The following is a 72089-nucleotide window of genomic DNA, read 5'->3' as shown; positions in this document are numbered from 1 at the left end:
CTTTATAGCTTCCGCTGCCTTAAGAAAGTTCAAAACGTTCTTAAAGATCCATCTCAGGGGTGAAATGCTCCCAGTTTGGACTGGATCACCTGATCTGGTAGCGATTTTTCCCTGTGGTTCAGCGATCTGGTAGCAATCACCACCCAGGTGTCATTACTTCCTGGTTTTAACCAGGAAGTAATGTTTTTTTTTACCTTCTGCACATGCGCAGAAGGTGTGTGTGTGCATGTGATGCAGCGCGTGCGCTTCCAAACCGGTAAGGAAGGTAAGTAGATTTCACCCCTGATCCATCTCATCCTGGGCACCCTTTTTTTGAACTATTACCATCTGGCAGACGGTATAGGATAATAAAAACAAGGGTGAAAAGAGCTTCTATCCCAGAGCAGTAACTATGTTGAATTCTACTGTATAGTGCAATATTAATGCAGTATCAGGGGTGTTCAATTCAATTCGTAGTATTGCCAGGTGTCCACTATTTGAGCGGACAGTCTGCTTTTTTCACATTATGTTCACTATTTTTTTTATAAAAAAAGTTTTTTTTATTCAAAAGCTTTATGATGAAATTAAAATGTAATTTAATATTTTACATATTATTATAATATATTTGATGTTTTGAATTTTAAGTAAAGTTTTGAAGTGATTATTTTAATACGTGTTAAAATGTTTGTAAGAAAATATATAATTTAATTGTAATTTTTTTTTAATTTTTTTACTACTTAACACCCCCCCCCCCCACTTGTCCGCTATTTTTTGGAAGCAGACCTGGCAACCCTATGAAGAATGTGAAGTATGTGTGTTTTTGTTTTATTTTATTTTTATAGTTTTCTTATGTATGATGTACACTGAAGATGGCATTTAATTTCGGGTTACAAGTTGCAATGACAATAGAGCAGTGGTGAAATCTAAAATTTGTTACTACAGGTTCTGTGGGTGTGGTTTGGTGGTGGTGAGGTAATGTGACTGGGTGGACATGGCCAATTTTTTTTTTAACTTTTAAAACCATTTTTTCTACAACCTCTTTGGTGAAGAGGTTGTAAAAAAATGCTTTCAAAAGGCTCTGACGATCCAAGCTGAGTTACCTGATTGGCAGAAGCTTTTAAAAAAACTCAGCTTGGATCATCAGAGGCATTTAAAAGAAAAAAAATGGGTTTTTTTCTTTTAAAAGCCTTTGACGATCCCAGCTGAGCTGCGGGATCATCAGAGGCTTTTTTTATTTACTTTTAAAAGCATTCTTTCCCCTGAAGAGGTTGTAGAAAAAATGCTTTTAAACGTAAAAAAAAAGCCTCTGATGATTGTGTGGCTCAGCTGGGCATGGGGGGGGGGGGCAGGGATTTTTGCTACCAGTTCTCTGAACCACCCGTCTCCATCGCTACCGGATCAGATGATCCGGTCCGAACCGGGAGCATTTCACCCCTGCAATAGAGTAATCTTAACATAAATGAATTGGTTTATATCTATGATTTGAGGAAACCGTATTTATTTCAAACCATTTTATGATTCAAGATAAACACTGAAAAATGTTTTGTCGATAACCTATAATGGGAATTTTCAAAATGCTTGAAACTGCTGTATTTTTATGTAGAACTGAATGGCAAAACTAGTAAAACATGTAGGAGATATAAATCCATCCAAACTTCAGTTAGACATCTTGAAGAGTTTTACCACAATACATTTTTGAGATAATCCCCCTTGTGTTTTATAGGGCAGAAATGGGATGAATGAATAAAGGATAACAAAACAGCTTCACGATTGTTTAACAATGTATAGAGAAGTTGACAGACCAGTGCATTTTTTCCCCACTTGTATAAATTCCGATTTTGAGAAACTTGATTTTTTAAAAGAAAAATAAACTTTTATCTTTCCATGAATTTTCCAAGTTTTAGCAAAAATTTGAATTCTGATCAACAGCTATATCAGTAAATCAAGCTAATTCTCAGTGTTCATTTTTCCATTAAAACAATGAAGTTAGTATAGTACGCTCTCATAGAGAGGGGCTCCTCCGGGTGCCATCGGCCAAACAATGTCGACTCCCAGGGGGAGAGCCTTCTCGGTGGGGGCACCTACTATCTGGAACGAGCTCCCCCTGGAGATACAGAGGATCCCGGATCTACGCACCTTCCGCCACGCTCTTAAAACCTTTTTATTCTATCAGGCTGGCCTCGCCTAATTTTTCCCTTTTTCCTTTTAAAATACAAATTTTAAATTGGTTTTAATTTATTGGGGTGTTTTAAATCGGTCTTCAGCCAAATTATTTAATCCGGTTTTATTCTGTTTTAATTTTTGTACTAATGTGTTTTTATCTTGTGGCTGTTCACTGTCCTGAGTCCTTCGGGAGTAGGGCGGTATACAAATCAAATAAAACATAAAACAAACATAAACATAGTTGCAACATGACTGATGACTACGTAGAACAAAATGGAATCTCTACTTATTGCCAATGATGGAAATGACCTTAGTGAAATCTCTCTGATAATGAAAAGAAATCAACACTTAACCAGTGTTGCTAAGTTACAGTACACTTTTTAAAAAAAAATTTGATTTATATGCCGCCCTTCTCCGGAGACTCAGGGCGGCTTACAGTGCGTTAAGCAATAGCCTTCATACTTTTGTATATTTATACAAAGTCAGCTTATTGCCCCCACAAACTGGGTCCTCAATTTACCTACCTTAGAAACGATGGAAGGCTGAGTCAATCTTGAGCCTGGCGAGATTCGATCTTACTTTAATTGCAGACAGCTGGTGTTAAATTACAGTGCTTCTGTCTGTTGAGCTAAACCAGATTCCTTGGTTTACTTGACAATTACCAGGCTCACTTGACAATTCATTATTTGTTCCAAATACATTTTTACAAGAATTTGAAGATCTGAAAGACAACTCAGATGACAATATCTGCACCATATTTGGTGTATTATGGAAGTTGGAAAAGAGTAGAAAAATAGTTATTATACCAAAACTCAGAAGGTACAGTTCTGGACCATACCAAGATCTAAGATCTTGGATCCTTCTGTATGCTAGTTTGGATTTGGGAAATGATTGAAAGCACTCAAGTAATAATTAGCTATGTCCACCTACCCACCTCCATAATTTTCAGCACTGAGTTAATATGCTGCAACATTCTTTTTTCCCCTTTCTTTTGATAATAATGTTAATAACCTGAAGACAATTATTATTTTGGGTATGAATAGTTTTCAGAAATAAATTAGATAAGGCAGTAAATTTGCAGGGTACATAAACAGCCTCAGGACCAAAGTGATTGATGTCTCTGAACATGAGTTACACCAGAGATGGCTGCAGGCATCTAGCACTCCAGAGCTCACCTCTGGTAATACATTATATAAGATCCAATGTGGGTTTCTAAATTCTAAAAAAAAAAAAAGCTTAATTATTTTGATAGCAGTCACCTTAAAAGAAGAGAATTAGGAGGTAAATTGTTGATATGGGAACATTGGTTGAGACAGAAAGAGGCAAGCCTACGTTAAACTTTTACCCAATTTGGAAGAGGACTTCACAATGTTAAATGCATGAAAACTGAATATAATTCCTCAGCTTCACTTTTGCAATCCATTGGAGATTGGGGAGGGACAAAGTCTTGCTATAAAATACCATATTTTTTGAACTATAATTTTTTGAAAACAAGAAAAAAAATAGTTTTTGGCCTTCACATGTCTGGTTTTAGCCCTTCCTGGCCTGTGGTCGTGCGGGCCACCCAAATCCTCTGTGCATCCCATTTTTGCAAAAAAAAATGGCCCATTTTTCGCAAAAATAGAATGCGCAGAGGGTTTGGGAGGCCTGCAGAGTAGGGGTGAAATGCAGCAGGTTCTGACAGGTTCTGGAGAACTGGTAGTGGAAATTTTGAGTAGTTCAGAGAACCGACAAATACCACCTCTGGCTGGCCACAGAGTGGGGTGGGAATGGAGATTTTGCAATATCCTTCTCCCAGAAGTGGGGTGGGAATGGAGATTTTGCAGTATCTTTCCCCTGGAGTGGGCTGGGAATGGCGATTTTGTAGTATCTTTCCCCGGGAGTGGGGTGGGAATGGACATTTTGCAGTATCCTTCCCCTGCCATGCCCACCAAGCCATGCCCACAGAACTGGTAGTAAAAAATTGGATTTTACCACAGCTGCAGAGTGCTCCTGGAGGCTGGGGAGGGCAAGAATGTGACTGATGGGGGGTTTGGGAAGCCAAAAACAGGCCAGTTTTCGCAAAAAAATGGGCCTGTTTTGGTGAAAACGAGATGCACGGGACGGGGTTTCAGGAGGCCAAAAATGGCTGTATTTGGTGTATAAGACGCACCAACATTTCCACCCTCTTTTAAGGGGGAAAAAAGTGTGCCTTATATGCTGAAAAGTATGGTATACAGGAGAAATAATAAAAGGTGATCTGATATATTATGAGAATTTGTGGTCTTCTCTGATATGTTTTTAAATGTTTCTGGAGACCGTTTCATTTGTCTTGTCAACTGGAATGTTTTTGGATGTCACGTAGCAGAGAAAGAACTGGAGACACCTTTGCTCCATGCTTCTTGTTTGCCTGACTTCCCACATCCACGTAACCAAATCCTCGTGGTTTTTTGGTAGAACAAAACCAGAGGAGGTGCCAGAATTGTTGTATTAACATGTGTGCAAAAGATTATCTCCTCATCCCCACAGTACTAGTAGAGAAAGATTCATTTCCTTCCATTTCCCGTGTATTTTGTCTTCTTGTGAAGTGCTGCCAACACATCTGGGTATTTGTGATGCTTCTAGGGTGTCTGTCTGAAAGCTGTCAAAGCACAATGATGGGAGCATGAATAAATAATTGGATCTTTTTGTAAAAGTGATATCATCCACGAGTTTATGTTTTGCATGAAAAATTCATGGACTAAGTGGCAATTTTAAAATAAATGGATGAACATTACAGTGTGACTCTACTCTGTGAGTAGACAGTCACTCATAGCCCTTTGGCAGGGTTGTCCAAGAAACAGAATTACAGAGTAAGAAGTGTCTCTTTCAACCTTCTGGCCAACCCATTACTTAATGCACTAGTTTAAATTAAAACAAACAAACAAACATTGATCCCAACTCACCCCCCCCCATTTTTTGAGACTATTTAAGTATGGTTAGTGAAAGAAAGTCCTTTTCTTTTCTGACTAACTGTTACCACTCATATTGTAGATATAAAACTAAACCTCCTGGCAATTGTCCTTAAAAAGTATTCAGAGAAACTGGAATACATGGGTTTTTAACGTTGTAAGCTTCCCGGAGTCACCTGTTTATGAGTTGGGTGGCCATTTAAATTTGATGAATGAATGCTCAAGATTGGGAAGAATAAAGTAGAATTATTATTTCAATTATTTGGAAAATATTCTTCTGTTATGCAATTTAAATATGCATTTCACCTTTTTTGTAGACACCTCACATATCTGTATTAGAGTGGTTAGAGGGCAGTACTACAGGCTACTTCTTCTGACTGCCGGCTGCCTGCAATTTGGCAATTCAAATCTCACCAGGCTCAAGGTTGACTCAGCCTTCCATCCTTCCAAGGTGGGTAAAATTAAGACCCAAATTATTGGGGGCAATATGCTGTCTGTAAAGAGAGGCCTTTAAAGTGGTATATAAGTCTAAATGCTATTGCTATTATGAAGAGCCATGGTGGTGCAGTGGTTAGAATGCAGTACTGCAGGCTAACTCACTGCTCATTCCAGTAATTTAATTCTGAATGGCTCAGGGTTGACTCAGCCTTCCATCCATCCGAGGTCAGTAGCAGTGGTGGGTTGCCCCTGGTTCAGACCAGTTCACAAGAACTGGTAGTAAAACTAGCGGGAGGCTCCACCCACCACCCCAGATGTCATCATAGGCGATCTACGCATGTGCGATCCTGTTGCAAACCAGTAGTAAAGGTAAGTAGAACCCACCTCTGGTCAGTAGAATGAGGTTCCAGATTATCGGGGGCAATATGCTGACTATGTAAATCCACACTGGATTTTTGAGTCATGTGGGGAACTTTGCATTTCTTTAACAAGTGTTGTTCTGTTATTTTCAGCCCAATGAAGCTACTCAGATCAAGATAAATTTTATCCTTTAAGATATTTTGATCTGACTTCTGTATCATTTGCAGATCTGATAGCTATTCTAGCCACCTACTCATTATGTCATTATGTCATTAAGAAAAGACTTAAAGAGCATAAGGATAGAGGACTGGACCTTGTGGCACTCTCATGCTATTAAGCTCCAATTTAATGAAGTGCAATTAATGAGAACTTATTCCGTAAGATTTTTTGATCCAGCCATGTATTTACTTAATTGTCATCCCATCTAGTATATAGTTAATTAGCATGCAGAGATCAAACTCAAAAAGAATGGGAGGGAAGGATGCCTGATAAGATTTGTTTTTACAAATCCATGTGGATTTCTGGTAAAAAAAAACTCTCCTGTTTCAACCTGCTTACATATAATCAATGTATGACCTGTTCTAGAATCGTTTTAGGATTAAGGACTGACTGATAAATCTATAGATCACCGGAGTATTTTTTTTTAAAAAAAAAAATATGGGGACAACATTTGTCCTTCACCAGTCTGCTGGCAGTTTGCAGTTCCCTCAAATTTTCTGAAGATAACCAAATTTCTTTGGTGCCTTGATATACAATTCATCAGACTTCATTAAAACATGAGATAAATAGGTATTCCCTGACCGTGTTTCTCTTAAGCTTCGATCTTGCCTTTTCATCCTCTTTTCACAGCGGCTTAAATATATGAATATATGATATACTCTTACTGAACAAGACTGAAGCTAAAATTGGACATTGACTAATCCTCCCTTTCTGTTGATACTTGTCAGCATTTTGACTGACCAACTGATTTACTGATTCTTTCTCCTTTTCTTTGAAGAAAAATATCAGAAGAAATCTTCTTTGGTTCTTCACTAAAGAGAATTTAATCCAAGATTTGGCTTCCTTGAAAACAGTTCTCTAATTCTGGATGACCTGTATGGCCTTCTCCTTGGTTAAGTGACTCTCATTCCACCTTCTGCATGCTTTTTTCCCTCTTGGATCTTCGTTAAGATTTTCATGCAACCACCCTTTTTTCATATGCCTCCCATCATTTTTTCTCTTCTATTTAAATTTCTGAAATTATGCTTTTAGATCTTCCTATTCATATTGAGGTTTTTTTTTACCATTGTTTTCTCATTTAGTAAAACCTTACTTACCATAGCTGTGATGATACAGAATTTAATTTAATTTAATTTCTGATAAAGTAATTAATTTATTTATACTTGGGTTATACTTTGCTCTGTCTTATCCTTACTGGACACCTGTGTAGAGTTTCTCATTTGCAATCCAAAAAACCTTGAGAAGCAGATGTTCCTAGCTTTCAGATGGTTACACCACCATCACCAAGAATTCCATAATCTTATTGGTCTCATTCTTGGCAAAAATGCACAAAGCATTCCAAGCACAAAATAAGATTGGCTTGTCTTTTGCAAACTCCAATGAAATAAGTTCATTAAAAGCAAGTCTTAGTTATGTAAGCTTGTTAAAATTCTTATGGGATGTGTTGTGGCCCGCCAACGGCCAGCAGAGCTGGCAGCAGATTCAGACAGTGAGGAGGTTGAGGAAGAGCATTGTTCATAATTTTTCTGTACTCTCTCACTAGTGCATCTTGCCTTCATAAAGCTGCCTTTAACAGAACCCTGAAGAAGTCAATGGCTTTGATTTGCATCCAGTTGTTTTGGTGCCTTATAGTCACGTGAGAGAAACTACTAGGAATGTATTCCAAATTTTGGAATTTGGAATGAAATCCAAATTTTTTTACTACCAGTTCTGTGGGCGTGGCTTGGTGGGTGTGGCATGGCTTGGTGGGCATGGCAGGGGAAGGATACTGCAAAATCTCCATTCCTACCCCACACTGGGGCCAGCCAGAGGTGGTATTTGCCGGTTCTCCAAACTGCTCAAAATTTCTGCTACCGGTTCTCCAGAACCTGTCAGAACCTGCTGGATTTCACCCCTGGCTGTATTTCCTCTGTCCCCTGAATGGAGCCACCATTCTGGTTCTATTCTTGAGAGGACAAGAAAGAGCTGAGTCAAAATTCTTCCTCTTCTGGGAGGTGCCACACTGCAGTATTTTCAGTGTCTCTTGTTTGTTTGTTTGTTTTTTACCATTTTACCCTTTGATTAACTCATTTGTTTCTCTTCATTTTGGAAAGCTGTGCTTGTTATAACATTTCAGTAGACAGACCACAGAGAGGCAGACAGACAAATAGACAGATAGTAGCTGTTTGTTCCACTAAGCCTGTCCTTTAGTTTTTTGGTTTAAAGTCTCAGTACAAGTATGGTCCTGCACTTCTAATATATATCAGGTTGTTTTCAGTCAGTGCGAACTCTTGACTTAGAGTAAAATGTGTTAAGGACTCGTCTTAAACTCATTGCCAAACTGTCCTGGCGAACTTCTCGTGGTACTCCTTGTTTTCTCTCTCTCTTGGTGAACTTAAAAAAAAAAACCAAAACAAAACACCATATACTATTTAGTAGGATAGAATGAGAGTAATGAAAGTATCTGCTGCAAAACTGACCTAACAGGTAAATATATATGTCAGTGTCATTGATATCTCTTTCTTGGGAGAGTTAAACTGCTAGGGCATCTACCAGAACTGAGAATGGATAGCAACAATAAAAGCAAAGTGCAACCACTAACAGTTTCAAAGTGATATAAGACACGGTTTGAAAATGAACAGAGGGCTCAGATATATTCAGTTCTTTACTGGCCCAGGATAGATGAGAATATTAGGTTAATATTAAAAGCACCAGTTAGTTTCAGGATTTGAAATCTGCTTCAAGAAAAATGAGGGGACACGATGACTCAATCATTAAAGATGCTGAGCTTGTCAGCTGGAGAGCTGACAACCCGGATTTGAGACCAAGTGCTGTGCAATAGGGTAAGGTCCTGTTCCTTGCCCCAGCTCCAGCCTATCTAGCAGCTTGAAAGCATGCAAATGCAAGTAGGTTAATAGGTACCACTTGAGTAGGAAGATAACAGCATTCCATGCACCTTTGGTATATAGCCATAGTATGACCATGGAATTGTCTTCTGACAACGCTGGCTCCTTTCGCCAAGAAATGGAGGTGAGCATCATCCCCTAGAGTCAAACATGATTGGACAGAGAAACCTTTACCTTTACTTTATGAAGAAAAATGAACAGAGCAACTGAAAATTTATTGCAGCTGTTGCTCCATTTCTTTCCCCCTTCCATGCATTACATTCTGAAAGAAGAATCATGGCATTCAGACATCTTTTTATTTTCTTTTAAATCTATATTAGTCCAACAAATTAACCATGATTGGTTTGAAGCAGTGGTGAAATTCAAAAATTTTCCCTATCGGTTCTGTGGGTGTGGCTTGGTGAGCGTGGCTTGGTGGGGATCATGTGACTGAGTGGGCATGGTCAACTTCTTTTTTTACTTTTTTTTTAGCATTTTTAAACTAAAAAACGTTTCTTAAAAGTTCCAACAATCAGCTGTGACAATCAGCTGTGCCCACGATCATCGGAACCTTTTTTAAAAAACTTTTTAAAAGCATTTTTTTACTACCGGTTCGGGCGAACTGGTAGCATTTTTTACTACCAGTTCGGGAGAACCGGCCTGAACCAGTAGCATTTCACCCCTGGTTTAAAGTCAAAATCTTTCCTTTCTAGGAACAGTAGTGGTAAGGAGGAGTTGTAAAAATGCATTCAATGAATTAATTTCAGGTCCATCTAATTTATCGTTTAGAACAATTAATATCATGAAGGTTGGTTGATATTATGAAGGGGAATCTATTTTAAGAATACATGCCTCATGAACTTTTAGTCTTTGTCAACAGAGCATTACATTTCAGCATGGAAGAATGCAACTCTGATCACTCCTCCAGAAAAATGCCTGTTCAGAATCAATATTCAACAACTAATTGCCAAAAGAACCTTGATAGATTGGCAGGAGTTCAGAAGTTTTCAAACAAAATATGATTGAGTTATCTAGATTATCTTGTGAAGAATTATTAAAATGCTTAATATTATGTAAAGTAATTGAAATATCAAAAAGGATGAATACAATAATAATTTATAATAATCTAATAATGATCTACAAGTACTTACAAATTATGGATAGAGAGAAGACAGGGTAACATAAAATGCAGAAAAGAATTGAATATTAATTTCATCTTAACACATTTCTATTTTGGAGGCAAGTAAGATTCTTTTTTGAGCTTATTTGGTTTTAGTGAATTCTACTTTGAGTTCCACTTTGAAAAAGAGGCAATTGCTTTAATAAATACTTTAATAAACTGTATCAAAATATAGATTATATTGTGCCATTTAAAATATAGAATATACAGTGCCATTTCAAATAGGAACTGAGGTGTGTTAACTGTACCCACTGTCCTCCAGGCCAGTGGTATGATCTATGAAAAGCTTTGAAACTTGATTTTTCTGACTTTAAGATTCCCCTAAGCCAGGGGTCAGCAACCTGCGGCTCTGGAGCCGCATGTGGCTCTTTCATCCTGCTGCTATGGCTCCCTGTCTCTGGTCGGCTTCACAATTGATAGGGCTTTTGGTTAGGATAAGTAAAGGAAAAAGGACACCTCACTAGGAGGACACTCTATGGTGAGGGAACTGGACTTCCGGTCAGCTCGAGAATTGAACGGGGGACTTCTGGATAGGATCTTTGTGGCTCTTTGAGTGTTTAAGGTTGCTGACTCCTGTCCTAAGCCAAGGGTGTCAAACTCAATTTCATTGAGGGCTGCATCAAGGTTGTGTATGACCTCGGAGGGCTGGGGGTGGGCATGGCCATATTGGGCATGACATGGGACTCATGTCAGGGGGCACCTGTGGTGGCCAAGTGCTAAGGCAGGACTTCCCTGAGACCCTCCCTCACTCTCATTATAATCTCTTTCCTTCCTTCCTCCCTCCCTCCCTCCCTCCCTCCCTCCCTCCCTCCCTCCCTTCCTTCCTTCCTTCCCCCCAAGCTCCATTTTCACTGGCAGAGGCACTGCGGGCCGGTTCTATGCTGTTTCCAGGCCAGCCTTGTGGGCCAGATCTAAGCACCCCACGGGCCTTGATTTTTAACACTTTCCCTATGCCAAGTGAAGAAGCTTTTACTACATTAAGCCACTCCCAATCAAAAACTACATGACATTTTAGAAGGGGAAAAAAAGTCTAAGCTGCAATATTCTATTGTCTAAAGATATATGGTTATGCAAGACATTTAAACAGGTTTAAATTAAAAAAAAAAACAGTACTGTGTAGGAAGTTCTTTCTAGAAATGTTATTTGTGCTAAAGCGTTATTACATACTGTATATAATTACACACTGTCTCGCTGCTGGCCTATCTTAAAGAAATTCCGATAGACAGTTATGATGTATTGACCTTGATGATGAATTGGCTGCCAAATTGAGCTCTGAGTTTTGATGGTGGCCAAACTGACAGTCTTCACTTCACAGTTAATCATGTTTTAGCATTTTTTTTACAGAGTCTGTTTTTGAACACACAGTCATTACCAATATACATTTGATATGTAGCAGTCATTGAAAGTTGATGTATGCAAGTCATTAGGATGCAATAGTCAGAGTGCAGTACTGAACATTATTTGACAATTGATATGCAATTGCAGTTATATATTTTAGCTGCAACAATGAATCTTTTTTCAGTACTGATAAATGAAATGTACTACGAGTCAATGTCGAAAACAGCAAACATTTTATAACAAGGTTGTACTTGACAGTTTTGACACACTGACATGCTGTAGATTTATGGCAGGTGTTTGAAGAGCATTCCTCAAGAGTGATTAGATAACTTGCAAACTGTTGCAATTTATACCCATATGATTTGGAACCATATTCCAAACTTTTAGGTAATTCGGTAGCAGAAATATTTTTCAGTTTGTAATTTCAATAACAAAACGTAGCTTTTTAAAATCTGTTGCAATGCTATTCTCAAACGCGGTGATTCTAGGGACCACTCAGTATCTTCTAAACACAATTCTCTACATGAGACACAACTAACATTTAAAACCTTTAAAAGCATTTAAAACTTTTAAAAGCTTTTAAAGAAGAAGAAAAAAGAATGAAATCCAAGAAACTTCTTCTGGTTATTTTCCCCATCAAATCCTGATTATTTGTCCTTTGTTAAGCAACAGCTATCAAAGTGTCAAGACAAAGGCATTTGTATTATTTGGCATTTGAACCTTTAAACTTGAGGAAATAATCAATTCACAGTGATTGGTTGCCTGCTATATTGATATTTCTATCTTTTCTCCTTGTACTATTTCCCTCTACTGAATCTTTACTAAAGGATTGTAGAATGCTCTTTGCAGGCTTCTTAGCAAAATATCAACCCACATTAAAAGGATTAAAAGTTTGAAAGCCCTTAAAAAAATGGGGACCAAATGAAGTCTTCAGCCTGAAATGCACTGTCAAGCTTCGAAGGAAATGGATCCATAACATATAAAATGAAAAAGTGCTGCTACCAGCATCAGATAGTTTAATCTTAGGAACTGGGAATTGAGTTTCAGAAACTGGCTGGAAGGACAAAGCCAGCTGATAACTTGAAATTAGATCTATTATCAGGGCTTGTGGTGTGACTTCAGCCAAGAAAGAAAGAAAGGAACACCATCCTGCATAATTTCGGAATCAATATGTCATGAGACAGCTAGCCACCACGCTTGCTGGAACAAGTGACAATGCAATCAGATTTTTATTTATTTCATGAAATGTAGACTCTTCGAAGGAGCAACTGTTGCTCATACAGACTTAAAAAGAAAGAGGACACCAGGAACAGAATAACACCATAGCATTCCTTCCCAAATGGAAATGATATTTTTTTCTTATTTTTTTTTTCTTTTTTGCCACTTTCTCTTGTTTGCAACTTCTTTTTCTGTTTTCGGAATTCAATATCATTCTGCACATGAGGTCTTTATACATAGATTAGAATTACTTCGAGTACCTTGAAACCGTATCTCCAGCTACCTAGTGACACAATGCTCTGAATTACGGTATTCTAGTATTTTTGACTTATGTCCAGCTTGCTGCATTTCTTATATATCTTGTATGGAAATTCTGTAGTGAGTCAATGTGTTTAGATCATCATCCTTCATTAGAAGTTATATTCATCTATGCTGCATTTTATTTTTATTTTTTTCTGGAAACAGTAGCTGAACAGGGTATTTCAGTTATCAGAAAGTTCATGACTGACTTTTGATCCAATTCACAGGCAATCTTCCATGGATTCTATTCAAATTCCCATATCTCATAGTTCCAGCAATCTGATCAAGTTAGTAAATCATAAGCGTAAACAAGAGAAAGAAATTGTAAAGAGAAGAAATCACACCACAATAGTGGCCAAAATTGTGAAACATTTTGGGAAAAGTGTATTTTTGAGGTTTGATGGCTAATAACACCACTTTTTTGGGGGAGTTTCAAGATAATCACATTCTACTGCTGGAATGGCCTGGGAATAGCCCAGATCTTAATCCAATTGAAAATCTATGGAGCCGACTAAAGAAACTTCTTAGTCAGAAGCGACCCAGCAATAAAACCCAGTTAATAGAAGCAATCCTTCAATCTTGGTTTCACATTATAACAGCTGCAGGACTGAAAGACTTGGTTCACTCCATGGGAAGACATTGTAAGGCCGTAATTCATGCTAAAGGTTACCCAACTAAGTATTAACTGACATGGTGATAATTTTTGTATATCTCATTTTTTCTATGGTGATAATTTTTTTGTATATCTCTTTTTCCCCCCGATGTTTCACTTTTCCTCTTTATACTGTAACTGCTATTCTAATAGCAAATCCTTCATAAAAGTTATTGCATTACATTCTTGATTAAATGATCTTTCCATTGATATATAATTTTATGGTACTACTCCCAAAAAAAGTGGTGTTATTAGCTAGTTTTAGAAAATACACTTTTTCCAAAAGGTTTCCACAATTTTGGCTACTACTGTAAATGCTGGACAAGAATTTAGATTCCCTGCCTTAAAAATACATTTGACCGATGTTGCTGACATTAGAAAAGAATTGTGAACAAATATAAAGAAAGAACATGAAGAGATATAGAATAGTTTATTACTGAGAATGCAAATATCACTTTTGCTTGAGTTTCAGATATAATTTTATTACTTACAAGAAATGATGCTGAACTATTGTGAAGGATTCATTAGAATTCATATGTTGTTCCACTGAGTTAAATTTATTGATTTCCTGACGTGACTATATTGGATAACCTCAGTATTATGGGCTAGCACAAGTCAAACTGATGTTTCTTTCTTTTTCTTTTCTAACTATTTATTTATTTTTAACTACTGACTTTGTTGAAAACAGAAGGGGGGGAAAAGGCAAGAGGGGGGTAATAATTGACTGAGAACAATTTAGACTATTAACTAGATGTTAAAAACAGACTTTCTGATCAACAGAATCCAATCTAGTGTGCTTATTGTATCACCAAACCTTTGCCTTGAACTAAATAGAGAAAAATCAAGTCTCAATTCCAAATGATTATGAAGGGATCGGGATGTTCCTCTGTTGAAAAGCGGTAAATTGTATTGAACAAGTATTAATTATTGCTTAGTATATCTATTGAAGTGAGATTCAGTAATTCTTGCCACACTTTATATACTACATTTTAGCTTTGTATGCGTTATCTTGATTTTCTCTGGATTATTGGGCAAATTTTCCCCAAGTCCCATATTATGCTGAAGTAGAACTCTACTTCATTGATACCTTTATAAAATAGAATAATAGTGTTTAGTCAAGGTTGGTTTTGTTTTCTTTTTGCGATATGGAATTTTATTCCTGAATATACATTCCTTCACATCTTTTATTAGTGTCAATACTTCCTAGGCCCATCAACCAGTTTGAATTTTGTATCCTGTGAATGATATCCAGAAAGCACATGTACTTTGAGGGACACTGTCAAAACATATTGGTTTTATATGTGTTTTCAAATTGGAATATTCAGTAACAACCAATGGCTTTAAATGTTAATAAATATTTATTTATTTATTTATTTATTTATTTATTTATTTATTTATTTATTTATTTATTTATCGATTTATATGCCGCCCTTTTCCGGAGACTCAGGGCAGCTTACAATGAGTTAAGCAATAGCCTTCATACTTTTGTATATACCTGCTTAGCAGGGCTTTTGCCCCCCACCCCCAAAGCGGTGTTCTTTTTTATACAAAGTCATCTTATTGCCCCCACAATCCGGGTCCTCATTTTACCTACCTCGGAAGGATGGAAGGCTGAGTCAACCTTGAGCCTGGTGAGATTTCAACTTGCAGTAATTGGTGTTCCTTAACAGCACTTTAGTCTGCTGCGCCACCAAGGCTCTTTACATATTTCTTATAATTTTTTTTTTTAAAGGTTATTCATTCAGAAATATTATTTTGTGTCTATTGGATCTTCTTAAGGGCTGTATAAAAACCATTGGACATCAGATATCTTGTGCTGCAGTGGTGACATCTGAACTGATTTAGTACCGGTTCGCTGGCCGCGCATGCGCACCATGAGCAAAATACACACTGTATGTGCACCAAATGCGAGCTGTACATGCCCATGCGCAGTGCACACCAAAAGGAGGCTTAGGAAGGTAAGTAGAACAGCGCGTGGAGGGTGATCAGCTGTGGCGCACATGGGAACCTTTTTAAAAACATTTTAAAAACATTTTTTACTACCAGTTCCAGTGAATAGATAGTAAAAACTGCTTTAAAAAAGTTTTTAAAAAGGTTCTGAGCCTTTTTTTTTTTTTTTACTTTTTTAAAGCATTTTTTATTACCTCTTCGCTGGAACCGGTAGTAAAGAAATGCTTTTAAAAGGTAAAAAAAGAGGCTCCGACGATCACAGCCATGCCGCACGATCATTGGAACCTTTTTTTTAACCTTTTAAAAGCATTTTTACTACCTATTTGCCCAAACCAGTAGTAAAAAAAAATGCTTAAAAAGTTAAAAAAAATGTTCCGACGATCAGCTGAGCTACGCACGATCGTTGGAACTTTTTTTTTTTAACTTTTTAAAGCATTTTTAACTATCTGTTCCAGAGAAACGGTAGTAAAAAAATGCTTAAAAAGTTTTTTTTAAAGTTCCGATGATCGCGCGTCGCTCAGCTGATCATCAGAACTTTTTTTTTTTTTTTTTTTACATTTTTTACTACCGGTTCAGTGAACCAGTAGCATTTTTTACTACCAGTTCAGGTGAACCGGCCTGAACCGGTAGCATTTCACCCCTGTTGTGCTGGCATACTCATAAACCTGAGTGTTCTTTAATTTGTAAGATTTATTTTTGTCTGGCCATGGGTTCATTTTGGTTCCAAATTATAGGCATATGTTTATACAGTTTTGGAGACAACTGTGATAGTTAATGATGCAAAACTGATGCTCAATTATATTCCTAAAATATGGAATTTGTCATTTTATGATGAGCTTTACTGACCCTGGAGCTCAGCAAAGAGGATAATTTTATGTAAATGGAAGAACCTTCTGGTATTAAAGAGATGGAGGATATGAGCATTTTTTAAAAAGTCTTTACTTTTAACAATGAGAAGATGAAGCAATGTTTCTATAAGAGCTACATTTAATTAAAACTTTAAGGATTTAATTAATCCCATATTGATACCAAATGGATAATATATTGATTTGTATTCATTCTTTTTGTCCTTTCTTACTGTTTAGCTTATTTTAATCATTATAATGTATATAGGATTTATTTTCATTAGATTAATCTACCCTATTTCATTTTTGTTGCTATTGTAGTTGTTCGTATTTCACTATTTTAATTAAAAAGAAAAAAAGAAAAAAGAAAGGAGTTATAAATCTAGTTATTTTAACCAAGGCTAGCTCACTTCAGAGCTGATACATGAAATGAAGAATCTTTAATTGCCTTCTTTCCTTCCTTCTCTGCTTCCCTCCCTCCCTTCCTCCCTCCCTCCCTTCCCTTTCTCTTCCCTGTCCTTTCCTGCCTCCCTCCCTGCCTTCTTTCCTTCCTTCTCTGCTTCCCTCCCTCCCTTCCTCCCTCCCTGCCTTCCCTTTACTCTTCCTTCCCTCCCTTTCCCTTCCTGTTCCCCTTCCCCCTCCCCTTCTCCCTCCCTTCCTTCTATACCACCCTTATTATTTTTTTATAGATAATGCCTTCCTCCTCTTATTTTTCCCACAACGATAACCTGTGGCAAAAACTCAGACAAGATTATACTTTGTGTTAATATTTCTAAAGAGGATAAAAGATTTTATACCAAATAAAGCTATCCTAAAGCAATAATTTTCTTTAAAAATGTATTACCACATATAAAGTTAATCATATGTGGAAAAAAATAGCTTTACCAATATCTGTTACAGTACAGATTCAGCTACTACATATTATTTTATTGTGCCTAAGATGAAAATCCTGCTGCTTCATACCATTGTGTAGTACAAGAGAATCCATATGTCTGCACAGCCAGAATGTTCACTGAACACATTTTGTCGTTTTATTTTCTGGGTGACTGGAAAGCTTTGAAACCTTTTCGGTCACCAGAGTTTCTTTGGAAAGCTCTCTCACCAAATGTTGCTGGACTCTTTCTCCACAAGTGGGCCAATGTTGTTATGCTATCCTCATTGACCTCAATATCACATCCAAGAGATTCATTGAAAAACTCACGATGATTTCAATCAAATGCAGGATGAACCAAACTGCATTCAAAATAAGAAAAGCAATAAAGACATATTCTTGATCACTAAATGTGTCAAGCTGCCTTTGAATGCTAAGCATACTTGCATTTTTCTGCACAATCATATTTAATACAGTATGCATGAAATATAAACTTCTTCTCAAAAGCCAGCTTTTTTTTAATGCTATTGATTGGTGCACTGAAGCTTATATAATTTTAAAACTGAAAGACCATGTCTCTATTTATTTTTATTTATTTTATTTATTTATTTGTCAAACATATAAGATAACAGGTAAAAGTATAAACATAATTTGAATACATGAAAAGAGTAGGAGTAAAAGGGAATATTAGGACAGGGACGGTAGGCACGCTGGTGCACTTATGCACACTCCTTACAGACCTCTTAAGAATGGGGTGAGGTCAACGGCAGACAGTTTAAGGTTAAAGTTTTGGGGGTTTGGAGAAGAAACCACAGAGTCAGGTAGTGCATTCCAGGCATTGACCACTCTGTTGCTGAAGTCATATTTTCTGCAATCAAGTTTGGAGTGGCTTACCTTGAGTTTGTATCTATTATTTGCTCGTGTATTGTTGTGATTAAAACTGAAGTAGTCATTAACAGGTAGGACATTATGACAGATAATTTTATGTACTACACTTAGGTCAGACTGAAGTCGGCATAGTTCTAAGTTGTCTAAGCCCAAAATTTGAAGTCTGGTGGCATGAAGTATTTTATTGTGGGTAAGGAATGGAGGACTCTTCTCATAAAATATCTCTGGACTCTCAATTGTATTTATGTCTGATATGCAGTGTGGGTTCCTGACAGATGAGCTGTATTCAAGAATTGGTCTAGCAAATGTTTTGTATGCTCTAGTCAGTAGTACAATATTACCAGAGAAGAAGCTACGCAAGAGTAGGTTAACAACTCTTAATGCCTTTTTGGCAATGTTGTTACAGTGGGCTTTGGCACTTAGATCTTTAGAAATGAGTACTCCAAGGTATGTATCCTATGGCTGTAAACTAGATGTTACTGTCTAGATCAGGGCTGTAAAACTTGTGGCCCACGGGCCGGATGTGTCACACACTGGCCACGCCCATGCCTGGTATAGCGAAGGGGGAAAAAGTCCCTATACATCATGTGATGCCACTGTGACAACGCGAGTTTGACACCCCTGGTCTAGATGCTTAAGTTGCTCTCTGAGTTTGATTGTTTTTTGCAGATGTTTCATTATCCAAACTTGTAACATCATCAGTGCACCAAGTGCAACCAAGCTCAGAGAATACCAAGGACCCCACATTTCAACCCTGAGCTACAAATATTCTCCTTTACCAGTATCACTGGAGGCTATTTATTTATAACTCAGACCAAATCATAGAATTTAAAAATATGCCACATGATTAATGCAGGCATAAGTAACTATATACTATATAGCACATGCATATATAAAGACCCTATAAAGTTAACACTTCACTGAAAGGACCAAATGGTTTCTATAAACTATACCTATAAATAAAACATTAACTACTACTTTAATAACCCCTGGGTATTGGTCATTTAATAGGAATACATCAATCTCATCATGAGTTGAGTTTGTCAGACTAAAAAGTAGGTGTCAGAGTTCCAAGTAACAGACCCAACGCAATCAAAACTCCGAGGCCAAGGTGCTTCTCAAAGTCCAAATTTATTAGGCATGTCATATTGGCACATCTGGTGTGAAAACCTGACTCTGAAAGTCCCACGGTTTTCCCCACCCAAATTAAAAGTCAAAATTCTTTCCCCCAGTGTACATGTCAGTCACATGGTCCAATCCACTCACCGTCCCAACTCCAGTTGGTTTCAGTCCATGCCTCCCCAGCACCTGGTGAGAATGTACTTGGTTCCCAGGAGAAATAACTTTGTTTTGGCTACAAGTCCCCAGCTATCTCTATCTCCTTCCTCCAATTTCCACAGCTATAGCCAGCCCTGCTGTGGCAGCCCTGAAGATGCTCCAGAATGGCTTCAGGGCAGGGGTGAAATCCAGCAGGTTCTGACAGGTTCTGGAGAACCAGAGCGGAAATTTTGAGTAGGTCGGAGAACCGGCAAATACCACCTCTGGGTGGCCCCAGAGTGGGGTAGGAATGGAGATTTTGCAGTATCCTTCCCCTGCCATGCCCACCAAGCCACGCCCACAGAACCGGTAGTAAAAAAAATTGGATTTCACCACTGCTTCAGGGTTGACAGTGGGTATATTAGCTCTAATCACCAGTGCTTAAATAATGGGCACTTGGTGGATATGTAAAGCAGACTCAGCTTCAGTATTTGGGCATATGCACATTCAGTCTTTATATGGAGGATTGGCATATTAAGCAGCTGTCACCTTAGTATCTACATTGGCTCAGGAAAACCTTGACTCTGTCAACCTGAGTATCTAAGTGCCATAACCTCTTCTTGAATTGCAACAGAGATTTTTCTAGATTTAAAGCAAGTAGGGCTGGCATTGACAGTGCACACTGTCTCAGATCTTGGTTGGTTTGCTTTCTTCCAGAGTAGAATGATCTATATCATATAGAAAAATCAATGAGCTTTCCAGAAGATTTGTTTCACCCAGAATATTAGAGAATATAACCTTGTCTGTGAGATACAGCCTAGTTCTAATCTGTGTCTTGCACTAGAAGTAAAATATGGAATGTGTGCTATTGATTTTAAGATTTTTTTTAAAAAAAACAATCCTGTTTCAAGGATCAAGAAGTTTTTATCAACATATATCTGAGGTCCATATTACGGCATGCCAAGAATTTCGGCCTTGTGTAGTTCTGTTGCTGCAATGACAAAATTGTTTCCCCTTCAAATTTTTTGACAGTTAAAAGTTTTGAGCTTCCATTGATAAGTTTCTTGTTTCATGACCCCAACATGTGGAGCACTGAAAGTGATTGGGTATTGAAATGATCTGGTCAATGGTCTGCCATTAACTGTACAGTGTGATGAATTATCCGAGTATCTTTTGGAGAATACCAAAGTTTTTGTTTTTTGGTAATTTATATCAAAGCCATTTCTATCACATGCCCCAAAAGCTCCTTGAGACCTCTGCATAGCCCAATTTTTGAAAACGATAGCTGCATACAGAAGATGGACTAGTTTAATGAAAAGAAGGACTAGGGGAGACATGATAGCAGTGTTCCAATATCTCAGGGGCTACCACAAAGAAGAAGGAGTCAAGCTATTCTCCAAAGCAGCTGAGGCCAGGACAAGAAGAAATGGGTGGAAACTAATCAAGGAAAGAAGCAATCTAGAACTAAGGAGAAATTTCCTGACACTTAGAACAATGAAACAGTGGAACAATTTGTCTCCAGAAGTTGTGAATGCTCCAACACTGGAAGTTTTTAAGAAGATGTTGGATAACCATTTGTCTGAAGTGGTGTAGGGTTTCCTGCCTAAGCAGCAGGTTGGACTAGAAGACCTCCATGGTCCCTTCCAACTCTGCTATTCTAATTGCTAGATAGCTGGCTAGACAGACAGGTAGACAGGCAGGAGTAAGAAAGCAGGGGGTTGGACTAGAAGACCTCCAAGGTCCCTTCAAACTCTGTTATTCTATTCTATTATTATGGTCGGGAGATGAAAAATGGAAGTTTGGATTGGCAAAAGCTTCTATGGTAGAGAGACTAATAAATATCCTTGCTTAACCCCATTATGAGTAGGATTAAGCCCTGTTATATCACCCAAATTAATACTTTTAGCCTCCAAAATGGTGTTAGAGTGTAACTGATTAATCAAGTTAAAAAGAAAATGGTCAATCTATGGATTATCTGGTTTTCTCCAATATTTTGTTCTTGAGAATGGAGTCATAGGCCACCGTTAAGTCAATAAAGGCAGCAAAAAAACCTTCCATTTGGAAGTTAGTAGTATTTCTTCACCAAACGATGTAATATTAGGCACTGATTTATTGTTGAGTGTTCCTCCCCAAAATCTGCCTGTTCAGGCATAATAATGTTCTTGGAATATGTCCCATCATGTAATTTGTGGCAGACATATCTAGCACAACGTTTACTAATTACAGAAAAAAGACTAATTGGATGGTCTTTGGCAGGATTTCTTGAGCTAAACTTATTAGGTGGTTAGTGTATAGGCATATCAAAGTATTATTTTTTTTTGGCAGCAATACATAAGTGGTTTAGCTTGGTTTATTTTAACGTAACCCACATTAACCATTATCTGGCATATTAAACACATGTTCACTTTTGCTTCTGACCTCTAGACACAATATTTTAGAGGCAATCACTGAGTAGAATCCATGGTTAACTTTATGCATACATGCAGTAAAATAAACTGTTTATACCAGGAGTCAGCAACCTACAGCTCTGGAGCTGCATGTGGTTCTTTCACCCCACTGCTGTGGCTCCCTGTCACTCAAAATATGCATCACAACCGCCAATGTGCGACACCTGCCGGCACGCAATTTATTGAGCTTTTCAACCCCCAGTAGGCCAACCATGGATAAATACAAGAAAAGAAAAGTTTCAGAAGAAAACAGAACATTTAATTCAACTACATATGCTTGTTTTGTGGCTGCTCAAGAAATAATCAGGCACAGGCTTTTTTGTGGCTCCCGGTGTTTTCTTTTCTGTGGGAAATGGGTCCAAATGGCTTTTGAGTGTTTAAGGTTGCAGACAGTGGTGGGTTCCTCCCAGTTCGGCAGAGCCAGTAGTGGTGACGATATGACCGGTTCTCCCCCCCGCCCTCCCACCCCCCCACCCACCCACATTATTCTTACCTTTTATTTGGCCCCACCCCCAATCTATTGCTGCCTCCTGAGTCCCAGCTGATGACTAGAGGGAAAAAAAACTGTTTAAACTCTTGCCGCGGGGCTTCAAAGGGCCGTCCTACAGCTGATCAGTGTTAAAAGCAAACAAATGAATCGGGTCGTAAGTGCGAGGACTGGTCGTAAGTGCAAGGACCTTCCAGAAATGACTCTGACCAGCTAGCCATGCCCACCTAGTCACATGACCTCCAAGCCACACCCACAAAATAAGCCATGCCCACAGAACCGGTAGAAAAAAAAATTAGAACCCACCCCTGGTTGCAGAGCCCTGGTTTATATTGATCCACTGAATTTGACTGGAAGATGCTCATGTAATATTTACTGACAATGTGATGCAAGTATACTTTCCTATATTGCTATAAAGTTTGTGTGTGAGGGGGTGGGTGGGATTGAGGGAGGGAGAAAGAAAGATAATTAGTGTTACAGTCAAATTAGCAATGGAAGCCAGTTTTGTACAGGTAACAGCAAATTATCAATTATGTTTAACTTCAGTCTTGTTTTCCTACTTCTTTTGCTGTCAGAGATTGGAATAAGATTGACCAGCCTGTCAGTGTGTTGGCATGGTTTTACCCAAAACACGTTCTTCAGAAACCAAGTTTTTCTATAAGAAAAGGATGCTTGGAAGAAGAAAACCTATTAATTATTCACACCTTAAATTTGGAGATGGTGTTAACTTTGGACTTTAAAACAGCTTATAGAAAGCAACTTCCCGTTACTTTTGACTTTTAAAAAAAACTGACTTGAAACTCTTTAGAAATCACGGCGCAAAATGATTTCTCTCAAGTAACAGATAAACTTCTATCCTTACAGATTTTTTTCTGTACCATACAAGAAGGGCACCTCTTTGAAGTCGAGCACAAAAATAGCAGAAGTGATTTTTATGGAGAAATTTTGAGCGCCAGCTCCTTTCATCTCCTGCTAAATATTTACTGTGCTTATTTATCATGCAGTTTTTGTTGTTCTTCTTAGGTTTCCTGTTTTGGTTAATTTCACAATATGGAGCAGAAGGGAACAAAAATAAACTTGAAGTAATAGTATTGTTTTTTTCACCAATTCACATATTACGTGTTCTACACCAATCCTAAAATATAAAGCATAAATCAGGGGTGTCAAAGTCAAGGCCTGCACGCCATAGCCGGCCCACAGGGTGCTTAGGTTTGGCCTGTGGGGCCACCCTGGAAACAGTGAAGGACTGGCCTGGGGTGCCTCTGCCAGTGAAAACACAGCTCAGGAGGGCTGCATGCGGCCCTCCCAGGCTCCGTTTTCATCCATGATGGCCTCCTGCAGCCCTCTGCCAGCGAAAACAAGCTGGGGGGGGCATGCACTCTGTTTTTCCTGACAGAGGGCTGCAGGAGGCCATCACGGCTGAAAACAGAGCCCAGAAGTGCCACGTGCACCCCTCCTGAATTCCATTTTCACTGGCAGAGGGCTAGCAAAAGAAACTACTAGCAAACATGGCATTTGATCACACGGCAAGGAGGCATCAAGAAATTCTTCCACTGATGACAATGAATCACCCGAGCCCTGCCTCGGCCACCACAGGTGCCGCCCAGAGGTGGATTTCAGCAGGTTCTGACCAATTCTGGAGAACCAGTAGTGGAAGTTCGGAGAACCGTTAGTAAAAATTCTGACTGGCCCCGCCCCCATTTATTCTCTGCCTCCCAAGTCCCAGCTGATCAGGAGGAAATGGGGATTTTGCAATAACCTTCCCCTGGGCTGGGGATGGAATGGAGATTTTACAGTATCCTTCCCCTGCCAGGCCCACCAAGCCACACCCACAGAACTGGTAGTAAAATTTTTTGAAACCCACCACTGGTGCCTCCAACATGAATGATGTTGAGCTGGTCACAACCACCCCAGCCACACCCACACCCTCCCCCCTCCCAAGGTCACACACAACCCTGATGCAGCCCTCAGTGAACTTGCGCTTGACATCCCTGGCATAAATGTAAGAAAGAAACGGCTGTAAATAAACAGCATGCAAATACTCATCAGGATACTGTGAAACTTTCCCCTGTGCCATGCATGAAATCAATGGCATGTAGAACAGAGTACAGAGGCACCAAATATATATATATATATACACACACACCTTCAATGCTGCAGTGCAAACCTTATCATTTTCATTATTGCTTCATTTGTCTGTTTCTGCATGAATACACCCAAGCCACACTCAGACCAAGTCTGCATCATATTCGCATATTCACTATACATCAGGCCTGTCTTAGTTAATGTGATATATTTTTGACACTGGTATTTTAACTTTTTTATTTTGGGTTTTCTTTTTCTATTGTTAATATTTTATTCTTCTATTTTTTTCCCTCTGAGAATATGCAGCGCAACATTAGTCTGGTCCAACATATTGCTGCGAGAGATCATTTCATTCATTACATTCAACACAAACTCCTTCTAGCTGAGTCTATAAAAGTGGAAAGCAGATGGCATTAAAGCAGGCTGGAGAGAAGAAAACAGAAGGACTACATTTTTTTTTTGTATCTGTTTGTAACTTTCAACCAAAATATTATTTTTAAATTGATTTTGCTCCAAAACAACATGTTATTTTGCAAGAAATGTCTATGAATGGCAATTGCATGACAATATTTTGAGAACTGCGACCGTCATTAGATACTGACATTTTTCAAAGGAAGGAACATTTTAATTCTAATGTTCATTTTAATAATAATGAAGTTTTTAACACTTTAATATCTTTCGTTTCACAGTTTTAATAAGGCTTTCATGCTATTTTAACTTTGGATTGGGAATTTCCCAGAATTAGTTACTGTATAAGATGGGCACCTATATAAATGTTCTAAATAAGTAAATAAAAACATGTCAGTCCAACTGATCTTTTACAAGCATTAATTTATTCACTTCCTAAAATAATCTTCAAAGAATGATTTGAATTGAGCAAAGAACAAGAGAGATAAGTTAAGTCCTCCCTTCCTCCCTGGATCAGTCCTTCAATCAAATTTTGTGGTTGCCAGTACAAAGAAAATGTTGATGGTTTGACATAAATATCTGCAGTTGCAACTGTTAAAAGAAATATCGATCTGGTTCAGTTCCAGATGGGGAGAAAGACATTGGAAACATGGAGGTTGATTGGAAAGATGGTTTATTGATGAACCACATGGACTGGCTAATATCATGCAACTGTTGTAAGAATTTGTGCATTGCTTAGTTTTGGATCAAATATAATTTTATAGGCAGGAAGCTGCTACTTCCATTCTCAAGGAGAATAGTTGTTAATGACAGAGAAAAAAAAGGACACATGTAATTTATTCCTTGTGGTTCATCACTTAATCAATACATTTCTGATGATCATTAAATATATATTTATGAGTATTTAATGCTGAATGATTAAATTGACCTTGCACGTGTGAATGAAAACTGGCTCAGTAAAATGGAAAGGCCACATGGCTTCAATCAAGCCAAATAGGATGTTCAATTCAATAGAAGTCAAAATATATCAGGAATCCATTCTCTGGTGGGAGACAGATTTTATTGCTGTAACCAGCATAAGAAATAAACTTGAGGAATAGGAAGAAGAACCACAAAAAAGCTAATGGTCAGATAAAAGAAATTTGGGTCTAGGGCAGAAACGTACTTTGAGAAAGCATCTGAAATATGACTCGCCCTACTTCTTAAGAGGATAAAGGAAGAGCATTCAGACCTGCAGGCTTCTGTCACCACAATCTTTATAATGAAGCTTGTATGTCTTTGGTATCCAAGTTTGCTCTACCTTGGAGAGCTGACAATTGTGAATTAACTTTGCTTCTCAGTAGTCTCCTTGTCTGAGCCAATTGATTGTCTGGGGGAATTTAAACATCAATCCCAACATTAGAAGATCAGGCATTTAAGGCAAATACCCAGTAGATTCACTAGAAACATTTTTTTGTAGTAAGTCAGATATATGCATTTAAATTGGAAGAAGAAGAACAGTACGCAGGGAAATCACTGAGTAAAATCTATACATTATCAAAGATTTCCACATCTGTTCAGATATGTCTGTGGGTAATTTCTTTTTCTGCTTTGTGAATAGTTTATTTGGGATTCATCTGCAGAGATCTTACTGCTATCAACAGAGCTTGAACAAGGACTGAATTGGATCAAAGTCAAAACTGGGTGAGGATATCTACTCTCTTTATTTTGCCTTTTTTTTCTTTGAACTTCATTTCCCCCCCTCCTTTTCTTCCCTGGAAGAAAGTTGGAATAGATAATTCTTTCCAGAATAGGAAAGATATCTAATCATTATGTTTTTAAATTTAGGACAAAGTATGTTTAAAATTAGTCTGATTCTTATAAATTGTCTATTCCTATAATCATAACACATTTAGAAAGGAGTCCCATCGTTTTTTTTCGAAAGAAGAAGAACATAACTGTGGCCTTAGGGAAAACAATTAGAAGAAAGGGTGAAACTAATACCCTAGCATAACAAACTTATTTATGGCACACATTTATGTCAATCAAGATGCTTACAATTCACTATTATGCAGTATTTCATGGTTGGTTACCTTCTCCTGAAGGTACATTATATTTTCAACATAATGTAACAATCATTTAAACAGGAAGGTCTGATTGAATGATCACTAGGTCAAACACAAATTGTCGGTCTCACTTCTTAGATACCATTATTAACCATGTTCTGCTGAAATCATAAATGAAAACCGAAGAGCTTCTCCCATTGCATGTTATGAAGTAGAATATATTTAAATAAATATTAGCAATATTACACTTGTACCAAGCATCTAAAATTACATCATTAATATTAATGGTGTTTTACTGTGCACAAATACACAGAGACCATATTTTATAGTGAAAAAGTTAGATTACTTCTCTAAGCTTTCCAATTTTCATTGTAATGATGAAAAAAAAAAAACCCTTACTTTCACTGCATGCTCCCATTAAAAAAACAAACAAACAGAAAAGGTGTTGTTGGAAGAAACATCCTTCTAGATTCTGCTCCAAGTAGGGAAAAAGACACTGGAAACATGGAGGCTGCTTGGAAAGATGGTTTAATGGTGGACAGGATCACATGGCTTGAGTTCCTGAACAGAAAAGGGGCAGATACAGTGAGTTTTTCAGGTTTTATGCTCTCTCTGGCTTTGCACTTCCTGGGGCCCAGAAAGAGTACTCTGATTGGTTGTCAGACTCCCGGGGGGGTGTGTCTTGCTGGCTGATGGTCACATGTGCTTCCCAGGTCACATATGGTGAGTTTCTGCTGCTATTGTGTAGAGGGCTAATCCTATCTTTGCTGGATCTTTGGCAATTCCTACTATGGCTCTGCCTGAAGGAGGTAGATCTTTGTTATGTAGAATAGACTGGCCCAGGCCCTAATGGCCCATTGACAAAGGGTGGGGGGCAGGAAGGTGGGAGCTGCTTTGTCTGTAAAATATGCTTCTCATATTTCTCATCCAGGGAAATATAATATTCTGCCTTTTTCATATTTCCTAAAATATTTCACTCTTCCAGGAAAGGGGTGGGTGCTAACTTCCTACAGTGTTTTTTTCCCCCCAGATTCCTATTTTGGTTTGCATGTCTGCTGTTATCTCCTTGAGTAAACTGCTAATTTCCATACCAAGTGTGTGAATGTATAATTGAAATCAGAAGTAGGACAGTTCCATGGAGCACTTTGGCATTGTGCAATTATGTGTGTGTGTCCACGCGCATACGTGCACATGAATATGTGTATTATCTCTCTGTCTGTCTCTCTCTCCTCAATGTATGTATGTGTGTGTGTGTCAGGGGTGAAATCCAGCAGGTTCTGACAGGTTCTGGTGAACCGGTAGCGGAAATTTTGAGTAGTTCGGAGAACCGGCAAATACCACCTCTGGCTGGCCCCAGAGTGGGGTGGGAATGGAGATTTTGTAATATCCTTCCCCCAGGAATGGGGAGGGAATGGAGATTTTGCAGTATCCTTCCCCTGCTCTGCCCACCAAGCCACGCCCACGAAGCCACACCACGCCCACCAAGCCACCCTCACAGAACCGGTAGTAAAAACATTTGGATTTCACCACTGGTGTGTATGTATGCACACACAGAAGCAGAGACACAGAGACAGAGAATTTTCTGCCCCTTATCTGGAAATAGCAATAACAATAGCACTTAGACCTATATACCGCTTCATAGTGCTTTTACAGCCCTCTCTAAGTGGTTTACAGAGTCAGCGTATTGCCCCCAACAATCTGTGTCCTCATTTTACCTACCTCGGAAGGATGGAAGGCTGAGTCAACTTTGAGCCTGGTGAGATTCGATCTGCCAAACTGCTGCAGTAGCCTGCAGTACTGCACTCTAACCACTGCGCCACCGGGGCTCTGAAAGCCGTGAAAGAAATCTTACAATATGTTGCAAGAAAGAGACTGGCAGAATCCGAGGATCTGGTTAGTATCAAGAGTCCATTGGTTTTTCTAGTTCCAACACTGGAGTTTAACTGAAAAATGATTTCACTAATTGGACTGGCATGGTGATGTTTGGCTACAATCCCTAAATCAGCATTGGTGGAAAATATATTTACAAAAGCTAAATGTTTCTGAGATGTTGAGATAATTGAGTATTTTAGTCCTCCCATCAACCATTAGCTTTGGTTGCACTGATAGAAGTTGTATCCAGTTATAACCAGATAGTCAATGCATTTCCATCCATATTTTATTGCTTGAGATGGAGGCACAATCAGGTCAATCCAGTATATTCAAGATTGTCTTTTTCCCTGTTGATTATCCTGTTATTTCTTAACTGCTAACTGTGTTGATGATAAGGAGCTGTTAACCTCTGTAGGAAGTTAGCACCCACCCCTCTCCTAGGAAAATGAGATATTTTAGGAAATATTAAAAGGGCAGAATATTTCCCCTAAAAGAGAGGCAGAAACTCACCCCCCCACCTTTCTCAATGGGCCAGTCTATTATACGTAACAAAGATCTATCTCCTTCAGGCAGAGCCATAGTAGGAATTGCCCAAAGCCCTTTCATTACATCATCACCCAGCAAGAGTCAACCATGCCTGGGACTCAAAAGACAACCTACAAAGTTATCACTGCATGGCCCCATGGGAGTCTGACAACCAATCAGAACACAAGCTCAAATTCAAAGCCCAACAGAGGGCATAAAACCCAGGCACTCTCAGCATCTCTGCCCTTTTTTCGCCCAGGATCTCCAAGGCATGTGATCCTGTTCATCAATAAATCTTCTTTCCAAGCAACTTCCATGAATCCAGTGTCTTTTTCCCCACTTGGAACTGAACCCAGATGGACATTTCTTCCAACACTTCCTTAATGATATACTTATACTGTAACTTCTGTAAAGAAAATTGGAAGCTATTATCAAAATTGCAATGAAGTGATATGAAAAGTTGTAGAATTAATAAGGTGGAAACTGTTCTGTGAACAGCCAAACTGTTAGCGAAGCTGGCTAGGAATGAAGGAAATTCAGGACCTCCTGTGGCTTAGAGTCATAAGTAGCTACTCATTTGCTTTATCTCCTCATCTTTTTAACTAATTCTCCAATAGGATTAATACTTTAAAAGCACATTTAAAGTTTTGCTCTAAATTCATAAAGTGCACTTTGTGCTACATATAGAAATGCATATTTCATGCCACATAAAATGGAAGGCTAAAATGTGTCTCCGTCTTCAGCTGAGAAGAATGTCCCCTGCCCATCCGTTTTAGAAGAATTAGTCTCGATGGTAAAAACCTAAAGATGAAATTGTTTCTACAGTTTTGAGACAATCCATTTGCAAGTCTAAAAGCTGTCTAAATCTTCTGATACAATGGAAGCAGCAGCTGGAGGTCTTTTTTTGAGGAAGAACTGAGCTCCCAGCCGATGGGAAAAATTCAATTAATGCGTAATCTCAGGAAATCCACTCTCAATAAATTACACTCAAGGATTTGTAGAAATATTGGTACTTTGGATAAGCACATTTGGGTTGCAACATTAAATTATGGATGATATGAAAACAATGCAGGCACAATAAGAGGTGGTGGAGAATGCAAAAACTCGTGAATTCAGTAGGATAAATTAAGGCTGAAAGGTACTAAATTTTAAAAACAAGTGAAGATTTGCATTTGCATAAGAAAGCCTTGATTAAAATATAAGGAGACCTCATATTCACATTTAATAGCAGATATTAGCAGATCCTCTGCCTATTTTTGTTTAAATGTGTGAAAATGTTTACAAGAGCTATTATTACTATCTTCTGATTGTGATATTAACAATACTTTTCCAACTAGAACCAATGTAAAAATTTTTGCAAGTGTTGGTCCTAACAAAGTAAAACATGTCACTTCATGAAAAATTGAATTCAGTTCCATTGCTGCAACCACAATGTTCTTTGCCCAAACAGTTTCTTAATGGAATGGTATAAATTACTCTCAGACGTCTTTGTTCCTACATTTTTAGATGTGTGCAGTGAATCTTTTAATTTTAGTAAATTTACGTTTATATAAGATTATAAAAATAAAGTCCCAAAGTTTTGTCTAATTTAAGTCTATTTATCTAATTAGCATGTACTGTATATTCTCTACATTTTCTCTCTATCTCTATCTCTATCTCTATCTCTATCTCTATCTCTATCTCTATCCCTATCCCTATCCCTATCCCTATCTATCTATCTATCTATCTATCTATCTATCTATCTATCTATCTATCTATCTATCTCTCTCTCTCTCTATCTATCTATCATCTATCTATCTATCTATCTATCTATCTATCTATCTATCTATCTATCATCTATCTATCATATTTCATAATTAATTCACCCTTATTCAGAATGGATAAGCATCAGTTAATCTATATTATTATAATCTATACTAATAATATCGATTAAGTATAATATATATTAATCTATATTAATTGATGCTTAATATATAATCTACATCTTTATCCAATAGATGTATTGGATATACTGTATGTAGAGATAGAATGGATATTGTAGCATTTCTGTGTTGATGCAGAAAAAGCCTTTGATATGGGTCAGATTAAATTCTAAAAACAAGTGATAATTAGAGTTTGTTTCCTAAGTAGTTAATTGGATTTATCTTTACTATTTTTTGTTGTTGCTTTTTAATCAATCTCTTGATTCTGAGATTTGGTGAATTTTGGGATGGTTGGTTTTTGTTTTGTTTTGTTTTTGTCACTTATTCATTAGTTTAGAGTTTTATTGTTTCCATCATTGTTTCTTTTTGTATCTTTGTGCATTTTTTTCCTAATCTTGTGATAAGAAAGAAAAACAAATGGAAGAAAATTTATTCACATATTTGTATTATTTTCCAGGATTCATTTAAAAGTAAAAGAAAAACTGCTAATAATTTGTGAAGGGACTTTTCTGCTCCTAAAACTGTTACACTATCTTTTTTAAAAAAATGTTAATATAGTTTAGTACATTTATTGTCCTTCATTTTCCTATTGTAAATGTAGCATGTTTGGTCTGTATGTATTATTTCAATTGCTTTTTTATATGTATTCAACTGTTATTATTAAATGCATAGTTTGTCATTTCTGTAACTATAACAATAAAAAAACCCTCTTTTTAAAATGACCTGTAATCGCTTAATTTTAGGTAGAATCCAGGAGATGGATGTCGCTGAGTATTTACTGCCCGGATGCCCTTCCTGACGACATGTGGAGTTCCCAGTATATATTTTTTCTTTGCGCCTTGGTAGAGAGAAACATCTGCCACTATTTAGGATTGAACTTTCAACCTTCCAAGTGGGAGGTAGGCATCTTCACACTAGGTCATTAAACTGCTCTTACTCTAACAATAATGATATCCTTTTAAAAAATAAATCAAGAAATCAAATGGTTGACTACGGTGAATAGACTTTCCATACTGGAAAATGGGGGGTGAAAGTTGCGATATTACAGATATTAAGTATTTGTCAGAACAGCTTCAGGTTACAGTGAAAACAAAATGTCAAAAATCCAATGTCTGTATTGCAAACGTCATATAAAAACTGATGAAAAATAATTGCTTGTTACGTTCTTATTGGCAGCAGGGTAGTAATAAAAATGGAAGTAGTAAGATTTGCAGAAATCATTATGTAAATGAGTGCATTCTGCCCACAATTAAGCCTGTGTCGACAAATAAAACAGGCAAAGCAAATTAAAAAACATAGCCTTAAAAATATGGGGCCATTTGCCAGAACAACGTAGCACTACCGAGTTTCATTTTAAAAAGCTTTGACAAAACGAACACTGATTTTGTTAATTATTTATCACAGGACCCCAATTCTCACTGTGCTACCTCTGGAGGAAGAATCATAACAAATACTTATTCTAGACACTAATAGTATACATTTCAAACCTGAATCATCCATTTTTACTCTAAGGGAATAATTTTGGAATATACAGTATCGTATCTTTGAGCAATAAGGCAGCAGGTTGCAATTAAAGTTCCTTTCCTGGAACTGGTTCTTATATACTTCTTTAACTGCCTATCTCACATATTTAACTGTTTGTGTGCCTCCCGTACCAAAATATCACAAATAGCCTGCTGCAGAGATGGTATTCAGCAGGTTCTGATCAGTCCTGGAGAACCGATAGCAGAAATTTTGAGTAGTTCGGAGAATCGGTAAATATCACCTCTAACTGGCCCCACCACCATCTATTCTCTGCCTCCCGAGTCCCAGCTGATCGGGAGGAAATGGGGATTTTGCAGTAATCTTCCCCTGGAATGGGGTGGGAATGGAGATTTTACAGTATCCTTCCCCTGCCATGCCCACAGAACCAGTAGTAAAAATTTTGAATCCCACCACTGGCCTGCTGTGAATATTGAACTCAAGTTTGAGAACTTGCATGCTCATGTACACAACATTTGTACAAGAGTAGAAATCAAATTTCAAAGATATACAAAATATTAAAGATTCTACTAATATCTGCTGACCTACATATTAAGGTTTTAGTATGGACCAATTTAAATATTTATGTATACATTTCATTTGTAGTAGGTTTTTTTCTTCTTCTTTAACTTGGCAATTTTAAGATTCAATTAGCTCCCACAATTCTCCAGTCAGTTCTGGCAGTTGAAGTCCACACATCTTAAAGTTGCCAAGTTTGGAAATAAACACTGATTTATATCCTGTCTTTTTCTAAGAAGCTTACATGGATAGCTCCACATGGGGGGATATGTAGTGGTTCAAAAAGAAAGAGGTAATTTGAAGCATGGGAGTCCTCGCATGGGCCCCATGAAGAATTTCTTAAAGAAGCTAAATATGTTCCTGGAATTGTGTGAAATCCTTTTCATTAAAGAATAGAATAGAATAGAATAGAATAGAATAGAATAGAATAGAATAGAATAGAATAGAATAGAATAGAATAGAATAGAATAGAATAGAATAGAATAGAATTCTTTATTGGCCAAGTGTGATTGGACGCACAAGGAATTTGTCTTTGGTGCATTTGCTCTCGGTGTACATAAAAAGACAAGATACATTCGTCACGAATCATAAGGATTCATAAGGATCATAAGGAGGTTGTGATAAAAGTTAACTATGCTTCCTTGCATCTGAATCATCTTTTCCCCTAAAAATCCAGATCACAGCACCATCCTGTTATATTTGGTTTCTTCCCTAATTCAATCTCCACGATAATCATTTGTGGGATAGATTTGGTTGAAGCAGATTGCTTCAAATTGACCTACTGAGCTTGAATCTGTCTTCTGGTCTGAGATCTTTGCTTATTCATGATACTACATTGCCTCTAAATTGCATCTTCCACCATCCTGTTTCCACCTCTCTCTCTTACAGCAGCAAATTTCTCACTTGTCACTTCGAAGTTTCTCCACGGAAACAATTTTACATTCATTGATTATTATTTTTTTTAGTTCAACTATTGCTGTAAGCACCTTTCAGGTTAGTTACTTAGATAGTTAATTTATGTATGCATATAGGCAATTTACAGCAGTGTTTTTCAAACTTGGCAGTTTTCCCAGCATGATGGCAGAGAAAATCTGGGAGTTAAAGCCCACACATCTTAATGTTGCCAAGATTGAAAAACACTGATTTAGAAGCTGTCTGACTTCTAATGACTCTGGGCATTTTACAGTTGCAAAACGTAAGAACAATGCAAAACACAGAAAAGAAATCATAAGCAGCTCAGAGATAAACATGTAAACAAAGAAAACCCAATCCAACAGGCTCCAAACCAACCTCAATTAATTAGAGTTGCATAGAAATACTATTTTCCAAGCCAAAGAAACCCCAAAGAATTATTTCCCTTTAAATCTCCCTTTTTACTGCATTCATAAGCTATTGAGTAGAAACAGATTTATTGATTCAGTGTATATTTCTCCAAGGTCAGTCTCAATCAGTGTTAATAGCAGTGGTGAAATCCAAATATTTTTACTACCGGTTCTGTGGGTGTGGCTTGGTGGACGTGGTGTGGCTTGGTGGGTGTGGCAGGGGAAGGATACTGCAAAATCCCCAGTCCCTCCCCACTCTGGGGCCAGCCAGAGATGGTGTTTGCTGGTTCTCCAAACTACTCAAAATTTCCACTACCATTCTCCAGAACCTGTCAGAACCTGCTGGATTTCATCCTTGGTTAATAGGGAGTAAGAGATCCAGTCTACCACCTCTCTTCTGTGTATACCACAAAGCTCAGTACTCTCCCCACTTCTTTTAAACATCTGCATGAAGCTTCTGGGTGACTTCATCAATCACCATGGATTGAGGTGTCATCAGTATGACTTTGGATGCATGGAGCTTCAAGATCAGGACTTCGATATCTTTAGTTCTGGATAGGATAGCATGATCCCGTCAGATCTCGATCGCAACTTGGGGTTTCTGCTGGACTTGCGACTGCTGCTCAAATAATGGGTGGCAGTCACGGCTAGGAGAACCTTTGTACAACTTTGGGTTGTATGTCGATTATGGGCATTCCTGGATCAGGAGCATTCAATCATTCAATCCCTGGTCATCTCACACTTGGACTACTACAATGCGCTCTACACAGGGCTATCCTTGAAGAGCATTCAGAAGTGTCAACTGGTGCAGAGTGTTGCAGTGTGGCCAATCTTAGGGGCCCTTGCACGGTCCATTTACATTGCTGTTCCACATGTTGGCAGTTTGCTTCTGGATTCAATTCAAGATGTTGGTCATCACCTTTAGAGCCCTGCATGGCATGGGTCCAGGTAATTTGAGGATTTGTCTCACCCCTAGTAAAAAGGCCCATCCCACCCATGCCAGCAGAGGAGGCATACTACAGTTCCTGTCTGTCAAGTAATTTTGGGTTGCAGGGTCCAGGAGAAGAATTTGACCTTTTGTAACATCTTGAGGTGAGATTGTCTCTCACCCCTCTTGACCTTCCACAAGAGCCTGAAGATCTGGCTCTGCCAGTTGTCCTGGGGCCTCAAGGGAGGAGTATCTTGCTGGAGGTGGTTGATGGACTAATAGTAGATTCCCCCTGCCCCCTGCACATCTTGCTCCATTCACTCCCATCTTTTAATTATAGTCTTGCAGTCTTTTAATTATACTAGTTATTTTTATTATAGTTTTACCACTTTTAATGTTACAAGCCATCCAAAGTCACCTTGTGGACTTTGGGAGGAAAATAAATCAATCAATTAAAAGTGTAGAATAAATTTAATTTTTTAAATGATTCCATTGATAATTACAATGGTTTGATATGACAATTGCATCTTGTAAAGCTGTTACAGCCCAAGTAATATTTCTTGATGTATTTTTAATGAAGTCCAAACTGTATTTAACAGAGTACAATTTAGGATGCATTGTGTGTTAAACTGAGTGTCACTTGCTAATATTGCAATTATGTAGAAATGTTTGTCTTCAACTTTTGTCTTCAGTGTTTGCTAATTTCACGACTTTTATTTTTTTTAGAAAGTTACATTATAATATATTACTATAATATCAGCGGTATTAACTGTAATTAAAATTCCACTCATTAGTACAGTTGAAAAAATTAAGCACACACCTTTTATGGCATCATGAAATATTTGAAAAAAAAATTATCAAACAATAAATGCTAGCAAACCTGTAAATATTAAGTAAAATAGTAATTAAAGTCAATCAAAACTGTAGGGTATTATGATGAAATTCTAATTATTTCAATTATAGAGTTGAAGTATGGCATTTGCCATGCTTAATTTTCAGTAAGTTATGACTATTATGCTCAAAATGATCTTACTCTCGTTTTCATTTAATCTTTCAAATCTCCAAAGATTTGAAGTAGGAGATTAGATAGTAAAAAAATGAGTCATCAACGTTGCACTGTTTTGCTGAAATACCTAAAGCAGTGAAGTGTGTTTGTGTGTGTGGATGTGCATCTGGGTGTACTCACCCTGCATCCAGTTTCTGTCACCACATTAGAAAAAAAGATGTTGAGACTTTGGAAAAAGTGCAAAGAAGTGCAAAGGCCTGGAGATAAAGGATTGCAGGATTTGGGTTTGGCTAGTCTAGAGAAAAGAGGGGGGACATGATTGCAGTAATGCAGTATTTGTGAGGCTGAAGCAAAGCAACGCAATGCAATGCAACGCAACGCAACGCAACGCAACACAACGCAAAGCAAGCTTTTCTTTCATACCATAAAGGTGCCATTCGTTGGGGGAGTGGAGATGTATCCAATTCATTATCTGCTTTATTGTCCTGAGGACTCTTATGTCCTCCAATTAATAGTTGTAGTGATTGGAATTCTAAATAATTCTCAAAACAAAGCGTTCGAAATAAGAAAATGTATGGAATGGCAATTAATTTAGTGTACCTTGGAAGACTGATCCTTATAAAAATCCTGTTTCTAATTATGAAATCAGAGGGTCAATTCTGCAAATTATGTATATCAGCCTGTCAAGCCTGAATCCCTTGATATTCATCTGGGCCATAAATGTCATTCTACACAAATCCTTCCATGATAATCATTAATGTATGAAGCCTATAGGGTGAACATGTCTTTAATAAGTTTTATAGCTCTCTCCTGTCTGAAAAATAGCCATCTCGTTCTGTAGGAAGTTAGCACCCACCCCTCTCCTAGAAAAATGAAATATTTTAGGAAATATTAAAAAGGACAGAATATTTCCCCTAAACAGAAAGTGGGGGGGGCAGAAACTCACCCCCCCACTTTGTCAATGGGCCATTAAGGCCTGAGCCTGTCCATTCTACATAACAAAGATCTACTTCCTTCAGGCAGAGTCATTTAATTGCCCTTCATTACATCACCCAACAAGATTCAACCAAATTTAGCACACAGACAACCTACAAAGCTAGCCATGACCTTTGACAGCAACCAGTCAGGATACTCTTCCTGTGCTCCAGGAAGTTCAAAGCTAGAGAGGGCATAAAACCCAGGGACTCTCAGCATCTCTGCTCTTTTTTTCGCCTAAGATCTCCAAGGCACGTGATCCTGTTCATCAATAAACCTTCTTTCCAAGCAACTTCCATGAATCCAGTGTCTTTCTCCCCACTTGGAACTGAACCCAGAAGGATATTTCTTCCAACAGTTCAACAGATGATCAAATTGTCATCTTTTTGGAGAAAACAATCTAAACACAACATATTTACCTAATTTTGATCCTGATAGCAAATTATTCTTATATTGAAAATACTATAGAAGAACAGGGAATGTTGTATCCAAGCAACTAGAGTGCCACTTGAACAATGACTGTGGGGCACTTAATATTTTCCGCTCAGTCTCCAAACCAATTGGCCTTCAAAAATGTTAAATACAAGTGTCTTCATTTTCAGACAGTTGAAGAAATTAAGAATTTCAGTCCAAGTAATATTAGAATGTTCCAGATTGAGACGGGTTGCTCTATTTCATAATTAGAAAATAATGTTATATTTATTGCTTAGTAAAATATGCAAAGCATCAAGATGATTGTTTTGTTTCCTAGGAGTCCAGCTGTTGCATTAAATGCATACTTACTATGGACCTAATTATTGGGTGTTTTTCCATTATATCTACAAGTTCATTCATGACCATTTATTTACCAACCTTCTGTTGCTGTTCAATAAGAATTAATATGGACACTTCTACCTTTCTCTTTGTGCTTCAGTTTAGTGTCTCCAGTTCTACTAATTTATGGAACAACAATAAATTGTTCAGAGGTGGATTTCTCTTTAACCTAAGTTCATTACGCATCTGGCAATGACTGCATTCCCTAGAAGGACATTGCCTGATTAGAGATAATGCAAGAAATTTACATTTGTTTCAAATGATTATGATAGTCAGCTCTTACCTGTTATCTGATGTTTGCCATTACCAACTAATTGCTAACACCTGGCTTTCAGGCCACAAGGACATAGTCACAATCACTCTAAAACTTGCAAAATACTTCTGAGTGTATATTTAAAAAAACAAACAAACATCAATCTGCTGTATAAGTTAACTGGAGGAACAAAAGGTAACAAGGTTTGACTTGAAAAAATAGCAGAAGGTATTTTTTTGCAGGTGCACCAATTTATGCTTTCATGTTGTTAAAAACTAGCACTTCCTGAAATTTCCCAGCCAAGTAATTATACTTTCTAAATCAAAGCTGTCTTTTATAAACATGTTTATAAATAATGCCTTCCATACGTATTTTGGGCATTTGTTTTCCAGAAAAAAACCCACAAAATGTTGAAACGATAGTCAAAGGTTTATACTTTTCATTAAAAATAAACGAAGCATTCATATAAAATCGTATATATATATATTTTGTTCTAAACCACCAGGACTCCCTCTTTATATATGAATGTTTATATATGAACTATAAGCAATCAATCCATTTCATAACAACTCCATTAAATTCAGAATAAGACACATGGATAGAAATAGAAATTTGATTTAAACATGTGGAGAATATTGAGTGATACCCATATTACACAAAGACGGAATTTCAGCCTGCGCAGAAAATATATTTCCTATGGAAATCACCAAGGAGAACTGCTGTATAATGGTGGCAATCTTAGACTGCAGAAGCAATTAAATATTGCCCATTTAAATCTACAGAGATTATCAGTCATCCAGGTCATGGCTATCCCAACGGTAGTTTTTCAAAAGGCAACTGGATTTTGTTGTTCCTTGAAGATGTTTCATTTCTCACCCAAGGAGCTTCTTCAGTTCTGAAGAACCATTCAGTTAGAACTGAAAAAGGTTCTTAGATGAGAGTGAAATGTCTTCAAGGAAAAACAGTCCATTTGCCTTTTGAAAAAGCACATTTGACATTGCCCATTTAGCCAATGGATGAGAAAGAAAATGAAGTTCAATCATCATAGAGGGTACACTGTACCAGGTCAAAACGTATGGATTAATAAAAACTAGTTTAAATCTCAGGTATTTGTTAATCTCACATAACCATATTAGTAACACTTTCTCAGTTCTCATAAGATCTGACAATGTCATGTTATTGACATTTCTTATTTAATTGAGAGATATATACTTGATTTTAGCTAAAAGGTCTAGAAGTAATTTTAATTGAGAGAAGGTTCCATTAAATTGATTGTCCTACCTCTCTAATATTTCTGTAGAAACATCCTAGAATATTTGTATTAGTATCATTATCATTGTCAGATAAATGTTTATAGTGTTGTCCACCTATCAAATCCTTCCCACGGTTTGGAAAATACTTTTGATTAATAATATTTAAGATATTGTTGCAAGATATAAGCTATTCCAAGTATAGGTGTATTTTGCAATTGACTGAATTTTGTCAATGCTGATGGTACTCAAGTGGTATTCCAGTTGCACCCAAGGTGATTATTACATTGGTATTATCTTTGCTTTCTTTTGCCACAATCATTCTACTTCTGTTTTTAGGTCTTTGTATTTTGTGATTTTCTTCAGTTCTTTCTCTTCTAATCTTCTATCCCCAGGTATAGTAACATCCACTATCCCAATTTACACTTAGTCAAGAAAAATCAAAATTACACATATAGACTGGGTGAAACCAGGTTTAATAGTAGTAACTGTGAAAGGGATCTTGGAGTGTTAGTGGACAACCAATTAAATATGAGCCAAAAGAGCCTTGGTAGTACAGGGGTTTAAGGCACCCTGTTATTAAGCTGGTTATTAAGACCAGCTGCCTGCAATTACTGCAGGGTTCGAATCTCGCCAAGGCTCAAGGTTGACTCAGCCTTCCATCCTTTCTAAGGTAGGTGAAATGAGGACCCAGTTTGTGGGGGCAATAAGCTGACTTTGTATAAATATACAAAAGGATGAAGGCATTGTAAGCCGCCCTGAGTCTTCGGAGAAGGGCGGCATAGAAATCAAATAAAAAAAAAAAGTGTGTGGCAGCAGCCAGAAAAGCCAATGCAATCCTAAATTGTATTAACAAAGGGATACAATCAAGATAAAGTGAGATACTAATACCATTCTATAAAACCTTAGTAAGACCACACCTAGAATACTGCATCCAGTTTTGGTGACCACAGTACAAAGAAGATGTTGAGACTCTAGAAAAACTGCAGAGAAGAGTGTTGGAAGAAATCTCCTTCTAGGTTCTGCTCCAAGTGGGGAAACAGACACTGGAAACATGGAGACTGCTTGGAAAGATGTTATATCTGGGGTGATATGTGGCAGATGCTTGTCTTTGAATTCTAAAGCTCCAGAACACTTAAACTTCTTCATTTTTAAAAATTATTATTTTGTTTATTTTGTGGTCCTACCAGTTCTTGCTTGCAGTCAAATGATATCTCTTGCAGATATTTCAATGCACCATTGTTGCTACTTTATCATGCTATTGTTTGTGAGTCTGGGAGATCTTGAAGTAGCTAACTAGATGGTCCATTGTCTATGGAAAAAGCATTTTTGGGATAGATGTTACACTATTGCTTCCAATTTTTTGCAGAGGCAGCATTTGCTGTCTGTTATTGTTTCCTGGATTCTGGTTAGATGTGCATTTGTTCTTATTCTTATTAATTTATTTGTAATTATTGCCATTTGCATTGTTGTTCCAACTTGCTGAACAATGTAATATTCAAATAATATATTGACCATCGACTAATGTTATCACATGTATGAATAAGTAATTTTACTGTGGGTCACATGCCCTCATAAATTCACACATCTTAAACTGTAATAAAATAATATTAGAAAATGAAGACAATTGAAAATATAAGATAGAGTACAATTTAAAAACAGATAAGTGCTACTACGTATAACACTCTAATGTATTATACTATATTGCCTAGTGCAACCAATAATCAGTCCAAGTTAGTAAAACAGGAATCCTGCAGGCTGCAAACACAAACTTAGAGATGATCTCTCTTGATGTTTCTTCCAGAAGGAGTTTTATATAAAAATTAATCTGGTCATCTAGGGAATGGCATAATAAGGGAAGCTAGAAGCTCACTACACTATCTTTCTCTTGAACTTGCAATAGAGTAATACATGGGCCAGTAATTCAGTGTTCCTCGATTGATGGGGGCAAGTCCCTTCTGTGCAGGCATTTTTTTTCAACTTGCCCTCCAATACAGTTAATGGGAAGATTTCAACACACAGCAGTTGAAAGGCCCTATGGAACTGATTAACTGTGAGCTCATTAAGACATGAGGCCAGTTTGAAAGAGACCTTGCTGTGACTCAATTGTCTTCCAGCTGTATTCCGTTTACTGTTCTATTTCAAGGATCCTTTGTCTAGGAAAAGCCGCAGCCTCTTCTTGTCCCAGTTTCAACAGTTCTCCTGGTGTGGAACCCAATTTCTGAGCTTTGTCTCCAATTTAGAATTTATGAAGCAAGATAAGAGATGGCAAGCCTTGAAAATGAAGATGACTCTTTAGCCAATATTTGAAAAGGGGGCTTAATTGTTTAGTATGGTCAAGGACGTGGTGGCTCAGTGGTTAAGACACTGAGCTTGTTGATCAAAAAGTCAGCAGTTCAGTGGTTCGAATCCCTGGTGTCGCGTAACGGGGTGAGCTCCCGTTACTTGTCCCAGCTTCTGCCAACCTAGTAGTTCGAATGCACATAAAAAATGCAAGTAAAAAAATAGGCACCACCTTTGGTGGGAAGGTAACAGTGTTCCGTGCACCTTTGGTGTTTAGTCATGTTGGTCACATAACCACAGAGACATCTTCGGACTAAATCCTGCTAAATCCTAAATAATTGTCACATAACCATCAAGCCAAGCCCACAGAACCGATACTAAAAAAATTTAGAACCCACCCCTGGATGAGAGTGATATGAGAGAGAGATGAGAGGGAGAGAGAGAGAGAGAGAGAGAGAGAGAGAGAGAGAGAGAGAGAGAGAGAGAGAGAAAGAAAGAAGTAGAGAGAGAGAGAAAGCTCCCTCTTTGTTTGTTAAAACAAGGTTTTTCTCTATTGGAACTTTTTTTTTAAAAAGAACTGGGAATGCACTGACTTTCCTGAATTCATTTTTCACACCAATTCAGTGTGAGTGGGTGTGAGTGCTTATAATAGGAGGTTTGTTAGCATTTGCTCTCTGAGAGATAGGTTGAGTTGTTCAAAGTACGACTTCTACTAATAGACAACTCTTTCAAATTGTTGCTCAAGTGGAGAGATGTGTCAAGGTGCCCTGCCATCGCCAAAGTGATGGAGAGTTTTGATGGTACTCTTATTACACTTACTTGCAGGAAAATGGTCATTTACTTTCTTCTCCAATTGCTCAGCAATCAGCACAGCACTTAAAGTGTCTTCAACAGCAATTTAGAATGTAGTACAGTGGAATCATAGGTTAAATTCAAGAGAGGAGAGGGGAGGAAAAAAAACACTGAGTGATCCAACCGATTGTTGAATAACACTTAATATGTAGACGTACATCACAAAGCCTAACACTGTTTACACATACAAACACAAAAGGAGATTTTGACATAGTTTTATACATAGGGTGAAGAGAAGAGAAAGAGCGAAATGAAAAAAAAAATGTGCCAATCTTAGATAATAGATGTACAGTTGGAAGTAACTTCAACTGAGTTCAGTGCCACATAAGTAGTGACAGCGCTATTAATTTGGGAATAGAGCTAGGGTGGCTATTGGCTATGATTAAAAAAATAAAGATGGTGGAAGGAATGGTGAAACTCAAGTTCCACTTGCTCCTTATGTTCATTACATGTGTACTGAAATTGGATGAATGTTCAATTGCACCCTTGCTAGTGTTCAATGTCACACTTACCATACTGAACCCAATCCTCTTTTATTAAATTTTATGATATTTTGTGGATCCTGGCATACAAGTGTAAAAAGAAGATTCTTTTGATAAGAACACATAAATTAAAAACAATGTACTGATTTTAACTCATAGCACAGCCTGACCTTTACAGTGGATGGAGATTATTAATAATCTGTTAGCCAAGCACAGTCCTAAATAACATCTGTTCATCACTGAAGAACTGCCAGTTCGGATTGTGGAATATCCATTTATTTCATGTTTTTAAATTAGCTTTGTTTACTTCAAGAATATAGCGAATAGCCATTGTGAAATACCGACAATATCTTCAAGTTGCCAAGGTTAAGAGACAGTGGCACCAGTAGTGGGATTCAAATAATTTAACAATCGGTTCTCTGCCCTCATGATTAGCTGGGTGGGTGTGGCCATGATGTGCGTGGCCAGGGGGTGTGACAGGCAGCACACGGCCTCCTGTACCCCCCTGGGAGAAAAAATGGGCTACAGGGGGTGTTGTGGCACTCCTCTGTGCCCCATTTTGGGCCTGGTAGGCCTCCTTGCAGCCTCCTGGAAGCAAAAACAGGTTGTGGGGGGTGGCATTGCATCCCTCTGCACCCCATTTTGGGCCTAGTAGGCCTCCCTGCAGCCTCCTGGGAGCAAAAATGGGCCATGGGGGGATTCCTGGTAGGGGCGGGGCAGAGAGGGGCGGAGCCAGCCAGCAATTTAACAACCGGTTCACCTGAATTGGTCCGAACTGGATGAATTCCATCACTGAGTGGCACAGATTACAGAACAAACTTTTAAATTTGCCAAGAATTGTTTTTGGCTAGCAGGCCAATCAAATTTATAGGAGGGACTTGTTTGTTTAAGGTAAGTACAAAATCTAGGTACAAATGCAGACACACATACCATCCCAATAATTTAAGTTTGCAGTAAACTAAATTCTCCTGTTAAGACTTATTAAATAAAATAGGAATAAATTTAGTTTACTTTATTGTCATTGCACCTCGTACAATGAAAGTAAATGCCATCGTCAGTGTACTTTATAATTATAAAAATAAAATGGAGTGGAAATCAGGAAAAATTGCTTGTTTGCCTCGTTAGTTGTTTAATACTTTGATTTATTCCCAAAATCATTTGGGTTGCCATTTTATTTCCCCAAAAATAACATATTAAGAAAATATTAATAGTTATCTGCTGAATTCAACATTTTCTTAAACCAGAAAAAAAAAAAAAAACCCATGAGCTAGCTAATAACTTTTAAATTATATGATAAATGATTAAAAATAATTCTGACAAAAATGGGGCTAAATATAATAATCTGAAAGAAGCTATCAGCAAAATTGTGAAATGCTTAGCCTGGATAAACTACTTAAAAATATTACTTGTTTATACTATTATATATTGTTGGAATAATAAGATACTTATAAGATAAAAAAAACCCACCCTAATTGGTTTCTTTTGTTCCTTGTTGCTAATATTGCTGTAGGCAACTGAAAAATCATAATGTTCTTATTTTTACCTGCATAGAGTGAAATGCTCTTGTCTTAAAAAACAAAACAAGACAAAACAAACTCTTTACTGTGATTTAATTTGAGGAGGTAGGTAGGTAGAGAGATGAGAGATGAGAGAGAGATGAGAGAGAGAAAGAGAGAGATGAGGGAGGGAGAGAGCTAGAGAGAGGTGAGAGAGAGAGATGAGAGAGAGGTAGAGAGAGAGACAAGAGAGAAATGAGAGAGAGAGGTAGAGAGGCAGCAGATGAAGCAAAATAATAAAATATCTATAGTATGAATAATGGAAGAAATAAAAAGGAATAGGATTATGGTGAATGTTTAAAAATGGACAGATTCCCCAGAATTTGAAGGTGAAAGTACATAATGCCAAGAAAGAATTCCCAGATTAACCATTATGTTAATTATATTACAGAATACCAGCCTAGGATAATGGGGACTGCTGGGATAGTTGCATTAACTGGAAAGTCTTGGATCATTTTTCCTATAAATTGATTTTTGATTGACTTTTTCCTGCATGGTTGTCGTCTGACATCTGCTTTTCTGTTTGAATGAATAGCTTCTTGTATCCTTAAGGGATAGTGCAATAACAATAGAATTGGTTGAGCAATGGTGGTGGAGAAAAATGAATATAAGATGCATTGTTAAAGTTAATCTAAATAAAATTATATATCTTAACTTCTTAATCACACTTGATTAAGAATAAATCTTAAATGGTCCTTACTGATGAATTAACATACAGTATATAGGATTATATAGTTAAACTAGAATCCTAAGCATGGGGGTTCAGGATTGGACATTTATTAGTTTTATTTAAATGTACGATATATATGATTGTATTGTAAAGTATTAAGATTATCTGGCAATTTAATGTTATTCTAAAATATTAGTCTGGTCCTGAAAATTCCAACTTTCTTAAAGATCAATGGATGTTACTGAATCAACATAATCTATAGAATTCTACAATACATTCATACATTAATTTCCCAAACAAATGGTTGCACTCCATGCCTCAGAATTACATTCTGAAGCTAATAAATCTGTGATTTAGTTTTCATTACTTCAAGTCACAAGTCTTGATGGATTTTTCACTCAATATGTTTGCTTATATTAATGAACAATCTCTGCTGAAAAAAATGACTGAATTTCAGTTCAAATTAATTAGACTAATTTATTATGGACGTATGCAGTTAAAATTGCTGTTTGTATCTGTGTCTGTATGTATATCCCTCTTTGTATGTTTGTATTGATCCAGACATTTGGCAAACTTTAATTAAATGATACTGACAAACAGCAAATTGGAAAGATAATGAGATTCAGGACTGTGTACTGTAGCAGTTCAAGTCCACTCACAGTTATTGAAAATCAGTAAGTGACTTTGAACTCGTCATTTTTCTTTCAGCCTTGTTGTGGGATTAAAGAATGAAGAACCTTTAATAGGCTGCCCTAAACTCTTGGAAGGGTGGTGGTGGGAATAGGACATAAATCTAATGGAGGAGGAGGAGGAGGAGGAGGAGGAGGAGGAGGAGGAGGAGGAGGAGGAGGAGGAGGAGGAGGAGGAGGAGGAGGAAATGTAGTTGAACTTCATAATGGAAAAAAGTATGTCCTGTTCTCACAAATGACCATGATGAACTGATTGAAGATCTCAAAAACTTTATGACATTTATTTCAAAGCCAAACATTTAGTCCAAATTTCAAATAAGTAGACTTATTTGTTTTATTTATTATTATTTATTTATTTATCAAACATGTATAAGATAACAGATATAAATATAAACATGATTATGAATACAGGATAAGGATATGAATAAATGGAGACAGTAGGAGATGGATGGTAGGCACATTGGTGCGCTTATGCACGCCCCTCACAGACCTCTTAGGAATGGGGTGAGGTCAACAGTAGACAGTCTAAGGTTAAAGTTATGGGGGTCTGGGGATGAAACCACAGAGTCAGGTAGTGCATTCCAGGCATTGATGACTCTGTTGCTGAAGTCGTATTTTCTACAATCGAGTTTGGAGCAGTTTACCTTAAGTTTGTATCTATTGTGTGCTTGTGTATTGTTGTGGTTGAAGCTGAAGTAATCATTGACAGGTAGGACATTGTAGCAGATAATTTTATGTCCTACACCACTCAGGAGCCTGAGTGGTGTAGGAGGCTAATGCCTTTTACTAAGGCAGCATTTAACATCCAGCTCCCTGCAATTACTGTGAGTTCAATTCTCACCAGGCTCAAGGTCGACTCAGCCTTCCATCCTTTCTAAGGTGGGTAAAATGAGGACCCGGTTTGTGGGGGCAATAAGCTGACTTTGTATAAAATATACAAAAGTATGAAGGCTATTGCTTAACGCATTGTAAGCCGCCCTGAGTCTCTGGAGAAGGGCGGCATATAAAAATAAATAATAAAATAATAATAATAAAAACTACATTTAGGTAAGACCGAAGGTGGCATAGTTCTAAGTTGTCCAAACCCAAAATTTCAAGTCTGGTGGCATAGAATATTCTGTTGTGAGCAGAGGAGTGGAGGACTCTTCTCGTGAAATACCTCTGGACTTGTTCAATTGTATTAATGTCTGATATGCAGTGCGGGTTCCAGACAGATGAGCTGTATTCGAGAACTGGTCTAGTGAAGGTTTTGTATGCCCTAGTTTGCAGTAAAATATTACCGGAGAAGAAGCTACACAAGATTAAGTTAACAACTCTTAATGCATTTTTGGTAATGCTGTTACAGTGAGCTCTGGTACTTAAATCATTAGGGATGAGTACTTCAATCTCCTTGACAGAGTACATACAAGGTCGTATCCGGCCAGCTTGTATTTTGTCTTCTGATCTTTTTTGCCAGAGCATTTGTTGGCTGAGTTTTGGAGTTTTTAGCAAAAAAAAAAAAAAAATCCCAAAGAGTAATAACAGAAAGAAAACAAAAAACTCTAGAGACAAATAAAATCTAATAGCTCATGAAACTTCCCAGTCCTAACTTAAAACTTAAAGCCATCAAGTACTTTCTTTTGAATCTTCCCTCAATTTGTCTCTAGAGTCTTTTCTTTTCTTTCTGTTGTTGCTCTTTGGGGGAAAAATGTTTGCTAAGTCTCCTTATTAGATAAATGTCTGGATCAAATTTCAGCACCCTTTGTTCATGTTTGAACATAGCTGGCCTTGTTCAGGACTCACTTCTTTCAGCCAGTGACTCCTGAGTAATGTGCAAGATCACATTGCCTCTAGGCATGGCTGATTGCTCCTATCCTTCTCTATCTTCTGCTGAGTCTTCCTCAAATATATTTGTAGGAAGTTAGCACCCACCCCTCTACTAGGAAAATGAAACATTCTAGGAAATATTAAAAAGGCAGAATATTATATTTCCCTGAATTAGAAATGGAGAAATATGTTTTTAGGCAGGAAACAGACTTACTCTTAATAACCCCCACTTTCCTCAATAGCCACAGCAGATGTCCACACTTAAGAAATAAGAAATAGCTAGGTCTATTCATAAGCAAATGCTCCCACCCAAGATCCGACAAAGCCCTCTACCCAGCTAGCAACAGAACTCACCACATGGCACCTGGGGAGATTGCATCGTCCAGCAAGGCTCAACCAAGCTTGGGACTCAGGACAGACTACAGAGTTGCCCCTGCATGGCTCCATGGGAGCTTGACAACCAATCAGAATACAAGCTCAAAGTCAAAGCCCAACATAGGGCATAAAACCAAGGCACTCTCAGCATCTCGGCCCTTTTCTGCTCAGGAACTCAAGCCATGTGATCCTGTTCATCAATAAACCTTCTTTCCAAGCAACTTCCATGAATCCAGTGTCTTTTTCCCCACTTGGAACTGAACCCAAAAGGATATTTCTTCCAACGTATTTGAGGACTGGATGGAACATGGTCCTGGTCTCGGAGAAGATGCTGCTAAGCCTAAAACAGAAATGGGAAGAGCAGGTTATTGGCTTGGCATTACTGCTGAAGAGCAGCTGGCTCTGGTTCTTAGGTTAGCTCTTCTTGGTCTTCATTCTTACCTGAAGAGAACGTGTTTAATGAGACAGAAAAGCACCATACAGTGGTAATAATGTAAAACAGGGAATACCTAATGGCCCAAACACAAATACTTGCTTCACGTTTACATTTCTTCTTGTTCCCCAACTTTTAACTTTAAAAAAATCACACTTTCCTGCGGTTTTCTTCCCACCCCTCCAGATTCTCTTCTCAACTATGCTATTAGGTGCAGGTAGACCTCAGTTTATGACCATTCAAAGTTACAATGGCATTAAAAAATGTGGTTTATGGCTGGTCCTTGAACTTATGACCATTTTCCCTGTGTCTCTGCAGTCCTAGGATCAAAATTTGGGTGCTTGGCAACCAGCATGTATTTATGATGATCACACTGTCCCAGGATCATATGATCACCATTTGTGACGTTCCCAGCTGGCTTCTGACAAACAAAGTCAAGGGGAAGCCAGATTCATGACTTATGATTCACTTAACATCCATGACAAAATAGGTTGCAAAATTGGGTGTGATTCACTTAATGATTCCCTTGCTTAGCAACGGAAGAAAGTTCCTAATTTTGCTCATGTATCAGACTACTTATATTGCATCATTTCATCCAGCTATGTGACTGAACTAGTTATAGTTTTCAATGTTGTAAATGCTGCCTGCCTAAACTAATAGCAATGCCACTTAGACTTATATACTTGCTTCACAGTACTTTACAGCCCTCTCTAAGTTGTTTACAGAGTCAACAATCTGGGTCCTCATTTTACTGACCTCAGAAGGATGGTTCAAAGACTGGTGAGATTCGATCTGCCAAATTGCAGGCAGCCGGCAGTCAGCAGCAGTAGCTTGCAGTACTGCCTTCTAACCACTGTGCCACCTCGGTTACAATATTCAATTTTAGTCTGAGGTTAAATGCAGTAGTATTGATTGCATATGGGATTCTGACTTCAAAACATGTCAATATTTTCAAAATTGATATCAGGTTAATTTATATTCCTTTGTGCCTATATGGCCAGTTGAGTTGTGTAATTGATTAAACAATTCTGCCATGTTGTGCAATCTTGGCTAGTTGATCTTGCTCTAGAGTGTAACAGCTCTGGAAGGGATGTAAGGGACCCCATTTTCTCCATATGTTCAACCACTTCTTTTCTGCTCAGGATGATATTTTAGATACATGAGCATCAATATATTCTAGGACTCCTTGAAGCTATATTATTATTTTGATAGTTTGCTTATTTGCTGCCATTGTCCACAGAGAAGGCTGATTTAGTGATGGCCAGGGGTCAGCAACCTTAAACACTCAAAGAGCCACAAAGGTCCTAACCGGAAGCCTCGCGTTCAATTCTGGAGCTGACTGGAAGCCCAATTCCCCCACCATAGAGTCTCCTCCTAGCATGGCGTCTTTTTTCCTATGCCAACCGGAAGTCTGGTTTCCCCCACCATAGAGTCTCCTCCTAGTGTGGCGTCCTTTTTCCTATCCTAACCAAAAGCCCTATCAATTGTGGAGCTGACCAACGACAACAAGCCGCAGCAGAGGGATGAAAGAGCCACATGTGGCTCCAGAGCCATGGGCTGCTGACCCCGGGTTATGCCTTAAATGACACCCAAAGAAGTTATACCATCATTTATGTCCATCCTCAAGGTGATAAATACAAAGAAATATATCCTTTTTTTTCCTTTTTTTAGGAGATGAGAGAAGATATAAAATACCTCTGTGGTTAAATCTCTAAGTACCAAACTGGGTACAGCTGAATATAATATATCTCAGTTGGAAGATTAGTAAGAGTTAATAAAAAGAGTTAATAAAGTCGGCTTAAACAAAAACACTATTTCTGGACTACATTTTGCATTTAGTGTTTCAGGGTTTTTTTTGGTCCATTTATTCATCGTTGGAATTCCAGAAGATGTGGAACACAGTTGTCTTGATCTCTTTATGGAAAATAATGTGAGCGATTGGTTGTCCCAGATTATCTTTTAGATATACTCCAATTTCTCTTTTCATGCAACTGATAAATTTCAACCAATGTCAGTGACTTACGTATTTATTTCAGATTTGCCATGGGAGATGAAATTTTAAAGCAAACCTGATGCACCAGTGTTTGGGTGAAATAATAAACATATTTTGTTATTCTCATATAGTACCACACTAAGGAGATTCAACAATAAATTTAAATGTATATTTTAAAAAACGCTTTAGCAAAAGAACAATTGTGCAGTTATGCCTGTTCTCAAGGCTTTGGATGAAATCCAGACATCTTTTCAAAGCCCCAGAAAAGCTGAAAAATGTTTTATTAACTTAAATTCCTTTTGAAATCTTGCTATTTTGCTTACTTTTCACTGCAAATTATTTCTCTATACAACCTAATAAGGTATTTCTTTTATGTAGCTCAACCTTAGCTAAAAAGAAAAGAAGAAAAACTGCAGTTATTGTTACAATTCTGATTATTTTTTTCCCCCTTTACTATCATTTTCACCATTTCCCCTTTTTTCATCTGGATTCATTTAAGCTATTTTATATTCCAATAAGCCAATTAGCAGGAGGCTTCTCTCCTCTTTTTTAAGCCACTATTTGTCAGTTATAATATTACTACTATTATTTATGAAAATTAGCTTACAAAAATAGGTATTGGTGCAAGAATACGTTTTACAATAAGTTTGCCTGCCACGGATTTGGTGATACATATTTTATTGTATTCATACTTTATTACATTTTAAAGTTTCTCTTCTCCCTTCCTCCCTCTCTCTCTCTTTCTCTTTCTCTCTCATGCACATACAAATGCACATGCTCAACAGATAACATTTATTAAAAGTAGTATTCCAGTAACAATATACCAATGGAAGATAATCTGATTAGGAAAGTTTTGGAGTGTGCAGAAATGGACAAACTTACAAAGGAAGTTTGTCCATTTCTGGACAAAGAAAAGAAAAAGAGGAAACCAAATATAATATAGTGTGGGAAAAATGGTATGAATGGTTAGAGGAGGAAGATAAAAGGCAAGAGTAAATGAGGAAGATATAGGAGCAGAAATGCAGTAACAAACAAGAGGAAACAGAAAAGATGCAGATCGTAGGTACGAAATTGTGTACACTGTTATCTATATGTATATATGTAAATAAATCAATATTGGAATTATATGTATAAAGGATAAATTGAAATAAGGGAGAAAAAATGGATATGTAAGAAATATTTACTGATGTGAAATTGTTGAAAAGAATATTGTAAAAGATTCTTTTTTGTTTTCAAAAAAAAACCCCAAAACTGTTCAATAAAAATTATTTTTTTAAAAAAAGTAGTATTCCATCCAGTTCTTATAGATAGAAGCAAAAAAATAATAATAATTAAAATAAGAAAAGATTGCAGAGGAGAACATTAAAGAACTGTCAACTTTTTCTATATCTCGCCTATTTTCTGAGTGATATAACTGATATTACTTCAACCAGAATTTATCTGCAAGTTGTGCAGAAATAATCCTTTTCTCTCTGTAGTATTTGGAGAATTCTAAGTGTTTTAAATCCAGTATTCTGGGGAGGACCATATTGTGGAAGATCAATATACCTTAGTGGAAGGGAAAATTAAGTTTCTGGCAACATGGAACTGAATACTTCTAATTTATAGAAGAAAACTAGTTACAAGTTAAGTTATCATATTTTTCGGAGCATAAGATGCTCTGGACTATAAGACGCACTTACCTTTTTTGGTGAGGAAAACAAGAAAAAGAAATCTGCCTCTGCCTCCCAGCAATTTTGCCTCATTGCAGCAAACAGCAAATAGCCTGCTTTACTTTCATTTTCAGTATAGCTTGATTAGCACAAGAAAAAAAAAATCTGCTCCCAGCAATTTACCTCCTTGCAGCAAGCAGCAGAGGCCCGCACAAAACAGCTGAGAGTTGGGAGACCGATCCAAGGGACAATCAACTTGTGCTAATTAGGCTGTGCTGAAGCTGAAATGGGCTGTTTCTTCTTGCTGTTTGCTGCAAGGAGGTAAATTGCTGGGAGGCAGAGGCCATAGGGTGTGGGGCAGTGGGTGGGCGAGGCTACATTTGGTATATAAGACACACCTAAAGATGTGGAAAGGGGAAAGGTGTGTCTTATACTCCAAAAAATACGGTAGCTTTTCTTCTTCTTTTTTTTTAAAAAAAATTTCAATAATCATTTTTCTCCAGCAGAAAAAAAAAAATCTCACAAGAAAAGTCAGAAATAAAGGTTGGGGAAATATATTTTGCCCACAGAGATGAGGAAAACTTTTTAGATGGATACTACGATCTGTTTTTTTTTATGTTATTTGTTAAAGACTGCATCCATTTTTTACTTTGCCTGTCTGAATTGCATATATTTTGTCATCATAGACAAAATTCCTAAGCTCTTTCCTACTCCAGTTAAAAAATAAAAACCATGTAGCCTTTTAATAAGGAATGCAATTTTGAGTCAACGAAAGAGAGATGAAAGTGGTGTAGCAACCAGGGTATCGTTAAAAATCAATACTACCATGTTTCCCCAAAAATAAGACCCTGTCTTATATTTTTTTGAACCCTGAAGTGCTTGGCCTTATTGCCATGCGCTCAAAAGCCCGATTGGGCTTATCATCAGGGGATGTCTTATTTTGGAGAAAACAGGGTATTAGATTTTTAACATCATTGCATGAGAGTGTGCAGTTTTCTCCTTGGATGCCACAAAATATGGACTAACAAAATAGCCATTACAAAAATAAAGGATTTTGACTTGCTTTTATTGCACTGCTGCCTGCAAAACTGTTAGAATTATGGAAAGAAGCAGGTGGTAGAAGGAAATGTGATTCTTTTCTTCCATATGGTACATTCATATTTTCTTGGTATATTTGTTACATCCATATCTTTCTACATTTTCTTTTTCTTTTTTTTAAAAAATTCTTTATAATCTGTGATACAATATATTATATTCTATGCATAAAAATACTACCTATTTGCAATGGGCTTTGTTTAGAGCTGAGAATTTTGCTATTGATAATGAAAATTAACATAATTCCTGAATTCTGTTTATTTCAGCATTTTGTTGCATTTTGTTAGAAACCTACAAATTGTTGGTGATTGGATACAGCCCTCAGGTCTAGATTAGTTCATGCTTTAAGGAATAGAAAATGTTTTATAATGTTATTCTATCAGTATCCCAGGGGGAATATTTTATGTGTGTGTGTGTGTGTGTGTGTGTATATATATATATATATATATATATATATATATATATATATATATATATATATATATATATATATATATATATATATATCTCCATGTATGCTTGTTACAGTGAATAATGCAATATATTTGTTCCATCTTTGCTTGTTTTTGCATTACATGTTTTTTATTATAAGTACTGCTGTGGCCCAGTCTGGTGCTTCCACTGGGCTAAAAGAGCGAGGCTGAAGTTCCAAACTCTCCATGAAAATTTTGGTGGGCATGGCCAACTCGACGTCACTCACTTTCATCAGTCACATGACAGCCCCTGAGCCACGCCTACTCAGCTGGTGATTAGGGCAGAGAACCGGTTGCTAAAAAACAATGGGAACCACAAAATCCTTCCTCTCTGTCTCCCCCTCTCTCTTTGTATCTCTCTATGTCTCTCTCTCTCCCCCCTCTGTATCTCTCTGTGTCTCTCTCTTCCCCTCTCCCTGTATCTCTATGTCTCTCTCTCTCCCCCCTCTCTCTGTATCTCTCTCTCCCCCCTCTGTATCTCTGTATTTCTGTATGTGTGTGTCTCTCCCCCCCCCAGTCTCTCTGTATTTCTGTATGTCTCTCTCTCTGTCTCTCTCTGTTTATCTCTGCCTTTGGCCGGCCTCTTCTGCATCCCCCGCCATCGCCCTTACCTTTTCAGGCCAGGCCTTCACAGCTCTCCACACCACAGCAGAAACTCGGGGGGGGGCTCCGTCCTCCCTACACAGATGTTCTATGGGGGCTTGATGGGGAGACGCATAGCAGGGAAGGGAAGGGGAGGGAGGGAGGGAGGGGGTGCAACAGGGGTTTGAGGCTGGTTTGGGGCTTCCCGCCCAAAGGAAGAAAGCGGCAAAGCCAGGAGCCACACACACCCCACTGGACCCCTGCTGCATAGTTCTCTTCCCCCACCTGCCAAGGGCAGGGAATGATTAAATCCCCCACTTTTCCAGGCGAAATGAAGGAGGGCTGGCCATCCTCCTTCCTGCCCGTTTCCGCCCCCCGAAGCCTCCCCGGAGCCCCTTTTCTGCCAGAGGCTGAAATTTTCGTGTAGGCTCCATGAACTGCCAGAGCACCCACCTGGGAATCAAAGGCGGCGCTGGTCAAAGGCGACCCCGAGGCTCCAGTTACTTCCATCTCCCGCTCACCGACCGGATTCGCATAGTGCCAGTTAGCGGCTGGTCTTTCTGACCTCGGGGCCTGTGGTAGCCCTGGGGCAGGCGTGATTCGGGCCAGGTGAGGGATGGAGGGTTCCCACTCGGTGGACCCAGGCAGCCTCGTTGCCAGGTGTTCTTTAGAGGGAGCCCCGAGAGCGGCTGGCAAGGGGGATGGGCAGCAGCGACGGGCGAGGCTAGTTCACCGGGGGAGAGGGAGGTCAGAGCCAGGCTCGGGAGGGCCCCGCCCAGCCCTAGAAGTGCCAGATGCGAGGGCTTCCCGGTGGGGAGCCAGCTGCCTATCTGCTGAGCCTGGTGGCAGGATATGGCCCTCGGGCGTCTCTGCCTTCCAAATGCGCAGTTTCTTGGAAGCAATATGGAGAGTCTAAATATAAGGAGCAGAAATCTGTTGAGCATAATCAGGGCTGGGAGGCTGCCATGTTGGTTTTACGTCCAGCAGATGGCGCTGTTTTTCAATGTTTTTCAATGTTTGTCAATGTCTTTCAATGTTTTCCAATGTTTTTCATGTTTTTACCTGTCACAGGTGTGACATGTATATAATATAGGTATATATAAACATGCCTGTAGTCAAATGCAACATTGTGTCAAAATTTGAAATCAATCGGTGAAGAACTTTCGGAGATGTGCGGTTATGTACAAACAGACATTTACATTTTTATTTATATAGATTTGCATATTCACTATTCTTTTTTCTGCTTCCCACACATCATCCTTCTTTACTTGTATGACTACAAGAAACCATGTTGGAAATTAAAATACACTGAAGGAATATTTGCGATCAACCAGAAGCAATGAACAGGTGCTGGACATGGATTGAATTCAAGAGTGAGTGTTGTACAGCAAAGGAAGGATTTGGGGCTTAACATGTTTTTATCTAGTGCAGGAGCTGGCTTAAAGTATGACAGTTTGAATTATGGTGGTTTAAAGAAGTGCTCTCTGTATTTCCAATGAAGCAGAATAGAAGTTCTGTCTGCACAAGATTTGATATGTGTTGGGGGTATAGAAGCAGAGAATAGCTCCTTTGACACCTGTTACAACAGAAGACATGCTTGTTGAGCTGGGATTTGATGAGGATTTGGAGATGGATGGCTAGAATGGAGATTTTAATCCCAATCCCCTTGTCCCGGATGCTCCACTCTAGTCACCTGTTACTCAGGTTATTTCTGATCAGAGCTTAACCTGTATTCAGAAAGCCCAAGTGACAGAAAGAATGGTAATTGTGCCTACCAGTTTTGGCAAATCTGCTAGATTCCTGCCAAAAATGTCCCAGCTGTCAGGTTGGTGGGCTGGAGAATGGGTGAGGGTGAATTTCCTGGATATACTCCAGCATAGACAGAAATTTAGATCAGTAGTTTCTACCATCATTGCCTATTAGTTTGGCTTTAAAAAAAAAACAACCCTAGGTTAACTCTTGTTAATTCCAAAATAAACCAAATTAATAAGAGTTGCCAGGAAATGTTGGCAGCACGTCACTATAGAATTTGGAAATATTCCATTAAGTATGCAAAATGGCATTTTCTTAATGAATTTACTTGGGATATTCTGTAACATACAGTAGTGGCCAAAATTGTGGAAACCTTTTGGGAAAAGTGTATTTCCTAAAACTAGCTAATAACACCACTTTTTTTTCTATAAAATTATATATCAATGGAAAGATAATTTAATGAAGAATGTAGTGCAATAACTTTTATGAAGGATTTGCTATTAGAATAGCAGTTACAGCATAAAGAAGAAAAGTGAAACACGTAGAAAAAACAAGATATACAAAATTTATCACCATAGAAAAAATGAGATATACAAAAATGTTCACCATGTCAGTTAATACTTAGTTGGGTAACCTTTAGCATGAATGACGGCCTTACAACGTCTTCCCATGGAGTGAACCAAGTCTTTTAATTCTGCAGCTGTTATAATGTGAAACCAAGATTGAATGACTGCTTCTATTAACTGGGTTTTATTACTGGGTCGCTTCTGACTCACAAGTTTCTTTAGTCAGCTCCATAGATTTTCAATTGGGTTAAGGTCTGGGCTATTCCCAGGCCATTCCAGCAGTGGAATAGGATTAGTTTGAAACTCCCCCCCAAAAAAGTGGTGTTATTAGCCACCAAACCTCAAAAATACACTTTTCCCAAAAGGTTTCCGCAATTTTGGCCACTATTATAAGAGGTAGAAACAAGGGGTGAAAGCACCCACTGAAGCAACTGAAATTGGTGAATAATTCAGAGGCTCACCTATGCCTTTCCAGTACTATAACAAGCACACCAGTGGTTTATAAGTAATTCACATGAAGCTTGAGATGTACCTCTTAAATCAAAACATAGTCAGGCTTTAAATGAAAATTTGGGTGGACAAGAAACAGCTCATGGTGAAATGATTGTTGAAAATAGCTGTCACAGACTGGCAAAGAGAGGTACAATATATGTACAATGCATGATAATCAACAGGAATGGAGGCATTATTTACAATGAAATGAAGCTCTTAAAATGAATGACGTGGCACCACGAGTGTCTTTAGAAGCCGGGAAAAATGAAATCCAGTACTATAAAGTAATCAGGGCCACTAAATGTCTCATTCCTAAAAAAGAGTGAATTGGGAAATGTGCACAAGGCATAGATAGCTTTATAGTAGTGGCAACTAGAGAACCCAGAATAGGTTTATTTCCCTTAGCATTTCATTCCACATGTGATTATTGATTTAGTGAAACACCACATTTCTGCAAAAATAAATTTATCCTACATGTTTGGAATATGAGAGGCTCATCTTCCAAACTTTTTCACTTGAGTTTCTGGAGGGATTTTATAATTGATAATTCTTCTTAATTTGGCAACCTATAAACAAAAAACTATGTTCACCAGACTTGTTTTTATTGCTGTAACAAAGGCAAACCTTTTTGTTTGTTTGTTTGTTTGTTTGTTTGTTTGTTTGTTTGCCACAAACATTTAAGCAAACATTGAAAAACATGTTGGAACAAACTTCATAAAAGATTAGGTGAGAACCAAATAGCTAATAAGACTAGAACAATTTGATTTAATTTTACTTTTCATGTGAATGCAATAAATACAAAATAATTAATATGCTTGTTCCAGTGGTGACATTCATTTTTTCCCCTACCAGTTCTGTGAACTCCTGTGAATAAGTGGGTGTGGCCAACTCACTTTCAGTCATGCCCAGGTCCACTCAGTCACATGACCCCCCAAGCCACGCCCACAGAACCCAGTAGGGAAAAAATGTGTGTATGAGCACCAGAAGGGCTCATAGTGAATTCTGTGGCAGAGAGAAGTCAAACTTTTTTCCCTCCATTCACAGCAGAGCTGCTGCTCCCCCCTGGCCCCCTCCTTCCCAGGGGTCAAAATACCTTAAAGGGACAGGCTGCAGCAGCTCTGTCTTGAATGGAGGGAGAAAAGTTCAGATTCTCTCTGTTGCAGCATTTAACATAGAGTCTGGTGGCGCAGTGGACTAAGTGCTGTTAAAGTAGCACTTAGTTGCCAGCTGCCTGCAATTACTGCAAGTTCAAATCTCACCAGGCTCAAGGTTGACTCAGCCTTCCATCCTCTTGAGGTCCTGGATTGTGGGGGCAATAAGCTGACTTTGTATAAAAAAGAAGACCCCTTAGGGGGCCCCGAAAGCCCTACTAAGTAGGTATATACAAAAGTATGAAGGCTATTGCTTAACACATTGTAAGCCACCCTGAGTCTCCGTAGAAGGGCGGCATATAAATCGAACTAATAAATAAATAAATAAATAAATAAATAAATAAATAAATAAATAAATAAATAAATAAATAAATAAATAAATAAATAAATAAATAAACAAACAAACAAACAAACATTGAATGGGTTGAGCGGCCGGGAGGCGTGAGCGGTGACCGGGTGACCAACTGGGCTGTGGGAAGGGCCAATCAGGGGTGGTTTTTACTGGTTCGGCAAACCGTTTCAAATCATCCCTACCAGTTCACCTGAGACGGTTTGAACCGGTTGAATTTCACCCCGGCTTGTTCCTTATCCCTAACCATCTATTTAATAATTTTCCATTTTCATACTTTGAATTCTAGCTACCCTGATCTCCAACCATCCTTTACTTATCTTGAGTAGACTGGTAGAATATAAACATGAAAACAACCATGTGCAACATGTTTAAGATATATGGTAAAACACAATTGCATGAACTGCAATCAAAAGTATTTGAATATTACATCCAAGGTCTTATTTCAGCGTTTTCATTTCACTCACTGTGACAAGAAAATATTTCCAACATTTTCCTGGGTAGCATATCTCAGTAGAATTTCCCAGGAACTATCTATAGAGTAGCATATTCTTTGAATCCTTGACCTTACATTTATAATGTATCTAATCTCATAACAGTCACTCATGACATTAAAAGTGCAAAGTCACATTCCATTATGTGATGGTTTTACCGCTCCCCTGGAAATACTCTTTGACAAAGAAAAATGAAATTCATAGCTGTCAAGAGAAGATAAATGTTTAAAGCTAACAATGATGTCAATGTCTCAGTCCTAAAGATAGAATGGAAAGAAAGAAATCTACAGAAAAATAATACACATTTCTTATCATATTCCCTGCACCAGATCAAAAAAAATAATGGAGAAAATGAGAAATCCTCAGTTTCTTGGCTATCATTTTTTTTTCAGTCACCTATGGGATTGTCATTATTAGACACTTGACCACTTAATAGGCAGAGCAGACTACTAGCCCCAAGTTACCCTGAATAAACAAAATACTGGATGGTATTAAAAGAATCACTTCTGAACTGCTGGTTATGTTTCTGCCAGAGGTGGTATTCAGGCGGTTCGTACTGGTTCAGGCGAACTGGTAGTGAAGATCATGGATGGGCCCGCCCACTCACTCCAGCTCTATGCCATCCTATTTAGGCACATTTTCAAGGCCAGGTGCATGTGCAAAAGGCATGTGAGTGAGCAAAGTGCATGCGCGGAAGGGAGGGCGCATGTATGGAAGATGCATGTACATGAAAAGTGAACATACACATGCATGGCGAACTGGTGGTAAGAATATTGGAAACCCACCACTGACTTCCACCATTGTAAAAGGAGTAGATGTGCAGAGGAAGGTGGTGTATTCTGAATTTTAAAAACCTTGAGAAATCTTTGGAAACTTTAATTTAAAAATGCATTTGAAGACACAATTTTAGGTGAGGATTTATGAATGTATACTGCGTGCTATATAGAGTCATCCTGAGGTGAAATTGGTGGCATACAAATTTAATCTAATCTAGGTTTGACACGATAGCAGTCTTCCAATATCTAAGAGACTGTCACATAGAAATAGGGATCAACCTATTCTCCAAAGCACCTGAAGGGAGGACAAGAAGTAATGGATGGAAGCTTATCAAGGAGAGAAGCAACCTAGAACTAAGGAGAAATTTTCTGACAGTTAGAACAATTAATCAGTGGAACAATTTGCCTCCAGAAGTTGTGAATGCTCCAACACTGGGAGTTTTTAAGAAGAGACTGGACAGACATTTGTCCAGAACAGTATAGAGTTTCCGGCTTGAGCAGGGGGTTGGACTGGAAGACCTCTACTTCTGTAATTCTATTAATCTGTTCCGGTATTAATTTAATTTTAAAAATGAGTTACCTTTCTATTCTAGAGAGGTGTGCATCAAGATTGGAGATAGTCATTTTTTATTCAATTAAATACATATACCTAAAGTCACATTTATAGTTATAAAATGAAAGTAAAATTCTCACAGATGGTAAAATCAAGTAACAATTCTCAAACTGTTGTAATAGAGGCATCTACAAATTTTCAAAATACTGAAGGAATGGAACTGAATTCCTTGATGAAAGTATGCCAGGGAAGAATGAAGGAGAAGATGATAGATAGTAGTAGATAGACAGTAGAATACTATACTGTCAGTATTCTATCTATCTATCTATCTATCTATCTATCTATCTATCTATCTATCTATCTATCTATCTATTTTACAATAGATAGATAGATAGATAGATAGATAGATAGATAGATAGATAGATGATTGATAGATAGCAGTGGCGGGTTGCCTCTGGTTCAGACCGGTTCGCAAGAACTGGTAGTAAAACTGGCGGGAGGCCCCCCCCCCGCCCTGGATGTCATCATCAGTGATCTGCGCATGCGCAGAAGCAAGGCGTGTGCACACGAAGCAAGTGCGCGCACACGATCCTGTTGCGAACCAGTGGTAAAGGTAAGTAGAACCCACCCCTGATAGATAGTATCATTTATGTATCTGTTGTGGCTCAAACCTCTCTCTGGGGTATTTTAGATAGACTCACAAAGGAATTACAAAATAGGGAAGAACATGACTTTTACTTAGTATGGGAAAAGTGGTATAGTTGATTGAAAGATAGGAAAGAGATGAAACAATAGGAAGTAAATAAAATGACCAAATATAGTATGATGGAAACAAAAAACAGACATAGGTCAACAAAGATCCATAGTAGATAGACAAAAGGGAATGACCAAATAAGGAAGAGTCAAAATACGAAGAGAAATGTATATTACAGTTGTGACAAACTGGACATGTATTGAAATGAGTGTTTATATGTTTTTATATTTTGTATGTTTCATTGTTCTGTTTAGTTTGTACTTATAAATAAAAATTGAAAAAAAAAGTGGTGTCAAGAACTCACTATGTATTTTTAAAGGGAAAGTTAAAGAATTGTTATCACTTTATCTAGCTTTTCGATAGCCAGTGTAGGTGGCTATGACGACTGCAGGTTCTTCATCTTTGCTAAATATGAACATTAAGCTTTATGCTTATGTAGCAGAGTTTTTATTACATTGCACAAGGCAATGATATTTGGGATAACTGATAACTGGGAAGAAATAGTAGAAGAAAAGATTGCAGTCCAGCTTTTGACAGCAGTGCCTTTAGAAAGTTTTAAAGCAGTTAATGATTGAGGCATTTATATAAGCTAAAATGATAATCCCTAAAAGAGTTGATGATTCATTCCCCCTAAGTAATAAATATGAATTATTAGGACAGTCTGAGAAATTTGGACTTGAGGATATTTCTCCCCCTCATTTCTCATCAGGGAATGAGCTGTCACTAATGGAGGTGCAGCAGAAAGCAAACTCACCAATTCCTGAGGCAATAGCCAAGAAATCATTCTGTTAAAGTATCTTTTGTGGAATGTCTTTGGAACCAATATTTTCTATCTGCTAAAATGATGACCTGAATTTTCAAAACTACCTATTATCAGTGAAAAGCTAGATAATTATCAACTTTTAAAAAATAGTTATCGTAAGAGAGTGATTATATTACTTGTAGTTAAGATCCAAAGTTGGATGATATTTTATTTGCATCAGTGATCGCAAAGTAGAAAGGTAAAATACAAGACAACACAATAAAGAATCCATGCAAATATGAATAAAACATAACATAAAAGAGCTCAAGAAGCTTCTTGGATGAGAAGCAAAACATCTTCAAAGAAAAACCAGGAAGTACAGTTGCCTCTTGAAAAAGCACCTTTGGGACAACCATGACTGAGAATTTCCATAGACACATAACATAAAACAATAAACTTTAAATCCATAAATTATAGAAGGCAGCTAATCTGGGATTAGGTGTACATTTTTCAACCCAATATTCCACTAATAAGGTTTGGTCAGTATAGAAGTGACTTTCTCTGAAATCAGCTTGCTTATGAATCAAGATGTCTTCTGTCACAACCAAATCTAGGACCTTCTTCTTCAATTGAATAGATTACATTTTGCTAATAATACTGAGTAAGTTAATAGATCAATAATTACATTGTCTCATTCATTTTCCATTTTAATCTGTTTAGGGTAGTGGTACACAATTGGGAAAATCTCTTGCATTAATTCCTACTAGAATTAGGTTTGAGTATATTTTGAGTACTGTACTTTTCAGAGTATAAGATGCACTTCCCCCCCCCAAAAAAAGAGGGTGGAAATGTTGGTGCATCTTATACACCGAATATAGCCATTTTTGGCCTCCCGAAACCCCGCCCCGCTCATCCTGTTTTTGCCCAAACAGGCCCATTTTTTGCAAAACTGGGGCCTGCAGAGGGTTTGCGAAGCCTGAAGAATGCTCCTGGGGGCTGGGGAGGGCAAAAACGTGACACGTGAGGCAGTGGTGAAATGTAAAATTTGTTACTACTAGTTCTGTGGGCATGGTTTGGTGGGGGGTAATGTGACTGGGTGCACGTGGCCAACTTTTTTAAAAAAAACTTTTAAAAGCATTTTTTCTACAACCTCTTCGGTACTCCTGGGGGCTAGGGAGGGCAAAAACTTTTTTTTTCTTGTTTACATCTTCAAATCTTGGGGCGTCTTATAGTCCGAAAAATATGGTGTATATATAGTGCACAAAAGTGCTGGCTCCATTCCACTGCTAAATTATGGTAGTTATCCAAGAAGGTTTACTTGAAAGGGAAATTACAATTCCCCAAAATAGAGTTAGTTTATTATAGCAAGCTACTGCTAGTAAAATATTGACAGGCATCTCTGTTTCTATTGCAATATTTACATTGCTCCCTTATCTTCCCCCCTCCCATCCTTAAAAGAAATCAGTTTCAATAACGAACCATAATTCTTCATCTCAGTCGACCAATATTATAGAAAACAAAATGCGGGATATCCAATAAGGGTCATAATCCAACCTGTCATCTGTTATCACATGAAAAGCAAAATCCACATACTTTTTAAGAATATATAAGGTTTGCTGATATTCAACAACAACAACAACAACAACAAAAACAGCTGGCAGGAAAGAAAATTCAATCTTTCAGATTTGCTTCATCCTGTAATAAATCATGTTCCAGAATTGTTGACTTCTATAACATTTCCCATGTAAATGTTGGTGTATCTCCCTAGGAAATGATCTTCTGCACCTATTTTGCTGCATAATTTCATTGTCATCCGAATTAGAGGCCCATCCAATAACTTTCCATGATAATGTATCACTGAAAGTGTCTGCATGGGTTCCCAAAGTTAATCAGGTTATTAAAAAAAAGTATTTATTCTTTGAGACACTTTCTGAGATTATTCAATTTCTCTCAACCTAGGATTTCTCTATATGTAACTTGTTAAAAATTATGTCAATTAAAACAATATACCGTATTTTTCAGAATATAATACGCTCCAGACTATAAGACGCACCTACCTTTTTTGGTGAGGAAAACAAGAAAAAGAAATCTGCCTCAGTCTCTGACTTCCAGCAATTTTGCCTCATTGCAGCAAACAGCAAACAGCCTGCTTTACTTTCATTTTCGTTTTCAACATAGCTTGATTAGCACAAGGAAAAAAAAAATCTGCTCCCAGCAATTTACCTCCTTGCAGCAAGCAGCAGAGGCCCATACAAAACAGCTGAGAGCAAAACAGCTGAGAGTCGGGAAGCCGATCCAATCAACTTGTGCTAATTGTCTGTGCTGAAGCTGAAATGAGCTGTTTCTTCTTGCTGCTTGCTACAAGGAGGTAACTGCTGGGAGGCAGAGGCCAAAGGGTGGGGGCCAGTGAGTGGGTGGGGCTACATTCGGTGTATAAGATACACCTAAATTTTCATCCCCTATTAGGGGGGGAAAAGGTGTGTCTTATACTCCAAAAAATATGGGGTGTGTGTATCTATCTATCTATCTATCTATCTATCTATCTATCTATCTATCTATCTATCTATCTATCTATCTATCTAATATTTTAATTATAATATATATAACATATATTATATATATGTGTGTGTATACACATATACATACATACATACATACATACATACATACATACATACATACATACTTTTATATATACAGTACTAGTCCTTCTTTTGATGGTTAGGGTACTGAGACAATAAAAACTTGCTAATAAACTATGGCTGAGTTAATAGTAAGTTGAGCAAGGGCAAATTTGTGCTAAAACACATATAATTCTACAACCTGACTTTCAATTTTTTATGCAGTTCCTAAAAGAACAGTAAAATTTTATGCAATACGATCTATGCCAGTTCCTGTGGATTACCCCTCTCTGAGTAGTTCTGGATCTAATGGAAGAGAGGCTCCTTGTTTCTCATTCTGCTTTATATTTTCTGGTGAATCAAAATGTATTAAAGAAGAAGTTTAATATATTATGATTATTGCCTACAGAAGAGGCGTGGGAGAAACTATATCCATTATTGGTGCAGCTGGAGAACATATTGCTAAGAGGGTTTTGAATTTATCTAATCATTTCAATATATCTTCCTGTTTCCAACCTGGCAAAATTCCAAAGTAGTCAATTAAATCTGCTTCCAAAGGCTCTTAAGCAATCTTTTTACCAGTCATTATCTATTTATCCCTATTTATCCAAAGAGCTCATTCTCAAGATATTACCAACACAAGATTTTCAGGAAGTTTTTTTACAGTGATGGCATTTTTTGGGGTGGGTAGGTTATGGATATCATATATGTGGCTTGGTTCAGAAAATATTCAAAATAGATGTAGAATTGAAACCAGAACCTTTTCTTTTAGGCATCACGATTAAGCAGGTTGAAAGAAAATATGGGATTTTGTTTTCATATATGACAATGGTGATGAGATTTTATATGCACGATGCAGAATAAAAGAGTTGGAAGGCACCTTGGATTTAACCCCCTGCTTGAAACGATACACTAATTCCTACGATTGAAGAGTGAATCAATAGAACTGACAGAGATGGCAAAAGTGACTATTTTGACTACTTTGATAAAAGGTAAAAGTTAATTTTGTTTTTACTCGGAAACAGGGGTGGGTTCTAATTTTTTTAACTACCAGTTCTGTGGGCGTGGTTTCTTTTGTAGGCGTGGCTTGATGGTTATGTGACAATTATTTAGGATTTAGCAGAGGTACTGGTCTACCAGGCTTTTAACTGCTTGCAGAGCTGTACCGATCTACCCATTTATTTTTGCAGGCACTGGTCTACCCATTTATTTTTGCAGGCATCAGTCTACTCATGTATTTTTGCAGGCACTGGTCTACCCATTTATTTTTGCAGGCACCGGTCTACTCGTATATTTTTGCAGGCACTGGTCTACCCATTTATTTTTGCAGGAATTGGTCTATCCATTTGTTTTCTTTTAAAGATTCTTTTCTGATCAGCTGTAGGGCGGCCCTTTGAAGCCCTGCGGCAAGAGTTTAAACAGTTTTTTTCCCTCTAGCCATCAGCTGGGACTCAGGAGGCAGCAATAGATTGGGGTGGGGCCAAATAAAAGGTAAGAATAACGCGTGGGGTGGGGGGGCAGAACCGGTTCAATGACGTCATATAGCCACTGCTACTGGCTTGGCGGAACCGGGCAAAACCGGGAGGAACCCACCACTGCTCGGAAACCACTTTCAGACTTCTTGCTCAAAAAGAATTAAAATAAAGGTTTGGTTTTAGGATTTGATAGATCTATTAAGACTATATTAAAAGATCCTTTATTGTTATTATTTGATATTTTAAGAGTTATGTTTAAATTTAGAGTAAGTAGTTATTTTTAATATAATTTTAGTGTTTTTGGATATTTTTTATATGATGTTTTTAAGTTTAGAATAAGAAATTATTTTATTATATATTTGCATCTGTGCTGAAGAAAGTTGAATTCCATCTTTCTCTTTTTTTTCTTGCCATTCTTATCTTTTTTTCTTTGATCTTTTCTGTCTTCTTCATTTTTATTTAGTTTTTTGAAATTTAATGAAGTATCTTCCTGGCAGTGTGGTGGAAAAGCTCACCTAAGAACACACCAACAGTTGCAGAGGCTCCAATGGTCATTTTAATAAAGTTGGCAGGTGATAACAATCAATGATCTCTTGCTATCATAAAGAATATCAGAGATTTAACAACATAGCTCTTATATAGAGTAATAGGGATCAAAGATGAGCCTACAGATACTTTTCATTATTGGCAAATATTTGTTTTAAAACTGATGAAGGATACTGTGAAGCACAGGAAATAAAGAGTCAAGGCAGTTCAGATGAATACAGGTTTATGCATTCTAACTTTCTCTACAAGTATCTGAACTACTAACAAACAAAAATAAATTGGTAGTAGATAAAAGTCAACAGAATTCAAGGTGGGTTGGACTTGTGGGTACAAAGGGACTCAAGAATGATGATGCTTTTGACCCCTCCCTTGAGCTTAGCCTGGTTGTCTCCTACAGGTACAAATAGAAGTACATAGATATCTGGGCTCTTCAGACAGACAGAACTTTATTTAGGTCATTGTTGACTCAGCCTTCCATCCTTCCGAGGTCAGTAAAATGAGGACCCAGATTGTTGGGGCAATATGCTGACTCTATAAATCACTTAGAGAGGGCTGTAAAGCAGTATATAAATTTTAAGCGCTAAGTGTTATTGCCCAATAGAAGGATAATCAATAAAATGCACAATAGAAAGCTATTTGAGGAGCTGCTAGAAAGAAAAGGAGGTCAACCTATTTTCCAAAGCACCAGAAGGCAAGACAAGAAACAATGGATGGAAACTAATCAAAGAGACAAACAACCTAGAACTGAAAAGAAACTTCCAAACAGTGAAAACAATCAACCAATGGAACAGTTTGCCTTCAGAGGTTGTGGGTGCTCCACAGGGGTGGGTTCTAAATTTTTTTACTACCGGTTCTGTGTGCGTGGCTTATTTTGTGGGTGTGGCTTGAAGGTCATGGGACTAGGTGGGCGTGACTAGCTGGTCAGAGTCATTTCTGGAAGGTCCTCGCACTTACGACCAGTCCTCGCACTTACGACCCAACTCATTTGTTTGCTTTTAACACTGATCAGCTGTAGGATGGCCCTTTGAAGCCCCGTGGCAAGAGTTTAAACAGCTTTTTTTCCCTCTAGTCATCAACTGGGACTCAGGAGGCAGCAATAGATTGGGGGTGGGACCAAATAAAAGGTAAGAATAACGTGGGTGAGTGGGGGGGTGGGTGGGCGGGGGGGAGAACCGGTTCGGTGATGTCATATCATCACCGCTACCAGCTCGGCCGAACCGGACCAAACCGGGAGGAACCCACCACTGGTGCTCCATCACTGGAAGCTTTCAAAAAGAGACTAGACAACCATTTGTTTGAAATAGTATAGGGCAGGGGAGAAATGCTACTGGTTTGCACCGGTTCGGGAAAATCGTTAGCGGTGCTGCTCGGTGATTTGGAGAACCACTCATCCAGACATCGTTGCTTCCTGGTTTTAACCAGGATGTAACCTGTTTTTTACCCTTTGTGCATGTGCAGAGGGTCCAAGCGTGCACGTGAACCGGTAGGGAAGGTAAGTAGATTTCACCCCTGGTATAGGGTCTCCTCCGAGCAGAGAGTTCTATTAGAAGACTTCCAAGGTCCCTTCCAACTCTATTATTCTATATTCTGTATTGTAATAACAAGAACTGTTAGCAACCATTTGTGGACAAAAGTTATACATAAGCATTTTGCTACTTTCAGGGAAATAAAATTATGTCAATTGTTTAACAGATAATGCAATTAACAGCTATCCGAGTGTATCTGGTCTCTTCTGTATTCTGACAAAGTAGAGAAGAATTTGTAATGCAGATTATTTAGCCTTTGAGAAATGTGACTGTGTGTGTACTAATTGTTATTCTAACAGTTTGAGTTTGCAACCCAGTTTGAATAGAGAGAATAGTAAACACACTCATTAGCAGCTTTCTTGAGAATGTGGCAGGTGGGGTTCAAGTATCAAAAGAAAAAAAGTTTACACAATCCAAAGAGAAAGTAGAGTATGGTCCCATAGGTACTTAGAGATCATTTAAAATCATCATGACATTTAAAAAGCCCTACGTATAATTCATTTACTAGGTTTTTCTGTGGAAAGTTGGTGCTCATTAGGTTTTGAAGAATTGCCTTCAAACAATACATTTGGGATATAGATTGCCCCCTCCCTCAATATTTTTCATATTCTTCTAAAAGTGTTCACTTCAACCTCAAATTACAATTCTGAATTCATAAAGCCTTCACTTTAAAAAAGTTGGGTGCCTCGCTGACAGTCCTTTTCAAATGCTGTAAGGATTTTACTAGAACAAAGAACATGAAATAACAAGAGTTGGAAGAGACTTTGGAGGTTTTATACTCCAACCCTCTGCTTGAGCAAGTGCCCTATACAATTTCAGGCATTTTTTGCTCCTAGAAGCACGAAGCCGAGAACACCAGCCTGAAGATGACGAATGAGACTTCGTCGAAACGTTGCCAAGACACCTCCAATTTTATGCGGGAGAAAACCCGAATAACCAAAGACCTACACACATACACACACACACACACACACACACATATATGGTTCGAATCCCAGAAGGGTATGGGTAGCTGATCAGAGCTAAATAGCTTGAAATAGATCTATACTAGTCTCCCTTTATTTCTTTGTCAGTAAATATAAATTTAACACAAAATAGTTTGTCGTGAAAGCGACTGCCTCTGGTCATAGGGCTGTAATAAACTACTTGATTGTTCAATAATCAAAGATTCACTCGTTACTATAACAAAGGTTATGGAACTATTAGGTCATAAGACCTGTATTTAGAGCTTATATTCAAATAAGATAGCTAGCAATCATGTTTATTATCTTGTATATTAAGCATACAAAGAGAAAAGTATTTAGGGATTAATGATATAGGACATATACTGTATGTGCACATGTTCAATGATATACAACAGCAGATATTCCTTCCACAATGGGAGTGATCCAACAGTGAAATATATGAAAAAAAAATTTAAACCTTCCCCCAAATAATTTCATTTAAAAGACTATAACATAACTGTGCGGTATTTTCACATCAATCAAATTGACAGTCAAATTCACAGGAAGACCTCAATGTTTATCACTCAGATGATATTGATAGCACAGGAGTTGACTCAAAGAAACAAAAGCAGATTTTCTTGATCCCCTGGACTCTTATTGAAACTATTTTATGTAACTTAAAAGGCGATAATATTATTTTAAATGGACAATTGTTTTTAATTTCAGTCTCCCTACTTCCCCTTCTTCTTCTCCTCCCACTTATGACTGTATGACTGTAACTTTGTTGCTGGTATCCTTACAATTTATATTGACAGTTTCCTAATATGATTTGATTGCTTTTCTGTTCCCTATGACTATCATTAAGTGTTGTACCTTATGATTCTTGATTAATGTATCTTTTCTTTTATGTACACAGAGAGCGTATGCACCAAAGACAAATTCCTTGTGTGTCCAATCACACTTGGCCAATAACAAATTCTATTCTATTCTATTCTATTCTATTCTATTCTATTCTATTCTGTTCTGTTCTGTTCTGTTCTGTTCTGTTCTGTTCTGTTCTGTTCTGTTCTATTCTATTCTATTCTATTCTATTCTATTCTATTCTATTCTATTCTATTCTAAAACAAAAAATCGAGTCTGCTCATCCTTTTCATTGAAATTGATGTTAATATCATAGCCTCTCTCTCAATTCATAAAAGGTAAAGGTTCCCCTCGCACATATGTGTTAGTCGTTCCTGATTCTAGGGGCTGGTGCTCATCTCTGTTTCAAAGCTGAAGAGCCGGCGCTATCCAAAGACATCTCCATGGTCATGTGGCCGGCATGACTAAATGCCAAAGGCGTATGGAACGCTGTTACCTTCCCACCAAAGGTGGTTCCTATTTTTCTACTTGCATTTTTTATGTGCTTTTGAGCTGCTGGATTGGTAGAAGCTGGGACAAGTAATGGGAGTTCACCCCATTATGCGGCACTAGGGATTCGAACCGCTGAACTGCTGACCTTAGCCACTGAGACATTGTGTCCCTTTTTCATAAAAGATAGCTCACTCCTAATTCCAAAATTTTGTATTGCTTCAATATTTGCTAATTTTGTCTTAAAATAAGATTTTAATAAATACAGAAAGAATCTGGCCTTCTCTTTGTTGCACGCAGGTGTCCAAAAATTGTTGTAACAGTTCTTTTCTGGAAATGAAGTCAATAATTTTGCAATTTTGGGGTCCCCTTCCTACACTTTCTATAATCTACACATTTGCTGTATCATTGGCTGCAGACTCAGGAAAAGAGGCTAATAAGAACTGAGAACCTGATAATCAGACGGATGCCTAACAGAATAGAATTCTTTATTGGCCAAGTATTATTAGACACACAAGGAATTTGTTTCCGGTGCATAAGCTCTCAACGTACATACAACAATAGCAATAAGCAACAAAGTTATAGTCATAAGAAGATAAGAAGATAGGGAATAGGGAAGATGAGAATAATGATGGCAATACTGCCTTTTTAGATAGTTTGACAGTGTTGTGGGAATTAGTTGTTTAGCAGAGTGATGGCATGGGGGGGGGGGAAGTGTCCTTGTGTCTAGTTGTTCTGATGTGCAGTGCTCCATAGCATCGTTTTGATCTGTAGATATTTTCACAGCCCTCTGGTTCATGCAAGTATACAGATCCTCAACGGAAGGCAGTTTGGTAGCAGTTTTTTTTCCCTGCAGTTAAGGATGAAGAATAAAAGAATAACAGAGTTGGAATGGTCTTTGGACTAGAAGACTTCCAAAGATATATATCTCTAGCATAGAGTAGGGATGAGTGGGCGGGCGGGTCCACTCACGATCTCCCTACTGGTTCACCCAAACCCTTCCGAACCAGCTGAATACCACTTCTGCATAAAACACATTTTGTTTGGAATTAGTTCTTATGCTGTCAATTTCCCCACATTGACTTGAAAAGAGAAGGGCAAAGAAGATGTGATGGCAGTAAAATGTTGCTGAAGTTTAATTCCTGAATGACTGTTCTAGTGCTCCTAAATATAAGTACATTCTGCCTTTTGTCCAAAACTTTTTCCAGCTTTCTCTTCCAAGATTCT

The sequence above is a fragment of the Pantherophis guttatus genome, chromosome 5, assembly GCF_059756535.1.
Source record: "Pantherophis guttatus breed Tessera chromosome 5, ASM5975653v1, whole genome shotgun sequence".
Taxonomy (NCBI): Eukaryota; Metazoa; Chordata; class Lepidosauria; order Squamata; family Colubridae; genus Pantherophis; species Pantherophis guttatus.
This window is presented reverse-complemented; position numbering follows the sequence as displayed.